This window comes from Phalacrocorax aristotelis, chromosome W (assembly GCF_949628215.1).
Source record: "Phalacrocorax aristotelis chromosome W, bGulAri2.1, whole genome shotgun sequence".
NCBI lineage: Eukaryota > Metazoa > Chordata > Aves > Suliformes > Phalacrocoracidae > Phalacrocorax > Phalacrocorax aristotelis.
Genome location: NC_134310.1, coordinates 23,223,598 through 23,295,686, shown reverse-complemented (window position 1 = coordinate 23,295,686; position 72,089 = coordinate 23,223,598). Strand labels below are relative to the sequence as shown.

At 46.4% G+C, this 72,089-nt stretch overlaps 3 long non-coding RNA genes across 3 annotated transcripts in view; 1 reads left to right on the top strand and 2 right to left on the bottom strand.

Annotated features, from left to right (window-relative positions):
• The window catches only part of LOC142049895 (uncharacterized), a 503,625-nt gene extending 487,495 nt beyond the window's left edge, over window positions 1–16,130 (bottom strand). The window contains exons 1-2 of the long non-coding RNA XR_012657853.1: window positions 15,195–16,130; window positions 14,517–14,593 (exon numbers count right to left, since the gene is read on the bottom strand). This is a non-coding gene — a long non-coding RNA (uncharacterized LOC142049895). The remainder of the gene's footprint in view (window positions 1–14,516; window positions 14,594–15,194) is intronic.
• A 12,877-nt stretch (window positions 16,131–29,007) lies between these two features.
• On the top strand, window positions 29,008–47,088 carry LOC142049593 (uncharacterized). Its single transcript, XR_012657769.1, has 3 exons — window positions 29,008–29,201; window positions 45,559–45,677; window positions 45,971–47,088. It is a non-coding gene; the product is annotated as an uncharacterized LOC142049593 (long non-coding RNA).
• Window positions 42,273–48,459, bottom strand: LOC142049592 (uncharacterized). Its single transcript, XR_012657768.1, has 4 exons — window positions 48,311–48,459; window positions 47,832–48,150; window positions 46,519–46,567; window positions 42,273–45,649 (listed from the first exon to the last, which is right to left on the bottom strand). It is a non-coding gene; the product is annotated as an uncharacterized LOC142049592 (long non-coding RNA).
• Between the last annotated feature and the right edge of the window lie 23,630 nt (window positions 48,460–72,089).

Genomic DNA, 72,089 nt, shown 5'->3' with positions numbered 1-72,089 from the left:
AACCAGCCCATCCTTGTTCGTTAGTATAAGGTCAAGAAGCACATCTCGCCTCGTTGGCTCCTCCACCACCTGCATCAAAAAGTTGTCCTTGATGCTCTGCAGGAACCTTCTGGATTGTGTGTGCCTTGCCATGTTGCTTTTCCAGCAAATATCAGGGTGGTTGAAGTCCCCCACGAGAACCAGGGCCTGTGATTGTGAGGCTACTTCCAGCTGTCTGTAGAAGGCTTCATCAACTACCTCTTCCTGATCAGGTGGCCTGTAGTGGCGCGTGGCACTCACTGTTTGGGCCCACAAAATATGCGGGGCTCCTGTTGATGCAAAGCCTTGACACCCTCGTACTGTGTTAGTGGTTTGTGGGGGGTGGGCATTAAAGTAGACTAACTGGGCTATTCGTGAGCCTTGCACAATAGTTCAAGGTGTGTAGGGGAATAGACAGGGATCGGCGACCGGAAGATCACGGGCTGTGACGGAAAGATAGACTCCTCCCCATAGGAGTGGCAGCAACAGGAAGCGCAAGAGCTATATAAGCGTGTGACGCAGCTAAATAAACGGACATTTTGTATCCATCATATTGATGTCTGTGCATCACTGTCCCCAGGGTGGGTAGAGCCCTGTGTCCCGGAGATATGCGGCCCAAGATAAGTTCTCCCATAGAAGCGTACAGCCACAAGTGGTGACCCCGACGTGATCGGCGGGGCGGCATGGCAAGTTCGCCGGGGGGAAAAGATAGCTTGGGGCACGCAGGGGCGGGACGGGGAGCCGCAGGTCGGCGGGCGCGCCATAGAATCAGTCGTAAAGGTACTGAAGGGATTGGGGAAGGAATAGGGAACTTCGATTTCGAAGGCGCCTACCTCAAAGGCCATCCAATGGATGATTACGCAGGGGCTCATACGGAGTCCCGCAGACATATTTAATAAGGATAATTGGGCGAGAATTAAAGAGGAGTTAGCCGAAAGGGCTATGATGGGAAAAACCCAGTACATACAGCTCTGGGGAAAAGATACACCGATTGCTATTGAAAGCTCGGGAGGATCAGGAGACGTGGCGGCAGGCGCGGCTGTGCCTGCACGGTGCTACAGGCGACAGTAGCCCGGAAATAGACCTAGGATCGGCAGTGGGGATGCAGACAGGGGCAAGCATCGCGGGGGATGGGGAAGAAGCGGGGAGTTCAGACGGAGTAGCCTGGCCAACTACTCAGTCTGAGGCTCCCAAAGAGTCGGATCGGGAAGCGGCGGTGTTCCCTGTTGAGCCAGCAGGACCTTTGGAACGCCCCCCCTGCATACCCCTGGGACGATTTGGCACAGGCGCGGGTACCTGCGCGCGGGGAGGGTGACGTGGCGGCGGACGCAGCGGGAGTGACGGAGCGGAAGGAGAAAGATGATCAGCGCCGGCAGCGGCGCCGCCCTCTGCCCGACCCTCGAGACTGGCTCCCGGGGCAACCCTTGAGATGGGAGTCGGACGAGGAGGGGGATTGAGGTGCCTGGAGGGGAGGACAGGATGGGTATAGATCAACCTCGAGTAGCAGCGAATCAGAAGTTGGGGGAGAAACCGATGCCCACATGTGGGAAGATGGGGCAGCTTGCCTGCAGCGTGCAAAAAAGAGGCATAAGGCAGCAGGGACTCGGAGGACCAATCAGAAGGAGGGAGGAGAGGGACCGCCAAAAGGGGAGGGCCGGAGCGCTGCAGCTCCGGAGGGGTCCGCGGAGGACGTGCTGCGGCAGCTGCAGCAGGTTATGCGCGCACTAGGGGAAGTAACTCGGCGGCAGACAGGACCCTTAACGAAGGGTGCGCCCCAGCGACAGTCAGTCGAGTTACCTAACTGGCGGCTGATAGCTAGAGATTGTAGCCTCGATGGAGTAAGGATAGAGATGCCCGGGATCTTCCCTGTCCGACTAGCTCCAGGAGGAGGGGTGGAGTGGACGCCGATAGATGCCAAGCTAGTGCAGAGTTTATGGCGAGAAATTAGGGAAAAGGGGCTAAAAGACGAAGGGGTAGGATTGCTACTAGATGCTGCGCATGCAGCGCCGTTGACCCCCTCTGATGCTAGGCAGTTGGCGAAAGCAATATTGGCTCCCACAATGTACATACTTTGGAAGGAGGCAATGCACAGTGCCTGCCATGCCCTCGTACAGCAAGCGGCGGCAGTTCCGGGCCACCCGCTGAGAGGGACCACCCTTGACCGGCTCACTGGCAGAAGTCAAGGACTGGAAACCCCGCAGTTACAAGCAGCAGAATTAAGGGGCAGGGAGCTGCAAGTGGTAACGGAGAGTTCCCGCAGAGCATATAGCGAAGTGGGCAGGTATGAAAAAAAAGCGGAACCTTGGCAAAAGATACAGCAAGGACTAGCAGAGCCATTTACAACGTTTTGTGACAGGTTGCAGAAGGCTATTATAGAATCAGAATTGCCACCAGCAGCCAAGGAGGCAGTCCTTATGGATTGCCTCCCAAGTCAAGCAAATCCACAAACACAAGATGTCCTCCGCACCCTGGCGGTGGGGGCATCATTGGGTCAAACCATCAGGCATGTCTTGTGCCAGGAGGCGTTGAATCAGCATAGCGGTGTGGGAGCGCACATCTGCCAGAACCCTGACTGTGGAAGCGAAGAAAGGGTGCTGGTGCAAGCGGCCGGGGTGGGGCCGAGATGTCACTTGTGTGGACGGCAAGGGCACTTTAAAGCTGGGTGCCCGCTAGCGGAAAGGGGAGGACGTAATGGAGGAGGAGCGCGCCCAGTAGGGAGGTGCTGGGTGTGTGGGAAGCCAGGACACCTGGCAAGAGATTGTCCAACCACAAAGCCGGGAAACGGCCAAAGGAGGGCGAAGCGAGGGGGATTCGCGCCTCCTGTGAGTCAAATGGCCCCCATCATGGTGCCAGTGCCAGGAGCTTGGCCCACCGTAGCAGGCCAAGGGGGAGTGAACCTTCAGGCAGGGGAGCAGAACCAGCAAGATTTGCAGGTTACAGCCCCCGCGTGGCCTTGGTCATAGGCTGTGACGAGAGACCCATGGCGGCGGTGATGATTACCCCGCAAGAGCCGAGTTGCCCGGCACGGATATGCCTGGGAATATTAGTGGATACCGGGGCAGATGTCACAGTGATGCCACTCGAACGGTGGCCACCAACTTGGCCCCTCGCCATGGGAAAACGTATCATAGGGGTGGGAGGAGAACAACAACCAAGGACTAGTACTTGCCCTGTGAAACTCGAAGTCCTGGACGAGGAGGCAGGGAAGCTCCTCACGGCCGTAGTGACCATACTAGTAGCAGATGGGGTAGCAAGCCCCTTGTTGGGGCGGGACGCCCTTGCCCAGATGGGGATCGGGTTGAAAAATTTAGCATAAGGGCCACTGCCTCAGAGGGGCTTCGTCAGCACAAGTTAGTGTGGAAAACCGAACAGCCCGTCTGGGTGGAGCAGTGGCCCCTGACAACGGAGAAAACAGAGGCTGTAAGAGCTATAGTAAAACGAGAGCATGAAGCAGGGCACCTAGAGCCCTCGATGAGCCCCTGGAACACCCCTATATTTGCTGTAAAAAAGAAAGATAAAAACCAGTGGAGGATGCTGCATGACCTTAGAGCAGTAAATCAGCAAATGGAGGACATGGGGCCTCTCCAACCCGGCCTACCAGATCTGAGTGCTGTCCCGAAAGGATGGCAAGTCATTGTTTTAGATATCAAAGACTGCTTCTTCAGCATTCTGCTACATCCAGATGATAGAAAGAGATTTGCCTTTACTCTGCCCGCGGTGAACCGTGCAGAACCAGGTAGTAGATGGCAGTGGGCAGTACTTCCGCAGGGGATGAAAAATTCTCCAGCGATCTGCCAGAGGTACGTGGCTTCTGCATTGCAGCAAGTAAGGCAGCAGTATCAGGAGAGACTCTACATGATCCACTACATGGATGACGTCCTCATAGCTGCGCCCACCGAGGTGTTATGTGAACAAGTCTTTTCAGACACCCAAAGGGGCCTTGCGGGACAGGGCCTCCAGGTAGCTGAGGCAAAGGTACAGCGAGGACCAGTGTGTGGATTTCTGGGTGCTAGAATAGAAGGGGATTGCATACAAGCTCAGCCTATTAAACTTACACCTAAGGTTAAAAATTTACACGATGTACAGTAGCTGGTAGGAGCACTGCAGTGGTTGCGGACGTTTGTGCGGCGTCACCGGTGAGGAGATGCAACCTTTCTATGCGTTGCTGAAAGGGACCGACCCATGGGAGCCCAGGAGTTTAGATGCCGGGGCAGTCCAGCAGTTGCAGATGATAGAACGTCGAATGCAAAAGGAAGGAGTATGGCGGTGGGACCCTCAGGAGGAATTAATTGCAGGTTGGATTCTGACCGCCGGTGGAGGATTAGGATTGCTATATCAAATACGGGCGGGGGAAGAAAAACCACTGCGATGGGTATATCAGAAGGTTCCCAAGGATGCATTCTCCACAAAAGTCAAGGTAGCCGGGGGAATGATTTGGCGTCTGCGACGGGAAAGCAAGGGAATCTTTGGGAAGGAGCCAGATAAGCTGACAGTGCCGTGGAATGGGGAGAAATGGCGGAAGGTGGTAGAGAGTGAAGAGGATATACAATTGGCGGTATACTCGTACCCAGGGAAAATCGTCACAGGCACGATACAGAGGTGGGCCGAGACAGCCAAAGTGGTGGATTTAAGTGTGGATAGTAGAGTTTTGGATACCCCTCACCCAGGACCAACATATTTCACAGACGCTTCCTCGAAGACGAACAGAGCGGCGGTAGTGTGGAAAGAAGAGAATAGTTGGATGCACCAGACGTATGAGGAGCAGGGTAAAAGTGTGCAGTGGCTAGAAGCGAAAGCGCTAGAGATGGCCCTGCGAAAGGATATAGATCAGCATATAAATGTGTGCACAGACTCCTTATACGTGTATAAATTAGTCACGTCCATGAAACGAGAGGGTGTACCACACACGGAAATTGCCTTGATGCTAGAGGTTGCTTTATCGCAGCGAGGAGCAACTGTGACAGTAATTCACATTCGCAGTCATCAGACGGGGCCTGGACCACTGATTGAGGGGAATCGCATGGCTGATGAGGCAGCCGCGGGAGTCTGGACATTGACAGAGGCGAAGAAACTGCATGACCAACTGCACCTGGGTGCTAAAGCCTTGGCAAAGGAGTGTGGCATCTCAATAAGAGCAGCAAGAGAAGTGGTAGCCACCTGTCCTTACTGTCAGCACTCGCCATTGTGGGAGGCAGGAGTCAACCCTCGAGGACTGGAAGCAAATGCTATCTGGCAGACTGACTTTACTGAATGTCCACAGTTGGCCCCCGGACGGCACCTGGCAATTACAATTGATACATATAGTGGAGTCATCATGGCTACTCAACATCGGAAGCGGACCGCAATGCACTTGACCGCGCATTGGACCACGGTAATGGCGTGGCTTGGAAAGCCCACCAAGATAAAAACAGACAATGGACTGTGCTTTCGGGCTCGAAGTACCGAAGAATGGTGTAAAGCTTGGAATATTGTATTAAAACATGGCATTGCTTACAATAGCACGGGGCAGGCAATACTTGAACGTGCTCATCGCACCTTGAAAGCAAAAATAATACAGCTTGGGGAGGGGGAGGGGTATAAGGGAGCTATACCCGTAGCAGCTCAGCAAACTATTTTAATGCGTGCACTATATTCGCTTAATCATGTTATACGCGGGCAGGAGCAAGTTACAGCAGTGGAGAAGCACTTTGGCAAAGCTCAAGCAGGCGAGCGCTATCCACAGGTGCAAGTAAGGTTCCCAGGCAGTGAGCAATGGGAGAGAGGATGGAAACTGAGATGCCTGGGGAGGGGCTACGCTGTGGTTGAGAATGAAGGGCGCATAGAGTGGGTGCCTGCAAAGTGTGTGAAAGCAGAACTGTGCAAGGATGTACAATGAATAATCCCTTTCTGAGTTGTCTCTTTGCAGGGTCTGCTGACATGGATCCTCATGCTAGCCGTGCCATTGGGAAAAGAAATGAGCTCCTTGACAAGATCGCAAGCAATATTGCAACGAGAGCGACACTGGGAAAGGGCGGCAAAAGAGAGATATGAATTGGGATTGGATAGTAATAATTGGGGGGATCTTGTTGTGTGTAGTAACCATGGTTACTTGTGGGCTGCCATTGTTATGCTGTGTTATAAGACAAATCAGAGAGCGCCTGCAAGAGTTACATGAACATAGACGTGACCGCAATATGTATCCGCTTACGCAAGTAGCTTTGTAGAACTTTTAGCAGCATGGGGAGGGGGAGATGTAGGGGAATAGACAGGGATCATCGACCAGAAGATCACGGGCTGTGACGGAAAGATAGACTCCTCCCCATAGGAGTGGCAGGAACAGGAAGCGCAAGAGCTATATAAGCGTGTGATGCAGTTAAATAAACGGACATTTTGTATCCATCATATTGATGTCTGTGCATCACTGTCCCCAGGGTGGGTAGAGCCCTGTGTCCCGGAGATATGCGGCCCAAGATAAGTTCTCCCATAGAAGCGTACAGCAACAAAGGTGGAGTGGGAGAGTCTAGGCCATAATTTTGATTTCACCAGAGTAATCTGAATCAATAACGCCGGGTAAAACAAATAGCCCTTGCAGGGTTGTAGACAATCATGGGACACCAGGGTAAAAGATTTCATGATTGACCCCAACGCGTTCCTTGAATATGGGGATCCCAGTCCATATTCTATCACTCCTTGTCGCATTTCCTTAATAATGGAAAAGTTAAGTCCTTCCCATCTCGGTTGTTGATTGGGAACATAGATGACAGGGGCTACGATCTTTGTGGCCAGCTCATGATTCCCAGCGGCTAATGCCTCTTTACGGATCGCTTGCCCTTGATCATGTGGGTCTTAGGGGTACAAATCAGGTTCTTTCTCTGGGTCAATGGGTCCAGGATCGAACGGGTAATCAGGGTCATCATCGCTGTTCGAGGACCCTAGGTAAACTTGAGTCTTACATCGGGTGCCTTTCGTTTTTCCTGGGACCTCGGATTTAGCTGGCATTGGGGGGACAGTGGATAGAGCGGCGGACTCACACTCTCCGGCATCTCGGTAACTAGCTTCCTGCTTGTGCATAAGCTCTAATATTTGTCTCCAGGGAGTTAAGAGCTCTGCCGCATTTTTATCCGACCTTGTTGCTCTATCCCACAATTTAACTCCTGCTTCGTCCCAAGTTTCAGAGTTAAAAATGTTAACGGCATTGACCCCCTCAGTTTATTGATACCCACTTCAAAATTCTCTTTAATGACTACGGGTCAATATCAACTTTGTGCTTTCATAGGAGTCCCTCCATTAGGCTCAGTACTGACTTCTCCTCAGACGATATATTATTACCCATAGTTCCCCACAGCTCACCTCACTCAATGAGGGATACCAGCTGGCTCCTGCTTCCTTTCAGCAGCACTTCAGTCCTGTGGGGATCGCCACCAGGTCACCTATTAGGTCAATTTGTCGCTCCTCACACAGGGCACCATTTGTGGCGATTCACGACACGGACTCCGTATCCATGCACAAGCAAAGCCGAAGCCGTTATTAACAAAAGAGAAGCCTTAATAGTCTGCCTCCTGAGCTAGTATTTTTCCCTTCTCTCCGCCTCTGAATGTGTTCTATCACACTAGTTCCACATATGGTATAAACATAGATAAGCGCGCTCTCCTGCTTCGCTGCTCCAGCTGTGCCCCTGACCTTCTGTCCAGCATATCAAGGCCTCAGTTCTGTGTTTTTCTGTGGGTTGTTTTTCTATCCCACGGCTTGCATCCAATAAGGGCGATGAGACCACGGGAGGCCACGTTCACTTACTCCACACCATGCCACATAGGCTTTACCCGCTTTGCTTACATGATTGCAGCGCATGTTTCACATTCATGGATAACCTGTGCAATAGCGTCCATGTTCAAGTCCACCCCTTGCTCACGAGCCCATCTGTATGTTGCATCTCTTCCTTGATGGCCTGCGGTGTCATGGGCCCACCGAGCTAGAAATAATTCACCCTTATGTTGCCAGTCCAGATCCACCTCAGCCACTTCAATCTTAGCAGCCTGATCCACTTGCTGGTTGTTTTCATGTTCTTTAGTGGCCTGTCTTTTGGGGGTGTGAGCATCAACTTGACGTACTTTCACAGCCAGGTTCTCTACCCAGGCAGCAATATCTTGCCACAATGTGGCAGCCCAGATGGGTTTACCTCTGCACTGCCAGTTGTTCTGCTTCCACTGCTGTAACCAGCCCCACAGGGCATTTGCCACCATCCAGGAGTCAGTATAAAGATAGAGCACTGGCCACTTTTCCTGTTCGGCAACGTCTAACGCCAGCTGGGTGGCCTTTACTTCTGCAAACTGGCTTGATTCAACTTCTCCTTCAGCGGTTTCTGTGACATGTCATACAGGACTCCATACAGCAGCCTTCCATCTGTGGTGCTTTCCCACAAGGCGACAAGACCCATCAGTGAACAGGGCATATTGCTTCTCATTTTCTGGCAGTTTGTTATACAGTGTGGCTTCTTCAGCACGTGTCAACTCCTCCTCTGGTGATAATCCAAAACCTTTGCCTTCTGGCCAGTCCATGATCACTTCCAAGATTCCTGGGCGACTGGGGTTTCCTACTCGAATCCGTTGTGTGATCAGTGCAACCCATTTACTCCACATAGCATCAGTTGCATGGTGTGTAGAGGGGACGTTTCCTTTGAACATCCAGCACTGGCAGCCGGGGTGCCAGGAGCAGCTGTGCCTCAGTACCAACCACTTCTGAAGCAGCTCGGACCCCTTTGTGTGCTGCCAATATCTCTTTTTCAGTTGGAGTATAGCGGGCTTCGGACCCTCTGTATCCCCGACTCCAAAACCCTAGGGGTGAACATCGAGTCTCCCCTGGTGCTTTCTGCCAGAGGCTCCAGGTAGGACCATTCTCCCCGGCTGCCGTGTAGAGCACATTCTTTACATCTTGTCCTGCCCAGACTGGCCCAAGGCCTACTGCGTGAACTATCTCCTGTTTAATTTTTTGAAAGGCCTGTTGTTGCTCAAGGCCCCATTTGAAATCATTCTTCTTCCGGGTCACTTGATAGAGAGGGCTTATGACCAGACTGTAATCTGGAATATGCATTCCCCAGAAACCCACAGTGCCCAAAAAAGCTTGTGTTTATTTTTTGCTAGTTGTTGGAGACATGGCTGTTATTTTGTTGATCACATCCATTGGGATCTCACGACGACCATCTTGCCATTTTATTCCTAAAAACCGGATCTCTTGTGTGGGTCCCTTCACCTTACTTTGTTTTATGGCAAAACCGGCCTTCAGAAGGATTTGGACTATTTTCTTCCCTTTCTCAAAAACTTCTTCTGCTGTGTAGCCCCACACGATGATGTCATCGATGTATTGTAGGCATTCTAGAGCTTCTCCCTCTTCCACTGCAGTCTGAATCAGTCGATGGCAAATGGTAGGACTGTGTTTCCACCCCTGGGGCAGTCGATTCCAGGTGTACCCTTCGCCCCTCCATGTGAAAGCAAACTGTGGCCTGCACTCTGCTGCCAAAGGGCTGGAGAAAAATGCATTAGCAATAACAATTCCCTTAGATTCTGGATACCTTTCTCCAAGGTTCTTCATTTTCCTAAACGATATGTAACATCTTCCTTGAAGGGCTACCTTTCCTTCGATCTGGACAGGAGTCGCCTCCAGAGGCTGAGGGCTTGTTTCCCTTTTCCAATTGCTTTGTCAATGCCCCCTTCCCTAGAAAGGGATCCCACTTGTTTGGCTTCCTTCCCCTCTAATTCCAGGCTCCTGGCCCCATTATCCGAGCATCGGAGCAGCCAGGTGGCAATTTGCTCACCTAGGCGACGACCATAATCTTTTCGCATATCTTGCAGCTCACTCAAGGACAGGGATTGGGTGGTCTCCTTTTCATTCATGACTTCTTCCTCCTCTCCCCCTCGTGATGGCACTGCTTTTTCATCATCTCTTTCTAAATGAGTTGATTTTCGCTTCAAGATTTCTTCTTCTGTATGGGGGCAACTGATACTGGCACAGGTTGATTGCTGGTTCAGCTGCAGTGCCTGACGCTGGGGTTTGAGTGGCCGTATGCAGGGATGAATGTCACAGACTCCTGAGAGATGTTTTGCACAAGACCCTTATTGTCAGCTTTTCATTGCTTATGTATCTTTTCGACACATTCCTCATGCGATCACACGCACAATTTCTCTTATTCGTCAGCTAGCTCTAAACACCCGCCTTATGCTACATTCTAATAGGCTGTTCTATTTGCGCTACTTCATTTGGTTTTGCTTACTTAAATACTTCTTCGCATTCCCACGTTCCTGTCTCTGTCTTTTACTGCCGCTTTGCTTCAGTTCAAGGACGTGTCAAACAGTGCTAAGTTACTTGCAAATTCATCCCCCACATCTCCCCCATTTTTATTGTGTATTAGCCACACATTTTTTACTGTTCTCTCTATTAATCACTGCAAGCACTGACAAAAGAATGGCAAAATTAAAAGCAAAACAAGGAATTCATTCACTACTTCCCATTGGCAGGCAGGTGTTCAGCCATCTCCAGGAAAGCAGGGCTCTATCACGCGTAACAGTTACTTGGGAAGACAAATGCCATCACTCCAAACATTCCCCCCTTCCTTCTTCTTCCCCCAGCTTTATATACTGAGCATGATGTCATATGGTATGGAATATCCTGTTGGTCAGATTAGGCCAGCTGTCCTGGCTGTGTCCCCTCCCAGCTTCTTGTGCACCTGGCAGAGCACAGGGAGCTGAAAAAGTCCTTGACCAGTGTAAGTGCTACTTAGCAACAACTAAAACATCTCTGCATTATCACCACTGTTTCCAGCAAAAATCCAAAATATAGTCTCATACTAGCTACTACGAAGAGGTTTCTCGCAGCGGTAAAAAGTCAGAGGCTTGGGGGTGGGGGTGGGGAAGGCAAAAGCATCCAGCCTTTCCCATTCAACTTTGTGGTTCTAGTTAAAAAACGCAACCTGATCCAGTTTTCTGAAGTGTTTTGAACAAAACCTATGTTGCTAACGTCCATACAGCCACACTACTTTCGATCTCTGTAAAGACTCTGTAAAATAAAGCGTGGTTCATGTTCTATCACAGCACTCCAAAACTTTGGGGGTTTGCACAAAGAGAACTCAGATACTCCAAAACACTTATGATTTCAGATCACCAAACCCTGAGAAAAACAAAACTTCATCAACCCGCCTCTTGTATTTTTTCCAATAAAAATAAAAGCGCATATCGGTGCTGAATGCCAGCAGACTGTGCAGGCTGAACATCTGAAAGGAAAGCCATTAGTGCAGACCTGGACTTCAGAGCTTTTTGGAAACAGTAACTCATCAGGGTAGTCAATAAGACTTGTAAATCCATTTACTGCATCTTTTAGATCAATTTCTTTCTGACTTCTCGTACAACATTTAAAACTTGCTGAAGCCCCAAGACATTCTTCTCCCATGATGCCTTTAGAGTAAACCACTCAATCATCAGAAAACGTTGCGTATTTTTCTTCACAACTACAAATTGTGACTGGTATTTTAAGCGCTATTAAAGCTAAGGAGCTGAATGTTGGAAATATAACAGTAATTGGATCTTTCACAAGTTCCTTCCTTTCTCTCCATACTGTTGTTCTTGGCTTACTTTCAAAAAAATGACTGATTCAATTTTTTGTTACTGTTCTTTCTCCCGCTGTCAGGTCTTAATTGCAAGCCAGCAACACATTGGCTGCGAGGACAAAATTTAAAATGCAGTAAAAATCAATAAAAGCATGTGCAACTTTTTACTACAATTTACTCACCTTTGTTTGACTTTATGACAAGTTATGGCTTGGCAAAATGTCTTACCATGATCTAGTTGTTTAAATATAAATCCACTGTTATTCCCCACTGCCCTTCAGTAATTTTCCTCAGGTTTTGCCTTGCATCAAGCAGGAACATTTCAAAAACAACAGGGAAATTTGCTACAACAGATACGCGCTTTAGCCCCTCTCCTCTAGATCATAACATGGGAAACAAAATTCCAAGAAGGTGTTGGTCATGAGCTATTTTTACCTCTGTGGTTTGGGGTTTTTTAACCCATATAATTACTTTCATGGGTACCTTAAGGGAGGGAAGAAAGAGTTATCATTCTGCTCTATTTGAATATGTGCTAGAGCTCAGAATAAAACAACTAAAAGCATGCAAAGCATGTAACAGTCCCAAGTTGATATAGATAAGTGCTTTTCTTCCCTGCAAGAATTGATTCAGATTGTAACCTCTGTGTTGCCATTAATTCAAGGCTAATCTACACACAAAGGTCTCAATGCATATGTAATGTGAAGTGGGGGATAGGCTAGAGTCTGAGTACCCACAGCTCATCAGCTATGGCTGGGATCACCATGTGCTACAAACCCCTGATTGGTGCCATGCGGGTGGTGCCCATCACCACAGCTGGTTCTCAGCTGACCACAGTCTGCTCCAGAGGAGTCAATGTGGAAAATGAAAATGACTCAGAAGGTGACTTTGCAGTGAAGGTGTAGCCTCTGGGTGAAGATAACATAGTCTGGCAACTGCTTTGTCACTTTGAATGACACCTACCAGCCACTACAGATTGCTGGACTTGGATTATTGTTGCTAGCACACAGTAAATTCATGTTAAATAGACCCACAGATTTTCTAAACTGCTGCTGCTGTTCTTCATTAGAGCTGGGTCAGCTTCTCCTATTGAACAATGCGTTTAATTTGGTCCCTCATATTACGTCTACACACAGATTTCAGTGTTTTAATTATTTAGAATTATTCACTGAATAATGCATAGGAACATCTTGCAGACTGTGTACTTACTTGTGAATGCTTGCCACAGTTATTGCTTGTTCACTAGCTGGACTGTGTGATTGGCCACCAAAGACAACCAGTATTTTTTCTGCTCTCCCTGTAGCCCTCCCCAGCCCAAGAAGCATCTTCAAGTTGCATATTTTAAAAATGAGACTAATCAGTCATATGTACTTTTTCACCAATACCTATAACATTTCCAATTCCTTTGCACATTCCTAAGAGAATAAATTTTGTGTGTTCACGTGTACAGCCAATAAAATGTGAAACAAAACTGTAAAAGTAAATGAATAAATAAATAAAGTCAGCTTTTAGCCTAGCGGGCAGAATACTTACCTAGGAAATGGGAAAGCTGTGTTCAGCTTCCTTCTCAGCCTGAAGGCATCCTTCCTCAGCTGAGTCTTCCAGGTATAGACACATCTCAACCTTCATTTTGAAATTTTCCCTTTCACCAGTCAAAATGATGAGTGTCCTGAAGCTGGGGGAGGGGGTGAAGAAATAATAATAATAATTAAAAAAAAAACTCAAGAAAACCTGATTTTGTAACCTTGTAGCCTGACAGCTGGTGGGAGAAGGTAGCCATGACCTGAAGCCCTTTTCTGGAGAAACCGCCTCAACTACAGAAAAGGCAATGGCAGAGCGTAGCACTAGCATGGTGAAAAACGTCTTCCAAGCAGCAAGGCCTGCTCACCCAGCACCATGGCAGTTGCTACAGTCTGGGTCCAGAAGGGATAGAGAGCACCCAGGATACAGCTCTGATTCATGCACCAGGGAGGAGCAGGAACAGAGGCGAACATCTGGTGCCATGTCTCCTGCTGACTGGCTCCAGGTTGCTGCCTACCCGGTATAGGGAATTTGGGGGTTAGCCTTTGGAGCTTCCCTTCCTATTGATTGCATAGGTCTTGTTTTGACCTCTGAACCACCCTGATGGTGTTGGACACCTGAGTTTTTAGACAGTGCAAGGTCTACATTGGAAGCCCCGAACAGATGCTCTGAATCTGGCCCCTTGTTCCTATTTTCAATTATTTCTCTCATTCTAACCCTGTAAATGATTCTGAAGCATCACTCCTCACTGTCAGAGGGGAGGTGCAGTACATTTCAGGGCATCCAGAAGAGCTGACAAAAACTTCACTTCCCTCCAGCTCTGTGTGTGCTATGGCCCTGAACATGCAGAAGGCACAGGGATGGGGCAGGGGACAATTTCCAAGGCCAGGTGCGATGAAAGGCATGGCCAAGCCAGCACCATGCTTCTGGGTATGACTGTCAAGGAAGAAGGACAAGCAGGTGGACTAAGCAAGAGGCACAGGCACTGCTGTAGGGCACTGCATACTGGGCTAAAAGGAGAGCCGCACAGAGCCATGATATTCACATGCAGGTGTCATGGTTTTAGCTGGGATAGAGTTAATTTTCGTCACTGTAGCTGGCATAGTGCTGTGCTTTGGACTTAGTTCGAAAACAATGTTGATAACACACATGTTTTGGTTGTTGCTGGGTAGTGCTTGTACTAGTCAAGGACTTTTCTAGCGTCCCATGCTCTGCCAGGTGCACAAGAAGCCGGGAGGGGAGGGGGCACAGCTATCTGCCCATATATTTATTTTTTTCCCTTTTGCCAGCTCCAGGGACCTCTTCAGGGCAATAATTTCAGCCTTTTGAGCTGATGTTCCAGTAGGTAGTGACTGAGATTTAATTATTTTGTTAGCTGTTGTCACTGCATAGCCAGCCTTTCGAGTACCTTGTCGGACGAAGCTGCTTCTGTCCGTGAACCAGGAATCTTGTGCATCTTCCAGAGGTTCTTCTTTCAAATCTGCTCTACTGGAGTACACAGTCTCTATAGCTTCAAGGCAATCATGTGTTAATGGTTCAGAAGTCACTCCACTGAGGAAAGAAGCTGGGTTCATAACATTGGTTACTTCAGCAGTAACATCATCTGGTTCAATTAAAATGGCCTGGTGCTGTAGATATCAGGATGGGGAAAGCCAGAGATCCCCTTTCTGTTCCAACACAGGTGATACTATATGTGAAACCAGTACTGTGATCTTTTGGCCCAAGGTAAATTTCCAGGCCTCCTGAGTATTCAAGACCACAGCCGCCACAGCTCACAGGCACCCTGGCCACCCCTTGCTTACGTCGTCAAGCTGCCTAGAAAAATATGCCACAGCTCTTCTGTAGGGTCCTAGCCGTTGAGCTAGGACTCCCAGATCTATACCCTGTTTTTCATGGGAAAACAGCCAGAAGGGTTTAGTAACATTGGGTAGGCCCAAGGCCGGGGCTTTCATTAGTTCCTTTTTAATTGTCTTGAATGCATTTTGAGCTTCTTTGGACCAGACCAATCAAGTGGGGTTGTTTTTCAAAAGTTCATACAAAGGTTTTACTATTATTCCATAATTATAAATACATAACTGGCACCAACCTGTCATTCCCAAAAAGGTCCTGAGTTCTTTTACCATCTGAGGGAGGGGGGTGCTGCAGATGGCTTCTTTTCGTTCTGTTCCTAATTCCCGTTGTCCTCCAGATATTTCATATCCAAGGTAGGTTACTTGTTGCTGCACCATCTGAGCTTTCTGTTGAGAGACTCAATACCCATTTAGTCCCAAAAAGTTCAACAAACTAATAGTCCATTGTATACAATCAGGTTTTGGTTTAGTTGCTATTAATAAGTCGTCCACATACTGTAAAAGGACTCCTTCCCTGGAGGGAGGATCCCATGTTTCAAGTTCTTGTGCTAATTGATTTCCAAAGATTGTTGGACTATTTTTTAAAACCTTGGGGTAACACTGTCCAGGTAAGCTGGGTTTTCCTACCCATGGTAGGGCTTTACTATTCAAATGCAAATAAATTTTTATTTTCTTTGGCTAAAAGCAAACAGAAGAATGCATCTTTTAAATGTAATACTGTAAACCATACTTGATTATCCCGTAATTTAGTAAGTAAGGTATAAGGATTAGCTACCACAGGGTATAGGTCCTTAATAATTTTGTTCACTTCTCTTAAAAAATCTTGTAGTACCCAATAAGTTCCATCCGGCTTTTTTACTGGTAATATGGGAGTACTATATTCTGATTCACATTCTATTAATAGCCCGTGCTGTAAAAAGTTATTAATTAGTCCTTCTATTCCCTTCCAGTCTTCTAACTTCTAACTTCATTTTTCCAATGTCCTTCCTCCCAACAATATGCACACTGATTCTTTCCCAGTTCCTCTCTATTTCCAAAGGACCTTTCCCTTCCTTGTCCTCTAAATCCTCCTCTGTTTACCATTCCTCTCTGTTCCAAGGCTGCCACTGTAGCTGTCACCATCACTTTCGTCAGTTTTCCTCTATCCACATTCTCCCGATCCCTCCAAACTTTCCATGCCTCCTCAAGCAATTTCTCTAAGTTTCTTATTTCCAGTTCCTTTAGTTTCTATAGCTTCTTTCTTATATCTGTAAGATGATTGCCCCAAAAACAGAGAAACAAGTTGTTTTCCCACATCCGAGGAGGGATCTAGGGTAGTGTATTTTCACATGGCATTTCTCAATTGATCCAAAAATTCAGTAGGGGTCTCTTTCTGCCCCTGTTTGATAGCATATAATGCTGACCAATTTACAGCTTTTGCATTCTCTAATCCCACTTTTATCCAGTCTTGGTATTTTTTAAATAATCTATCATCACGCCTGTCATTGGGGTCCCAATGGGGGTCAGTCAGGGGAATGTAATCGTCCACATTACCTTGTAAGGTTCCCCCAGTAATTTGGGCCTGCACATGAGTTCGTGCAGTTTTTAATACTGATTGTTTTTTCTGTTTCCATCATTTCCCCCAAAATAAAATCTACATCTGTCCAGTCAGGGTCCTGGTTTTTTTATTATTATTCAAATAATTTTGCCACTCAAGAGGAGTTGTCCCGGTATCCACTAGCTACCTCTTTCCAGGCATCTAAATCAGTAGTGGAGAAGGGTACTTTTACTCTAGCCAGTCCTTCTGCCCCCATTACCATTAGTAATGGAGTCAGGACAGGAGTTGTGGAGTTTTCTTTGTCCTACTCCTGGTCCATGCTGTAACAGGAGTAACAGCACTTATTGCTCCTTCCTCCTCGCTGTTATCCTTTTCAGATAACAATGATGGATGAGGGGGTGTCGTGGTTCAGCCCTAGTCAGCAACTAAACACTATGCAGCTTCTCACTCACTCCCCCCACCCCTGTGGGATGGGGGAGAGAATCCTTTTGGCCAGTTTGAATCCGCTCTCTTAGCTGTGCCCCCTCCCCTCCTGGCTTCTTGTGCACCTGGCAGAGCATGGATAGCTAGAAAAGTCCTTGACTAGTATAAGCACTACCTAGCAACAACTAGGTGTTATCAACATTGTTTTCAAACTAAGTCCAAAGCACAGCACTATGCCAGCTACAGTGAAGAAAATAATTAACTCTATCCCAGCTAAAACCATGACGGGGGAGACAGATTAAGGGGTGGAGGGGGCAATCCCAAATCCTTGGGTTGCTCCTCTATCTCCTCCCTTTTCTTTCTAGGGTTTGTTATTTTCAAACATCTCTGCCCAATACTACATGCTGAACAGCATCTTCTTATTTTCTCCTGCTCCTTCTTTTCACTTCTCTTTTTTGTTTTCTAAAGATAAAACCAGGGAATCTTCTGGTGGAATATAAATATTGCAATCTCTCTGCCACTCGGATGATTCCGCAAAGTGGAAAACATATCTGCATATATAAGCTCATCCCACTTTCCTTCTTTCCTTAAAAACAACATCAGCTGCAATACAGTGTTTTCTTAGTCACACTCCCACCTGGCAGTCCCCCTATATCTTTCCAGTGTACTAGGATACATCCTAGGGGGCTTTTCTTTGGAATCTCGCTGCTCTGATCCCTCCCCCATTCCATTTTCTTATTTATGAGGCACACAGGATGGCAATGTGTACATAGCACAATATTGGTCTGTAATAAATTTAACAATCGCTTCGTTTCGGTCGTACCCCTCGCAGGATAGCAGAACCAAGGGTCAGAACTCCACACTCGCTTTGCAGCTACGCTGCATCTCAGTCACTCATTCATTCACCAGTCACACCAGAGTTAACTCAGCTCATTCATACTTAGTTATCAGTTTTGCAAAGCCTGACGGGTATATCCAAATTCAGTGTCAGCAAGCCAGTATCCGAGTTCAGTATCAATAAATCGGTACCACCAGAAGTACAAAACTTATGTGGGTTACATAAGTGTACCAATACCAAAAGTATGTTACTGCAAAAGTATGAAGCCTAACCCGCGCCTGTACCCATGTACTAAACACCAGAGTACACCACTAGCATCGAGTGTGCACGAAACCAAAAGTACAAATGCTTATAAAAGTTTTGTACCTAATACAGAACAACCAAAGTACACTACCCATGATGAGCGTGCACCACCAAATGTATCCCTCAGGCACTAGTAGCCTGGATATGGCGCTCTGCGTAGGACATCTCCTACAGGTTACAATAAACCCAAATGACCAGTCCCAAATTCCAAAACAGAAAACCAAAAAAAAATTTAAAGAATTTCTTTATTCCTTTAGATGGTCCTTGTCTGCTCCCACAGTGATCTGACTGAGGCGAGGAGTCCCTCCAGGAAATCCTGGGGGTACCCTAGGGAGTCTTGTTCTCAGCGGGTCCTGCAGCCGAGCAGAGCGGGTCCCATCTGGGGTGCCAAACTGATGCCATGAAAAGCCGAAATCAGGACTCAATAGTCTGAGCAACTATTAAGCAAGTATTCTTTATTGCAGCGCTGGATGCACAGGGGATCATCCCTCCTAATGTGCATGCCCACACAGGGTTAGTTGTATAACTTACACAAGCTCTACGTACATATTCATTAGTTTCCCAAGAAGTCATTATCATATGCAAATGTCATTTGCGCATGCCTATTGGTGTCTCTGGGTGGTCGTCAGGAGTCTCTGGATGAAGGATATACTCTTCCTTACTGTCTCCACTAGTTAACTTTTGCTTTTACGCAAACTCAGTTCTGAGATCATGTATATACTGTCCTTGAGGGATAGTCTGTTCTGGTTTAGTGTTTACTCTGTAGTGCCTTATCTTTATGGTTCTGTACATCTGCTTTTCTAAGGTCAAATGTTGTTGTTGTAAATTTTTGTTTAGGTGCTTCTTGTCTTGAATCCTTTCTGACTCCCCCAAAGCAACAAGTTTTAGTCACAACAGCTCTAAATCTTTCATCTCAACCCATGAGTTTTCTTACTTTTGCTCTTCTGATTCTCTCCCCCATCCCACTGGGGTGGGGGGAGAGAGCAAGCGGCTGTGTGGTGCTTAGTTGATAACTGGGGCTAAACCACAACACCAAGGAAACCCAACTTATTTCCCTGGCCCTTGGGAGATAAGGGAGGATCCAGATTTGGAGGGCAGTATGGTCAAAGGATGATTCATCTCATTGCCTTTGAGGAGGAAATGAGAGAAATCGAGCCTTTCCCGATATGAAACTTCCCTTTCTTCTGAAGGACAGTAGGAGAAGAAACCTAAAGTGCAGAAGAAAGGATGTAAAACAAGAGGAAGCAGGAAAAAAGGATTTAGTAAGAAAGAGTGGCAGAAAAAAGGACTAACTGCCACAAAGCAAAGATGAGCCTGTGAAAACAAACCCACCAAATGAAAGAGGGAGATAAACAGAGACATCTCTTGGGAGACGGATTTGTGGTTTTTTTCTCTACTAAAGGACAACGGTCCTGAAAAAAGAGACAGATAACTCACACTTCTAATCTCTCTTGCAATAATCTCATGTGTAATCTGTAGCAACAGGAGTTTAAAAAGAGCCACATAGACTTTGAGGAGCCAACACCTCCATGAATTCTCTCTAGCAGCAGCTTTGGCTATTGTTGCTGCAAGGGAGGTGTTGTGGTTTTACCTGGCAGGCAGCTAAACACCACAGAGCCCTTCGCTCACTCCCCCACAGTGGGATGGGGGAGAAAATAGGAAAAAAAAAGTAAAACTCATGTGTTGAGATAAAGAGAATTCTATAGGACAGAAAAGAAAGGGAGATTCACAGAATCACAGAACGGTAGGGCTTGGAAGGGACCTCTGGAGATCATCTCGTCCAACCACCCTGCTTGAGCAAGTACACCTAGAGGAGGGTGAACAGGATTGCGCCCAGGTGGGTTTTGAATATTTCCAGAGAAGGACACTCCACAACCTCTCTGGGCAGACAGTTCCAGTGCTCTGTCACCCTCACAGTAAAGAAGTTTTTTCTCATGTTTAGGTGGAACTTCCTGTGTTCCAATTTGTGCCCGTTGCCCCTTGTCCTGTCATTGGGCACCACTGAAAAGAGTCTGGCCCCATCCTCTTGACACCCACCCTTTAGATATTTGTAAGCATTGATAAGATCCCCCCCTCAGTCTTCTCTTCTCTAGGCTAAACACACCCAGGTCTCTCAGCCTTTCCTATAAGGGAGATGCTCCAGTCCCCTGATCATCTTGGTAGCTCTCTGCTGGACTCTCTCCAGTAGGTCCCTCTCTTTCTTGAACTGGGAAGGCCAGAACTGGACACAGTACTCCAAATGTGGTCTCACTAGGGCAGAGTAGAGGGGGGGAATAACCTCCCTCGACCTGCTAGCCACATTCCTTTTAATGCAACCCAGGATACCCCTGGCCTTCCTGGACACAAGAGAATAATGCTGGCTCATTGTCAACTTGCTGTCCACCAGCACTCCCAGGTCCTTCGCAACAGAGCTGCTTTCCAGCAGCTCAAGCCCCAACCTGTACTGGTGCATGGGGTTGTTCCTCCCCAGGTGCAGGGCCCTACACTTGCTTTTGTTGACTTTCATTGTGTTCCCCTCGGCCCAGCTCTCCAGCCTGTCCAAGTCTCGCTGAATGGCAGCACAGGCTTCCGGCGTATCAGCCACTCCTTCCAGTTTGGTATCATCTGCAAACTTGCTGAGGTTACACTCTACCCTTTCGTCCTGTCCCTTTGTCCAGGTATTGATGAACATGTCTAACAGGACTGGACCCAGTACAGACCCCTGGGGAGCATCACTAGTTGCAGGCCTCCAGACAGATTCTGCCCCATTGATCACGACCCTCTGAGCTCTGTTGTTGAGCCAGTTCTCCATTCACCTCCCTGTCCACTCATCTAACCCACATCTCCTTAGCTTGTCTGTGAGGATGCTATGGGAGACAGTGTCAAATGCCTTGCTGAAGTCGAGGTAAACAACATCCACTGCTCTCCATCGACCCAGCCAGTCACACCATCATAGAAGGCTATCAGGTTGGTCAAGCATGATCTTCCCTTGGTGAATCCATGTTGACTACTTCTGATAGCCTTCTTTTCCTCTACATGCCTGGAGATGACCTCCAGGATGAACTGCTCCATCACCTTTTCAGGAATGGAGGTGAGGCTGACTGGCCTATAGTTCCCCAGATCCTCCTTCTTGCCCTTTTTGAAGATTGGGGTGACATTTGCTTTCCTCCAGTCCTCGGGCACCTCTCCTGTCTTCCATGAACTCTCAAAGATGATGGAGAGTGGCTCAGCAAGAACATCCGCTGGCTCCCTCAGCACTCACGGGTGCATCCCATCGGGGCCCATGGATTTGCAAGGATCCAGTTTGCCTAGGTGATCTTTGACCCAGTCTTCCTCAACCAAGGGGAAGCCCTCCTTTCTCCAGGTTTTCTCTCTCCTCTGGGGGCTGGGATGCCTGAGGGCCAGCCTTAGCAGTGAAGACCGAGGCAAAGAAAGCATTCAATAACTCTGCCTTTGATGCATCCTGCATCACCAGGGCCCCCACATCTTTTTAGCAGCAGGCCCAGTTTCCCCACTCTTTTTTTTATTACTGATATATTTGAAGAAGCCCTTCTTGTTATCCTTGCCAGATTTAGATCCAAGTGGGTCTTGGCCTTCCTCGTTGCATCTCTACACACCCTGGCAACGTTCCTATATTCCTCCCAAGTGGGCAGTCCCTCTTCCATTTGAGTTTTTCTAGAAGCTCTTTGGTCAGCCATGCAGGTCTCCTGGCTCCTTTGCTTGACTTCTTCCTCACAGGGATGCACCGATCCTGAGCTCAGAGGAAGTGCTCCTTGAATACTGACCAGCTCTCTTGGACCCCCCCCCCGCCGCCCTCTAGAGCCCTAGCCCATGCGATTCCTCCAAGCAGGTCTTTGAAGATGCCAAAGTTAGCTCTGCTGAAGTCCAGGGTTGTAATCCTACTTGTTGCCCTGCTTCTACCATGCAGGATCCTGAACTCCACCATCTCATGGTCGCTGCAGCCAAGGCTACCCCCAACTCTCACATCCTCAACCAGACCTTCTTCGTTTGTTTAGTATAAGGTCCAGCAGCACATCTTACCTCATTGGCTCCTCCACGACCTGCATCAAAAAGTTATCCTCAGTGCTCTGCAGGAACGCCTTGGATTGTGCGTACCTTGTCATGTTGCTTTTCCAGCAAATATCTCTCAGCTGTGCCCCCTCCCCTCCCGGCTTCTTGTGCACCTGGCAGAGCATGGGACGCTAGAAAAGTCCTTGACTAGTACAAGCACTACCCAGCAACAACCAAAACATGTGTGTTATCAACATTGTTTTCGAACTAAGTCCAAAGCACAGCACTATGCCAGCTACAGTGACGAAAATTAACTCTATCCCAGCTAAAACCATGACACCTGCATGTGAATATCATGGCTCTGTGCGGCTCTCCTTTTAGCCCAGTATGCAGTGCCCTACAGCAGTGCCTGTGCCTCTTGCTTAGTCCACCTGCTTGTCCTTCTTCCTTGACAGTCATACCCAGAAGCATGGTGCTGGCTTGGCCATGCCTTTCATCGCACCTGGCCTTGGAAATTGTCCCCTGCCCCATCCCTGTGCCTTCTGCATGTTCAGGGCCATAGCACACACAGAGCTGGAGGGAAGTGAAGTTTTTGTCAGCTCTTCTGGATGCCCTGAAATGTACTGCACCTCCCCTCTGACAGTGAGGAGTGATGCTTCAGAATCATTTACAGGGTTAGAATGAGAGAAATAATTGAAAATAGGAACAAGGGGCCAGATTCAGAGCATCTGTTCGGGGCTTCCAATGTAGACCTTGCACTGTCTAAAAACTCAGGTGTCCAACACCATCAGGGTGGTTCAGAGGTCAAAACAAGACCTATGCAATCAATAGGAAGGGAAGCTCCAAAGGCTAACCCCCAAATTCCCTATACCGGGTAGGCAGCAACCTGGAGCCAGTCAGCAGGAGACATGGCACCAGATGTTCGCCTCTGTTCCTGCTCCTCCCTGGTGCATGAATCAGAGCTGTATCCTGGGTGCTCTCTATCCCTTCTGGACCCAGACTGTAGCAACTGCCATGGTGCTGGGTGAGCAGGCCTTGCTGCTTGGAAGACGTTTTTCACCATGCTAGTGCTACGCTCTGCCATTGCCTTTTCTGTAGTTGAGGCGGTTTCTCCAGAAAAGGGCTTCAGGTCATGGCTACCTTCTCCCACCAGCTGTCAGGCTACAAGGTTACAAAATCAGGTTTTCTTGAGTTTTTTTTTTAATTATTATTATTATTTCTTCACCCCCTCCCCCAGCTTCAGGACACTCATCATTTTGACTGGTGAAAGGGAAAATTTCAAAATGAAGGTTGAGATGTGTCTATACCTGGAAGACTCAGCTGAGGAAGGATGCCTTCAGGCTGAGAAGGAAGCTGAACACAGCTTTCCCATTTCCTAGGTAAGTATTCTGCCCGCTAGGCTAAAAGCTGACTTTATTTATTTATTCATTTACTTTTACAGTTTTGTTTCACATTTTATTGGCTGTACACGTGAACACACAAAATTTATTCTCTTAGGAATGTGCAAAGGAATTGGAAATGTTATAGGTATTGGTGAAAAAGTACATATGACTGATTAGTCTCATTTTTAAAATATGCAACTTGAAGATGCTTCTTGGGCTGGGGAGGGCTACAGGGAGAGCAGAAAAAATACTGGTTGTCTTTGGTGGCCAATCACACAGTCCAGCTAGTGAACAAGCAATAACTGTGGCAAGCATTCACAAGTAAGTACACAGTCTGCAAGATGTTCCTATGCATTATTCAGTGAATAATTCTAAATAATTAAAACACTGAAATCTGTGTGTAGACGTAATATGAGGGACCAAATTAAACGCATTGTTCAATAGGAGAAGCTGACCCAGCTCTAATGAAGAACAGCAGCAGCAGTTTAGAAAATCTGTGGGTCTATTTAACATGAATTTACTGTGTGCTAGCAACAATAATCCAAGTCCAGCAATCTGTAGTGGCTGGTAGGTGTCATTCAAAGTGACAAAGCAGTTGCCAGACTATGTTATCTTCACCCAGAGGCTACACCTTCACTGCAAAGTCACCTTCTGAGTCATTTTCATTTTCCACATTGACTCCTCTGGAGCAGACTGTGGTCAGCTGAGAACCAGCTGTGGTGATGGGCACCACCCGCATGGCACCAATCAGGGGTTTGTAGCACATGGTGATCCCAGCCATAGCTGATGAGCTGTGGGTACTCAGACTCTAGCCTATCCCCCACTTCACATTACATATGCATTGAGACCTTTGTGTGTAGATTAGCCTTGAATTAATGGCAACACAGAGGTTACAATCTGAATCAATTCTTGCAGGGAAGAAAAGCACTTATCTATATCAACTTGGGACTGTTACATGCTTTGCATGCTTTTAGTTGTTTTATTCTGAGCTCTAGCACATATTCAAATAGAGCAGAATGATAACTCTTTCTTCCCTCCCTTAAGGTACCCATGAAAGTAATTATATGGGTTAAAAAACCCCAAACCACAGAGGTAAAAATAGCTCATGACCAACACCTTCTTGGAATTTTGTTTCCCATGTTATGATCTAGAGGAGAGGGGCTAAAGCGCGTATCTGTTGTAGCAAATTTCCCTGTTGTTTTTGAAATGTTCCTGCTTGATGCAAGGCAAAACCTGAGGAAAATTACTGAAGGGCAGTGGGGAATAACAGTGGATTTATATTTAAACAACTAGATCATGGTAAGACATTTTGCCAAGCCATAACTTGTCATAAAGTCAAACAAAGGTGAGTAAATTGTAGTAAAAAGTTGCACATGCTTTTATTGATTTTTACTGCATTTTAAATTTTGTCCTCGCAGCCAATGTGTTGCTGGCTTGCAATTAAGACCTGACAGCGGGAGAAAGAACAGTAACAAAAAATTGAATCAGTCATTTTTTTGAAAGTAAGCCAAGAACAACAGTATGGAGAGAAAGGAAGGAACTTGTGAAAGATCCAATTACTGTTATATTTCCAACATTCAGCTCCTTAGCTTTAATAGCGCTTAAAATACCAGTCACAATTTGTAGTTGTGAAGAAAAATACGCAACGTTTTCTGATGATTGAGTGGTTTACTCTAAAGGCATCATGGGAGAAGAATGTCTTGGGGCTTCAGCAAGTTTTAAATGTTGTACGAGAAGTCAGAAAGAAATTGATCTAAAAGATGCAGTAAATGGATTTACAAGTCTTATTGACTACCCTGATGAGTTACTGTTTCCAAAAAGCTCTGAAGTCCAGGTCTGCACTAATGGCTTTCCTTTCAGATGTTCAGCCTGCACAGTCTGCTGGCATTCAGCACCGATATGCGCTTTTATTTTTATTGGAAAAAATACAAGAGGCGGGTTGATGAAGTTTTGTTTTTCTCAGGGTTTGGTGATCTGAAATCATAAGTGTTTTGGAGTATCTGAGTTCTCTTTGTGCAAACCCCCAAAGTTTTGGAGTGCTGTGATAGAACATGAACCACGCTTTATTTTACAGAGTCTTTACAGAGATCGAAAGTAGTGTGGCTGTATGGACGTTAGCAACATAGGTTTTGTTCAAAACACTTCAGAAAACTGGATCAGGTTGCGTTTTTTAACTAGAACCACAAAGTTGAATGGGAAAGGCTGGATGCTTTTGCCTTCCCCACCCCCACCCCCAAGCCTCTGACTTTTTACCGCTGCGAGAAACCTCTTCGTAGTAGCTAGTATGAGACTATATTTTGGATTTTTGCTGGAAACAGTGGTGATAATGCAGAGATGTTTTAGTTGTTGCTAAGTAGCACTTACACTGGTCAAGGACTTTTTCAGCTCCCTGTGCTCTGCCAGGTGCACAAGAAGCTGGGAGGGGACACAGCCAGGACAGCTGGCCTAATCTGACCAACAGGATATTCCATACCATATGACATCATGCTCAGTATATAAAGCTGGGGGAAGAAGAAGGAAGGGGGGAATGTTTGGAGTGATGGCATTTGTCTTCCCAAGTAACTGTTACGCGTGATAGAGCCCTGCTTTCCTGGAGATGGCTGAACACCTGCCTGCCAATGGGAAGTAGTGAATGAATTCCTTGTTTTGCTTTTAATTTTGCCATTCTTTTGTCAGTGCTTGCAGTGATTAATAGAGAGAACAGTAAAAAATGTGTGGCTAATACACAATAAAAATGGGGGAGATGTGGGGGATGAATTTGCAAGTAACTTAGCACTGTTTGACACGTCCTTGAACTGAAGCAAAGCGGCAGTAAAAGACAGAGACAGGAACGTGGGAATGCGAAGAAGTATTTAAGTAAGCAAAACCAAATGAAGTAGCGCAAATAGAACAGCCTATTAGAATGTAGCATAAGGCGGGTGTTTAGAGCTAGCTGACGAATAAGAGAAATTGTGCGTGTGATCGCATGAGGAATGTGTCGAAAAGATACATAAGCAATGAAAAGCTGACAATAAGGGTCTTGTGCAAAACATCTCTCAGGAGTCTGTGACATTCATCCCTGCATACGGCCACTCAAACCCCAGCGTCAGGCACTGCAGCTGAACCAGCAATCAACCTGTGCCAGTATCAGTTGCCCCCATACAGAAGAAGAAATCTTGAAGCGAAAATCAACTCATTTAGAAAGAGATGATGAAAAAGCAGTGCCATCACGAGGGGGAGAGGAGGAAGAAGTCATGAATGAAAAGGAGACCACCCAATCCCTGTCCTTGAGTGAGCTGCAAGATATGCGAAAAGATTATGGTCGTCGCCTAGGTGAGCAAATTGCCACCTGGCTGCTCCGATGCTCGGATAATGGGGCCAGGAGCCTGGAATTAGAGGGGAAGGAAGCCAAACAAGTGGGATCCCTTTCTAGGGAAGGGGGCATTGACAAAGCAATTGGAAAAGGGAAACAAGCCCTCAGCCTCTGGAGGCGACTCCTGTCCAGATCGAAGGAAAGGTAGCCCTTCAAGGAAGATGTTACATATCGTTTAGGAAAATGAAGAACCTTGGAGAAAGGTATCCAGAATCTAAGGGAATTGTTATTGCTAATGCATTTTTCTCCAGCCCTTTGGCAGCAGAGTGCAGGCCACAGTTTGCTTTCACATGGAGGGGCGAAGGGTACACCTGGAATCGACTGCCCCAGGGGTGGAAACACAGTCCTACCATTTGCCATCGACTGATTCAGACTGCAGTGGAAGAGGGAGAAGCTCTAGAATGCCTACAATACATCGATGACATCATCGTGTGGGGCTACACAGCAGAAGAAGTTTTTGAGAAAGGGAAGAAAATAGTCCAAATCCTTCTGAAGGCCGGTTTTGCCATAAAACAAAGTAAGGTGAAGGGACCCACACAAGAGATCCGGTTTTTAGGAATAAAATGGCAAGATGGTCGTCGTGAGATCCCAATGGATGTGATCAACAAAATAACAGCCATGTCTCCAACAACTAGCAAAAAATAAACACAAGCTTTTTTGGGCACTGTGGGTTTCTGGGGAATGCATATTCCAGATTACAGTCTGGTCATAAGCCCTCTCTATCAAGTGACCCGGAAGAAGAATGATTTCAAATGGGGCCTTGAGCAACAACAGGCCTTTCAAAAAATTAAACAGGAGATAGTTCACGCAGTAGGCCTTGGGCCAGTCTGGGCAGGACAAGATGTAAAGAATGTGCTCTACACGGCAGCCGGGGAGAATGGTCCTACCTGGAGCCTCTGGCAGAAAGCACCAGGGGAGACTCGATGTTCACCCCTAGGGTTTTGGAGTCGGGGATACAGAGGGTCCGAAGCCCGCTATACTCCAACTGAAAAAGAGATATTGGCAGCACACAAAGGGGTCCGAGCTGCTTCAGAAGTGGTTGGTACTGAGGCACAGCTGCTCCTGGCACCCCGGCTGCCAGTGCTGGATGTTCAAAGGAAACGTCCCCTCTACACACCATGCAACTGATGCTATGTGGAGTAAATGGGTTGCACTGATCACACAACGGATTCGAGTAGGAAACCCCAGTCGCCCAGGAATCTTGGAAGTGATCATGGACTGGCCAGAAGGCAAAGGTTTTGGATTATCACCAGAGGAGGAGTTGACACGTGCTGAAGAAGCCACACTGTATAACAAACTGCCAGAAAATGAGAAGCAATATGCCCTGTTCACTGATGGGTCTTGTCGCCTTGTGGGAAAGCACCACAGATGGAAGGCTGCTGTATGGAGTCCTGTATGACATGTCACAGAAACCGCTGAAGGAGAAGTTGAATCAAGCCAGTTTGCAGAAGTAAAGGCCACCCAGCTGGCGTTAGACGTTGCCGAACAGGAAAAGTGGCCAGTGCTCTATCTTTATACTGACTCCTGGATGGTGGCAAATGCCCTGTGGGGCTGGTTACAGCAGTGGAAGCAGAACAACTGGCAGTGCAGAGGTAAACCCATCTGGGCTGCCACATTGTGGCAAGATATTGCTGCCTGGGTAGAGAACCTGGCTGTGAAAGTACGTCAAGTTGATGCTCACACCCCCAAAAGACAGGCCACTAAAGAACATGAAAACAACCAGCAAGTGGATCAGGCTGCTAAGATTGAAGTGGCTGAGGTGGATCTGGACTGGCAACATAAGGGTGAATTATTTCTAGCTCGGTGGGCCCATGACACCGCAGGCCATCAAGGAAGAGATGCAACATACAGATGGGCTCGTGAGCAAGGGGTGGACTTGAACATGGACGCTATTGCACAGGTTATCCATGAATGTGAAACATGCGCTGCAATCATGTAAGCAAAGCGGGTAAAGCCTATGTGGCATGGTGTGGAGTAAGTGAACGTGGCCTCCCGTGGTCTCATCGCCCTTATTGGATGCAAGCCGTGGGATAGAAAAACAACCCACAGAAAAACACAGAACTGAGGCCTTGATATGCTGGACAGAAGGTCAGGGGCACAGCTGGAGCAGCGAAGCAGGAGAGCGCGCTTATCTATGTTTATACCATATGTGGAACTAGTGTGATAGAACACATTCAGAGGCGGAGAGAAGGGAAAAATACTAGCTCAGGAGGCAGACTATTAAGGCTTCTCTTTTGTTAATAACGGCTTCGGCTTTGCTTGTGCATGGATACGGAGTCCGTGTCGTGAATCGCCACAAATGGTGCCCTGTGTGAGGAGCGACAAATTGACCTAATAGGTGACCTGGTGGCGATCCCCACAGGACTGAAGTGCTGCTGAAAGGAAGCAGGAGCCAGCTGGTATCCCTCATTGAGTGAGGTGAGCTGTGGGGAACTATGGGTAATAATATATCGTCTGAGGAGAAGTCAGTACTGAGCCTAATGGAGGGACTCCTATGAAAGCACAAAGTTGATATTGACCCGTAGTCATTAAAGAGAATTTTGAAGTGGGTATCAATAAACTGAGGGGGTCAATGCCGTTAACATTTTTAACTCTGAAACTTGGGACGAAGCAGGAGTTAAATTGTGGGATAGAGCAACAAGGTCGGATAAAAATGCGGCAGAGCTCTTAACTCCCTGGAGACAAATATTAGAGCTTATGCACAAGCAGGAAGCTAGTTACCGAGATGCCGGAGAGTGTGAGTCCGCCGCTCTATCCACTGTCCCCCCAATGCCAGCTAAATCCGAGGTCCCAGGAAAAACGAAAGGCACCCGATGTAAGACTCAAGTTTACCTAGGGTCCTCGAACAGCGATGATGACCCTGATTACCCGTTCGATCCTGGACCCATTGACCCAGAGAAAGAACCTGATTTGTACCCCTAAGACCCACATGATCAAGGGCAAGCGATCCGTAAAGAGGCATTAGCCGCTGGGAATCATGAGCTGGCCACAAAGATCGTAGCCCCTGTCATCTATGTTCCCAATCAACAACCGAGATGGGAAGGACTTAACTTTTCCATTATTAAGGAAATGCGACAAGGAGTGATAGAATATGGACTGGGATCCCCATATTCAAGGAACGCGTTGGGGTCAATCATGAAATCTTTTACCCTGGTGTCTCATGATTGTCTACAACCCTGCAAGGGCTATTTGTTTTACCCGGCGTTATTGATTCAGATTACTCTGGTGAAATCAAAATTATGGCCTAGACTCTCCCACTCCACCTTTGTTGCTGTACGCTTCTATGGGAGAACTTATCTTGGGCCGCATATCTCCGGGACACAGGGCTCTACCCACCCTGGGGACAGTGATGCACAGACATCAATATGATGGATACAAAATGTCCGTTTATTTAACTGCATCACACGCTTATATAGCTCTTGCGCTTCCTGTTCCTGCCACTCCTATGGGGAGGAGTCTATCTTTCCGTCACAGCCCGTGATCTTCTGGTCGATGATCCCTGTCTATTCCCCTACATCTCCCCCTCCCCATGCTGCTAAAAGTTCTACAAAGCTACTTGCGTAAGCGGATACATATTGCGGTCACGTCTATGTTCATGTAACTCTTGCAGGCGCTCTCTGATTTGTCTTATAACACAGCATAACAATGGCAGCCCACAAGTAACCATGGTTACTACACACAACAAGATCCCCCCAATTATTACTATCCAATCCCAATTCATATCTCTCTTTTGCCGCCCTTTCCCAGTGTCGCTCTCGTTGCAATATTGCTTGCGATCTTGTCAAGGAGCTCATTTCTTTTCCCAATGGCACGGCTAGCATGAGGATCCATGTCAGCAGACCCTGCAAAGAGACAACTCAGAAAGGGATTATTCATTGTACATCCTTGCACAGTTCTGCTTTCACACACTTTGCAGGCACCCATTCTCTGCGCCCTTCATTCTCAACCACAGCGTAGCCCCTCCCCAGGCATCTCAGTTTCCATCCTCTCTCCCATTGCTCACTGCCTGGGAACCTTACTTGCACCTGTGGATAGCGCTCGCCTGCTTGAGCTTTGCCAAAGTGCTTCTCCACTGCTGTAACTTGCTCCTGCCCGCGTATAACATGATTAAGCGAATATAGTGCACGCATTAAAATAGTTTGCTGAGCTGCTACGGGTATAGCTCCCTTATACCCCTCCCCCTCCCCAAGCTGTATTATTTTTGCTTTCAAGGTGCGATGAGCACGTTCAAGTATTGCCTGCCCCATGCTATTGTAAGCAATGCCATGTTTTAATACAATATTCCAAGCTTTACACCATTCTTCGGTACTTCGAGCCCGAAAGCACAGTCCATTGTCTGTTTTTATCTCGGTGGGCTTTCCAAGCCACGCCATTACCATGGTCCAATGCGCGGTCAAGTGCATTGCGGTCCGCTTCCGATGTTGAGTAGCCATGATGACTCCACTATATGTATCAATTGTAATTGCCAGGTGCCGTCCGGGGGCCAACTGTGGACATTCAGTAAAGTCAGTCTGCCAGATAGCATTTGCTTCCAGTCCTCGAGGGTTGACTCCTGCCTCCCACAATGGCGAGTGCTGACAGTAAGGACAGGTGGCTACCACTTCTCTTGCTGCTCTTATTGAGATGCCACACTCCTTTGCCAAGGCTTTAGCACCCAGGTGCAGTTGGTCATGCAGTTTCTTCGCCTCTGTCAATGTCCAGACTCCCGCGGCTGCCTCATCAGCCATGCGATTCCCCTCAATCAGTGGTCCAGACCTTGTCTGATGACTGCGAATGTGAATTACTGTCACAGTTGCTCCTCGCTGCGATAAAGCAACCTCTAGCATCAAGGCAATTTCCGTGTGTGGTACACCCTCTCGTTTCATGGACGTGACTAATTTATACACGTATAAGGAGTCTGTGCACACATTTATATGCTGATCTATATCCTTTCGCAGGGCCATCTCTAGCGCTTTCGCTTCTAGCCACTGCACACTTTTACCCTGCTCCTCATACGTCTGGTGCATCCAACTATTCTCTTCTTTCCACACTACCGCCGCTCTGTTCGTCTTCGAGGAAGCGTCTGTGAAATATGTTGGTCCTGGGTGAGGGGTATCCAAAACTCTACTATCCACACTTAAATCCACCACTTTGGCTGTCTCGGCCCACCTCTGTATCGTGCCTGTGACGATTTTCCCTGGGTATGAGTATACCGCCAATTGTATATCCTCTTCACTCTCTACCACCTTCCGCCATTTCTCCCCATTCCACGGCACTGTCAGCTTATCTGGCTCCTTCTCAAAGATTCCCTTGCTTTCCCGTCGCAGACGCCAAATCATTCCCCCGGCTACCTTGACTTTTGTGGAGAATGCATCCTTGGGAACCTTCTGATATACCCATCGCAGTGGTTTTTCTTCCCCCGCCCGTATTTGATATAGCAATCCTAATCCTCCACCGGCGGTCAGAATCCAACCTGCAATTAATTCCTCCTGAGGGTCCCACCGCCATACTCCTTCCTTTTGCATTCGACGTTCTATCATCTGCAACTGCTGGACTGCCCCGGCATCTAAACTCCTGGGCTCCCATGGGTCGGTCCCTTTCAGCAACGCATAGAAAGGTTGCATCTCCTCACCGGTGACGCCGCACGAACGTCCGCAACCACTGCAGTGCTCCTACCAGCTACTGTACATGGTGTAAATTTTTAACCTTAGGTGTAAGTTTAATAGGCTGAGCTTGTATGCAATCCCCTTCTATTCTAGCACCCAGAAATCCACACACTGGTCCTCGCTGTACCTTTGCCTCAGCTACCTGGAGGCCCTGTCCCGCAAGGCCCCTTTGGGTGTCTGAAAAGACTTGTTCACATAACACCTCGGTGGGCGCAGCTATGAGGACGTCATCCATGTAGTGGATCATGTAGAGTCTCTCCTGATACTGCTGCCTTACTTGCTGCAATGCAGAAGCCACGTACCTCTGGCAGATCGCTGGAGAATTTTTCATCCCCTGCGGAAGTACTGCCCACTGCCATCTACTACCTGGTTCTGCACGGTTCACCGCGGGCAGAGTAAAGGCAAATCTCTTTCTATCATCTGGATGTAGCAGAATGCTGAAGAAGCAGTCTTTGATATCTAAAACAATGACTTGCCATCCTTTCGGGACAGCACTCAGATCTGGTAGGCCGGGTTGGAGAGGCCCCATGTCCTCCATTTGCTGATTTACTGCTCTAAGGTCATGCAGCATCCTCCACTGGTTTTTATCTTTCTTTTTTACAGCAAATATAGGGGTGTTCCAGGGGCTCATCGAGGGCTCTAGGTGCCCTGCTTCATGCTCTCGTTTTACTATAGCTCTTACAGCCTCTGTTTTCTCCGTTGTCAGGGGCCACTGCTCCACCCAGACGGGCTGTTCGGTTTTCCACACTAACTTGTGCTGACGAAGCCCCTCTGAGGCAGTGGCCCTTATGCTAAATTTTTCAACCCGATCCCCATCTGGGCAAGGGCATCCCGCCCCAACAAGGGGCTTGCTACCCCATCTGCTACTAGTATGGTCACTACGGCCGTGAGGAGCTTCCCTGCCTCCTCGTCCAGGACTTCGAGTTTCACAGGGCAAGTACTAGTCCTTGGTTGTTGTTCTCCTCCCACCCCTATGATACGTTTTCCCATGGCGAGGGGCCAAGTTGGTGGCCACCGTTCGAGTGGCATCACTGTGACATCTGCCCCGGTATCCACTAATATTCCCAGGCATATCCGTGCCGGGCAACTCGGCTCTTGCGGGGTAATCATCACCGCCGCCATGGGTCTCTCGTCACAGCCTATGACCAAGGCCACGCGGGGGCTGTAACCTGCAAATCTTGCTGGTTCTGCTCCCCTGCCTGAAGGTTCACTCCCCCTTGGCCTGCTACGGTGGGCCAAGCTCCTGGCACTGGCACCATGATGGGGGCCATTTGACTCACAGGAGGCGCGAATCCCCCTCGCTTCGCCCTCCTTTGGCCGTTTCCCGGCTTTGTGGTTGGACAATCTCTTGCCAGGTGTCCTGGCTTCCCACACACCCAGCACCTCCCTACTGGGCGCGCTCCTCCTCCATTACGTCCTCCCCTTTCCGCTAGCGGGCACCCAGCTTTAAAGTGCCCTTGCCGTCCACACAAGTGACATCTCGGCCCCACCCCGGCCGCTTGCACCAGCACCCTTTCTTCGCTTCCACAGTCAGGGTTCTGGCAGATGTGCGCTCCCACACCGCCATGCTGATTCAACGCCTCCTGGCACAAGACATGCCTGATGGTTTGACCCAATGATGCCCCCACGGCCAGGGTGCGGAGGACATCTTGTGTTTGTGGATTTGCTTGACTTGGGAGGCAATCCATAAGGACTGCCTCCTTGGCTGCTGGTGGCAATTCTGATTCTATAATAGCCTTCTGCAACCTGTCACAAAACGTTGTAAATGGCTCTGCTAGTCCTTGCTGTATCTTTTGCCAAGGTTCCGCTTTTTTTTCATACCTGCCCACTTCGCTATATGCTCTGCGGGAACTCTCCGTTACCGCTTGCAGCTCCCTGCCCCTTAATTCTGCTGCTTGTAACTGCGGGGTTTCCAGTCCTTGACTTCTGCCAGTGAGCCGGTCAAGGGTGGTCCCTCTCAGCGGGTGGCCCGGAACCGCCGCCACTTGCTGTACGAGGGCATGGCAGGCACTGTGCATTGCCTCCTTCCAAAGTATGTACATTGTGGGAGCCAATATTGCTTTCGCCAACTGCCTAGCATCAGAGGGGGTCAACGGCGCTGCATGCGCAGCATCTAGTAGCAATCCTACCCCTTCGTCTTTTAGCCCCTTTTCCCTAATTTCTCGCCATAAACTCTGCACTAGCTTGGCATCTATCGGCGTCCACTCCACCCCTCCTCCTGGAGCTAGTCGGACAGGGAAGATCCCGGGCATCTCTATCCTTACTCCATCGAGGCTACAATCTCTAGCTATCAGCCGCCAGTTAGGTAACTCGACTGACTGTCGCTGGGGCGCACCCTTCGTTAAGGGTCCTGTCTGCCGCCGAGTTACTTCCCCTAGTGCGCGCATAGCCTGCTGCAGCTGCCGCAGCACGTCCTCCGCGGACCCCTCCGGAGCTGCAGCGCTCCGGCCCTCCCCTTTTGGCGGTCCCTCTCCTCCCTCCTTCTGATTGGTCCTCCGAGTCCCTGCTGCCTTATGCCTCTTTTTTGCGCGCTGCAGGCAATCTGCCCCGTCTTCCCACATGTGGGCATCGGTTTCTCCCCCAACTTCTGATTCGCTGCTACTCGAGCTTGATCTATACCCATCCTGTCCTCCCCTCCAGGCACCCCAATCCTCCTCGTCGTCCGACTCCCATCTCAAGGGTTGCCCCGGGAGCCAGTCTCGAGGGTCGGGCAGAGGGCGGCGCCGCTGCCGACGCTGATCATCTTTCTCCTTCCGCTCCGTCACTCCCGCTGCGTCCGCCGCCACGTCACCCTCCCCGCGCGCAGGTACCCGCGCCTGTGCCAAATCGTCCCAGGGGTATGCAGGGGGGGCATTCCAAAGGTCCTGCTGGCTCAACAGGGAACACAGCCGCTTCCCGATCCGACTCTTTGGGAGCCTCAGACTGAGAAGTTGGCCAGGCTACTCCGTCTGAACTCCCCGCTTCTTCCCCATCCCCCGCGATGCTTGCCCCTGTCTGCGTCCCCACTGCCGATCCTGGGTCTATTTCCGGGCTACTGTCGCCTGTAGCACCGTGCAGGCACAGCCGCGCCTGCCGCCACGTCTCCTGATCCTCCCGAGCTTTCAATAGCAATCGGTGTATCTTTTCCCCAGAGCTGTATGTACTGGGTTTTTCCCATCATAGCCCTTTCGGCTAACTCCTCTTTAATTCTCGCCCAATTATCCTTATTAAATATGTCTGCGGGACTCCGTATGAGCCCCTGCGTAATCATCCATTGGATGGCCTTTGAGGTAGGCGCCTTCGAAATCGAAGTTCCCTATTCCTTCCCCAATCCCTTCAGTACCTTTACGACTGATTCTATGGCGCGCCCGCCGACCTGCGGCTCCCCGTCCCGCCCCTGCGTGCCTCAAGCTATCTTTTCCCCCCGGCGAACTTGCCATGCCGCCCCGCCGATCACGTCGGGGTCACCACTTGTGGCTGTACGCTTCTATGGGAGAACTTATCTTGGGCCGCATATCTCCGGGACACAGGGCTCTACCCACCCTGGGGACAGTGATGCACAGACATCAATATGATGGATACAAAATGTCCGTTTATTTAGCTGCGTCACACGCTTATATAGCTCTTGCGCTTCCTGTTGCTGCCACTCCTATGGGGAGGAGTCTATCTTTCCGTCACAGCCCGTGATCTTCCGGTCGCCGATCCCTGTCTATTCCCCTACACACCTTGAACTATTGTGCAAGGCTCACGAATAGCCCAGTTAGTCTACTTTAATGCCCACCCCCCACAAACCACTAACACAGTACGAGGGTGTCAAGGCTTTGCATCAACAGGAGCCCCGCATATTTTGTGGGCCCAAACAGTGAGTGCCACGCGCCCCATGCTGCACTGTACCCTGACGACGAAAGACAAGAAATCTATCCGATTAGCCGGTGTTCTTGACACTGGTGCTGATGTCACCGTCATCTCTAAAGAACTGTGGCCCAAAGACTGGCCTCTGGTGCAACTTGGGGAAGCTTTAACTGGAATTGGCGGGAATGCTTTACCTTTGCAGAGTGAAAACATGATATTAATCGAAGGGCCCGACAAACATGTAGCGTCGGTGCGCCCGTTTGTATTAGCAACACCAATTACATTATGGGGACGGGACTGTATGAGTCAGTGGGGAGTGCAAATTGGGTCAAATTTATCCTGAGGGCCACTGCGGCGCAAGCCACCTTAGAATTGACATGGGCAACACAAACTCCGGTATGGGTGGAACAGTGGCCCCTGCCTGTTGTCAAATTGCGCCATTTACACAAATTAGTTGACGAACAATTACATGCAGGACACACAGTACCTACCACTAGTCCATGGAATTCACCTGTGTTTGTCATTCAGAAGAAAAGTGGTAAATGGCGTCTCTTACATGACCTAAGGAAAATTAATGCTGTAATGGAGGATATGGGTGCACTACAACCAGGCATGCCGTCACCTGCCATGATCCCCCGCAATTGGCATCTTACTATTATTGATTTAAAAGATTGTTTCTTTACAACTCCTTTGCATCCTAACGATGCCCCTAAATTTGCGTTTTCAGTCCCTTCCATTAATATTAGTGAGCCCCACAAACGCTATCATTGGGTAGTGTTGCCACAAGGCATGAAAAAATAGCCCTATGATATGTCAATGGTTTGTAGCGAAAGCCCTATTCCCAGTATGTGAACAATTTGCTGAAGCACTTATCTATCACTATATGGATGATAGCCTTATAGCCGCAGAATCTGATGAATATATGTAAATGACCTTAGCGTTTGCATCCCACCAAATAAAGCAGGCCAGTCTGCAAATAGCACCAGAGAAGATTCAACAGGTGAGCCCATGGCTTGTCTATGTTTATACCATATACGGAGCTAATGTGATACAACATATTCAGAGGCGGAGACAATGGAAAAATACTAGGTCTTGAAGCAGACTATATTAAGGCTGATCTTTTGTAAATAAACGGCTTCACTTGTGCATGAATACGGAGTCCATGTCGTGAATCGCCAGTCATCCATTTTCCTAGGCGAAATACAATATCTTCTTTGAAGGGGTACCTTTCTCTCACACCTGACAGGACTCGCCTCCAGAGGCTGAGTGCTTGTGTTCCTTTTCCAATTCCTTTGTCAATGCCTCCTTCCCTAGAGAGGGATCCCAGCTGTTTGGCTTCTTTTCCCTCTAATTCCAGACTACTGGCCCCGTTATCCCAGCATCGGAGCAGCCAGGTGATAATGTGCTCACCTGAACGATGGCCGAAATCTTTCCGCATATCCCGCAACTCACTCAAGGATAGGGATCGGGTAGTTTCAGTTTCTTGTATGAGTTCCTCCTCTTCCTCCTCCTCTTCTTGTGATGGCCCTGCTTCTTCATCATCTCTTTCTAAACGAGTTGACTTTCTCTTCCAAGATTTATTCTTGTGCATAGGGGCGACTGATACTGGCACGGGTTGGTCCTCTGATTCAGCTGCAATGCTTGTCACTGGGGTTAGAGTAGCTGCAGTGCCTGTCGTGGGGGTTTGAGTGGCTGCAGTGCTTGTCGCTTTCCTTGTCTTTGTCTTTTTAGATCCAGAGGCCTTCTCTTCCCCTTGGTGTTACTGAAGAGTGTTAAACAGGGCTCGATAGGCATGGGCCAGGCCCCAGCACATTGCAGTGATTTGTATTTCTCTGGGATTGCCAGGGTGACAACATACTTCCTCCAAATATTCTACTAATTTTTCAGGATTCTGCACTTGTTCAGGGGTGAAGTTCCACAACACTGGAGGTGCCCACCATCCTAGGCATTTGCCCATACTATCCCACATACCCTGCCACGCATAGCTATCGATCCTTGGGGCAGATCTCTGGATGATATTCTTTAATTACTTATTAACCATGACAGGGAGCAACTGGAATGCGTCGAGCTCTGCCTTGGAGTGGAAGGAGAACAAGTTGAGAGCTTGTGCATAAAAATTAAGGGGCAGGCAAATATGGGCAACACTGTTATGGGCATTTCCTACAGGCCACCTGATCAGGAAGAGGTAGTTGATGAAGCCTTCTACAGACAGCTGGAAGTAGCCTCACAATCACAGGCCCTGGTTCTCGTGGGGGACTTCAACCACCCTGATATTTGCTGGAAAAGCAACACAGCGAGCCATGCATGATCCAGAAGGTTCCTGCAGAGCATCAAGGACAACTTTTTGATGCAGGTGGTGGAGGAGATAGAAGGATGCTGTATGGAGTCCTATACAGTAAGTCACACAAACTGCTGAAGCAGAAGGTGTATCGAGCAAGTTTGCAGAGGTAAAGGCCATCCAGCTGGCCTTAGACATTGCTGAATGGGAAAAGTAGCCAGCGCTCTATCTCTATACTGACTCCTGGATGGTGGCAAATGCCTTGTGGGGCTGGTTACAGCAATGGAAGCAGAGCAACTGGCAGTGCAGAGGCAAATCCATCTGGGCTGCCACATTGTGGCAAGATATTGCTGCCCGGGTAGAGAACCTGGTTGTAAAGGTACGTCATGTGGATGCTCATGTCCCCAAGAGTCGGGCCACTGAAGAACATCGAAACAACCAGCAGGTGGATCAGGCTGCTAAGATTGAAGTGGCTGAGGTGGATCTGGACTGGCAACATAAGGGTGAACTATTTCTAGCTTGGTGGGCCCTTGACACCTCAGGCCATCAAGGGAGAGATGCAACATACAGGTGGGCTCGTGATCGAGGGGTGGACTTGACCATGGATGCTATTGCACAGATTATCCATGAATGTGAAACATGCGCTGCAATCAAGCAAGTGGAGCGGGTAAAGCCTCTGTGGTATGGGGGTCGATGGCTGAAATACAAATATGGGGAGGCCTGGCAAATTGACTATATTACACTGCCACAAACTCACCAAGGCAAGCACCATGTGCTTACAGTGGTGGAAGCCATCACTGGCTGGCTGGAAACATATCCCGTGCCCCATGCCACCCCCTGGAACACTATCCTGGGTCTCAGAAAACAAGTCCTGTGGCGACATGGCACCCCAGAGAGAATTGAGTCAGACAACGGGACTCATTTCCGAAATATCCTCATAGACACCTGGGTCAAAGAGAACAGCACTGATTGGGTGTATCACATCCCTTATTATGCACCAGCCTCTGGGAAAATCGAATGATATAATGGACTATTAAAGACTACACTGAGAGCAATGGGGGTTGGAACATATGAACACTGGGATACGCATTTAGCAAAAGCCATCTGATTAGTCAACACAAGGGGATCTGTCAATCAAGATGGCCCTGCCCAATCAGAACCTTCTACATACTGTGGAAGGGGATAGAGTCCCTGTAGTGCACGTGAAAAATATGCTGTGGAAAACAGTCTGGGTTATTCCTGCCTCAGGCAAAGGCAAACCCATTCGTGGGATTGCTTTTGCTCGAGGACCTGGTTGCACTTGGTGGGTGATGCGGGAGGATGGAGGATTCCAGTGTGTACCTCAAGGGGATTTGATTTTGGGTGAAATCAGCCAATGAACTGAATGGTACATTGTTAATTGCTATATAATGTTTTTTGTCATCACTACTATGATTGCTATATGCCATATCAATGGTATCATGGTGGGAACCTCAAAATAATGAAAAAAAACTTTCATTGAACCAAGCAAAGTGCAGCGGTGATAAAACAAGGATTAACAGTGCAGTGGTGATGGAATGAGGACTGACTTCAGCATGCAACAATCCAACACCACACACCCCACCTCTCTGAAAGAATCATACAGTAGATGGAACCCAAAGTCATGGACTAAATGAACTCAATGGACATTTCACAGACATTTTACAGGGGTGGTCCATAGACTAGGGGAATGATAAATGAAGTCTGTATACTCTGTTAAAGGATGAGAAGGCGGGTATGGGTTACTGAAATTTTATTGGATAGTATGGGACCTGAGCATGATGTAAATGATATGGAATAAGGGGTGGATACTGTCATGGTTTTATCTGGGATAGAGTTAATATTCTTCACTCTAGCTGGCATAGTGCTGTGCTTTGGACTTAGTATGACAACAATGTTGATAACACACAGATGTTTTGGCTGTTGCTGGGTAGTGCTTGTACTAGTCAAGGACTTTTCCACCTTCCTATGCTCTACCGGGTGCACAAGAAGCCAGGAGGAGAGGGGGCACAGCTAAGAGAGCGGATTCAAGCTGGCCAAAGGGATATTCCCTATCATGTAACGTTATGCCCAGTATGTTACCTGGGAGGAGCTGGCCGGGGGAGGGAAGCAGCAGCCGTGGCTCGGGGACCGGCACTGTCGGTCGGTGGGTGGTGAGCAGTTGTAGCATTTGTTTTTCTGTTTTTTTCCCTTTTTCCCTTTTCCTTTTTATTATATTATCATTCTTGTTAATATAATAATCATTATTATAATTATTATTTCATTTTAGTTGTTAGACTGTTCTTATCTCAACTCACAAGTTTTTTTGTGCTTTTGCTCTTCTGAATCTCTCCCCCCCTTCCTACGGGGTTTGGGGGCGTGAGCGAGTGGCTGCGTGGTGTTTAGTTGCCAACTGAGGCTGAACCATGACACTCCCTCACATCAAGAGCAACTCTCCCACCTCGCCTTGCTGGCATGACTTTCCTGGAAAGCCTGTAGCCAGCCATGACCACATTCCAGTCATGTGAGCGATCCCACCATGTCTTTGTGACCGCAATCAGATCATGGCCCTGCGACTGCACACAGACCTCTGGTTCCTCCTGTTTATTCCCCATGCTGCATGCGTTGGTGTACAGGCATTTCAGAAAGGTGCTTGAGCATACAGGTTTCCCTGGAGGGGTGCATGAGGACACACTATAGCCATGTAAACCCTTGCAGTGGTTGGTCTCCTGGTTATCATCTCATGAGGCAGCAAAGGCACCTTTGCCACTGCTCTGGTTGGCCTGTCTTGTTCCCCTGTTGGATGTGATGGCATTAGCATTGCCACTTTGGTCCCCACCCCCCAAGACCCTCAGTTTAAAGCCCTCCTCAACCTAGTTGGCCAGCCTGCTGCCAAAGATTCCCTTGCCCCTTCCAGACAGGTGGAGTCCGTCCCTCCCTAGCAGGCTGTGGTTGCTGAAGAATGTCACATTGTCATAAAAGCCAAAACCCTCATGTCGGCACCAGCCATGTATCCAGGAGTTGATTTGTATTATTCGCCTATTTCTAGTGGCTCATTTTTCTCCAGTGCATAAGATGGAGGAGAAGATAACTTGGGCACCAATATTTTTCACTCCCTCCCCCAGGGCTTTAAAGTCTTCCTTAGTTCTGCCCAGGCTCTGGCTTGCAGACAATAAATAAATCAAATTTATTTGATCATTGTTGCTTCCTTCCCTCCCCTCTCTTTTAGAAACTCAAAGTGGTTCCTGTCATTGCTAGCAATGTACCCCAGACAAACTCAGTGTCATGTGGTGGGAGGCACAAAGATAAGTTGTTAAGTTTTAGAGGCAGATCACACATCCCCTTCCAGAGGTGAGTCACACCATATTTATTTGCAAAGTAAGCTGGTTCATGTGACTGAATCTGGGTCCTCTTGGCAGAAAGAGGAAGTCTTCTCCACATCTACCTTCCCCGTCTCCTGCCCCCCAGCTGCTTCTGACTGAACTAGACAGGCTGTGTTTTCTGTCCTAGAGGGCTGAGTTGTAGTACTTTGCACCACTGCTGCGTTCATTGCAAAGATGACCGTGCTTTAATAGGAGAGGAAGTGATCCCTGTGTAGAGTTGCTGTGTCGGTGTGGGTTTATAAAGCAAGCTGAGGTCTCTTGGGAGGAGAGGCACAACAGAAATGTAAGATCACAATAATTATCACCATTAAACACACACAGCAAGAAAATTAATATTTTCTACCATATAATAAAATCAGTCTTTTGTGGTGGAGTGTTGCAGCACATCTTTACAAAGAACATTGCAATAATCAGTTTATTAGACATTCACAGGAGCAAATGGATAATGAAGGGACAGAGGGGGAGACTTTCTTTTGTCTCTTGCTTTGTTGGGAGGAGGGAAAGGCGGGGGAGGGGGGAAGGGAGATAAGAAAGAGCTGTCCTCTTACTGCAGTAGTTCTCCATTTATTAAAAAGGAAAATGTCTGGAATTTGTGGTGAAAAGATGCCTGTTTCCATATTCATCCTGAAGTACAGAGGGGCTGACTGTAGCTGTCTTCTGTGTTTCCCCAGGACAATAAAAGAGAGCAAGTTTCCTCCCCCCACCTGCATTGATTGGCAAAGCACAGGAAAGGTGGGAGCACAGAGGGGAGATGCAATGGCTTCCCTGGCTGGTACCTCCTGAGCCCTGCACGCAGCTACATGGAAGCTGAGGGAATTAGACTCTTTCTGCCAGCTTCAGCAGGCTTTGTGGTGGGCCCTACAAAAACACCTCAGAGCAGTCTTGGGGCTTATTAGGCAAATGCATAGCTGAAAGTAAAAAAAAAAAGAAAAAATGTTTCTCTCTTCCTACGCTCAAATTTCCAAACTTGAGATATTATTCCTTTACCTTATATTGTAAATTATGACTGACAACACATGTAAGAATATGAGAAATAATAAATTAAAAATAAAAGATCACCCTAACATCAAAACTTGCTGATAAAATAGCATTTTAAAAATAATTTTTTTCATGTATATGGATTAGCACACCAAGGAAATGGCAGATATTAGCTGATGATAAATGTGTATGAACATATAAATCTATGTGAGTAGCTGCTGAGTCACATCTGAAGGGCTTGCTCAGACTGGAAATTGTTCTGGTGATCTCTCACATAAATAAAACTATATAACTGAAAGCTGTCCAGGGTTGATTTAAATGTGCATTCATTATTTTTTTCCATTTTATGTTTTCTCTAACAGTAATCAGCACACAGAATGGTTTTAAATTGGGCAAGTTATTCTCTAGATAAAGAGTGTTTCAGTAATTCTTGTTACACTGAAGTAAAGCCTAAACATTCCCTGTGAAGAGAAGAGAAATAGGCTTGATGCACTGAATTAGTGTTTTGAAAAATAGAGAACTGGCTTTTAATGTCTTTATTTTTCTCCCAGTTTCTTTCTTGTGGTATGCTGAGCGCAAGGGGCTTGGTCTGGTCAAACACCTTGTCATGTGCTCAGACACCTCATCATGTGCATGTCAAATGCCTTATCAAGGCCAGTGATGATCCTGTTGAAAAGGAATGGTTTCACCAGTGGCTGCATAAAAGACAGAGGATTTGGTTTGCACAATGGGCAGGTATAACTTCAGATATATGCAATTTGTATCCATTCCTTTAATATTGTGAATTGTTCCTGCTAAGCTTGTTTTAGATTGTTTATTTATGAAGTGATTGTCACGATACTAGGGATGCAATTCTGCCGTCACTCTTCTCCTCTCAGGGTCGTCTCAGTCTGTGGATTGGGTGGGTGGGAAGAAACAAACCCTGAAGGCAAGAGTGTGCAGACCACAAACTCTGCCAGCTTCCTCGATATTGGCCCTGATGTGGCCAGTGCCCAGAAAAACCTCCTTGCCAGAAATACTGAAAGACCTATGACAAAAATGAATGAGACCCAGGTATGTCTTTCCTTTAATTCAATATTTTCAGTATTTGTGACCCTCAACAGAGCAGCATAGATGGAGCACAGCAGAAGGGCAAAAAGACTTTTTTGAAGAAGGCAAAGGAGCAATAAGTCAGAGTGACAGTGGATGCCATTTCTCTGCTCCTGTGGAGGACAGGACTGCTCTCCAATCTCTGCTCCTCATCAGCCAATGGCAGACTTCATTGGTAGGAAATTGCCAAAACAATTCCAGTGCTTCTCATATGCACCTGGATGGGGTGGCAATTAACACAGGTCTGTTCCTGCCCCTGTTGTGTACTGTCTTATTTACTGTAAAAGCTGTGTAATTGGTTTCCACCTAACATTGAGATCTTAACTGGTGGTTCATCTTATCTCTGAAGCACTTGTGAGGGTTGCAGCAATATGGATATTAGACATTTCAAAGCAGTGCTTTTTTCTGCTTACCTACATACTCTGAGATATCTGCTTTCAGATTTAAAGTCTCATTGGAACACAGCTTTATCTGACATGTTTTGCTGCAAATCATAGAATCACAGAATTGTTAAGGTTGGAAAAGACCCTTAAGATCATCGAGTCCAACCACCAACCTATCACTGCCAAGGTCACCAATAAACCATATCCTCAAGCACCACGTCTACCCTTCTTTTAAATACCTCCAGGGATGGAGACTCCACCACCTCCCTGGGCGGCCTGTTCCAATGCCTGACAACCCTTTCGGTGAAGAAGTTTTCCCTAATATCCAACCTAAACTTCCCCTGGCGCAGCTTGAGGCCATTTCCTCTCGTCCTATTGCTTGTTACTAGGGAGAAGAGACCGACCCCCGCCTCACTACCACCTCCTTTCAGGTAGTTGTAGAGAGCGAGAAGGTCTCCCCTCAGCCTGCTCTTCTCCAGACTAAACAACCCCAGCTCCCTCAGCCGCTCCTCATAAGACTTGTTCTCTAGACCCTTCACCAACTTCACCAACTTCGTTGCCCTTCTTTGGACATGCTCCAGCACCTTGATGTCCTTCTTGTAGTGAGGGGCCCAAAACTGAACACAGTACTGCAAATTCTTTTTAACTCAGTTGCTTCTGAAGAGAGAGATGGTTGTCTCATGCAGCCCTGCAAAACCTGGGACTTGAGGCCATGCCGCTTATTTATTTTGAACACTTGGTTATTCAGAAGTGAAGGAGGCTGGGTGCATAGGGAGTCCTGAATTTTATGTGAGGCTTCCTTGTTTTCTAGGCTATAGGCGCTGTGGGATTACAAACCTGGATCAGTCCTTGAGATAAGGTTGATTCAAGCCACTTTTTTTTCCTTTCTACATAACAAGAAGTCAAGAAAATCAATAGATCAAAGCAGTTGGTGCCCCAAAACTGCAGGATAGGCATTTCAGATGTTTTACTTTGAACTGGGGACAGCTTGGGTGGGACTCATCTCTCAAGCACACTGCTGCTCCAAACCAGCCATGGTTGATGGATCCCCTCTGACTCCATGTCATATCAGCACAGATACAAGTGGTCCGTAGTATCTTTACACCCGGTGCCCACTGCTGAATTTGTTCCTGGGTTATAGTGGGGAGAGAGGTGATGCCACCTTTTAATCCAGGTGTTGCCTTCATCCAGGTGTTCCTATCTGCTGGCAGCTCCCTCCCTGAACCAACCTGATGGGCCTCTGCTTCTCATCAAAGGACACTTCTTCCCATAAAGCTCAGTTCTGCTCTCAAAGAAATGTTAACAAATAGGTAAGAGCGTACATATTTTTAAAGTTGTAAAATCATGAAAGTAGTAAAAAATATGACATCTGAAGTGTACATGCAACTGCTTCTGTCACCTCCCCGTGTGATCCCTGTCCGATTGCCTGGACACTTACAAAGGTGCAAAGTAAGATGTACTGTCAGGTTACTACACTAGTTTTGGAAGTGACTGGATGTGATGGAAGCGATTGGAAGTTACTAGATGACTTCCCATCTTAACTTATAGGAATTCTGTGCTATTCATCCTATTTGCTGGTTAATATATTTTTTTTTACTCCCAGGTTTCCCATGACACTTTGAGGAAGGTCCCTGTAAACTTCTGCAAGGCACTCTCATTATTATCCTCATATCTTATTTACCTCCCCTTTTCCATAGTATCTATAAAAGCCCAGCAATGCTCAGGCTACTTATTCGCTACGAGTGTTCCTACCCTGTTGAAAAACAGTATTGGACAAGGTGACAGCAGAGCTCAATCTTCATATGTATGAAAGCTGGTGGTATCTGAAGTCTGGATAGGCAAAATTAATCTACCAAATTTTTCTTATTCCAGCTTCCACGAAAATAATATTTTTTTAAAAATCATGGTTCTCTTGCTCAGAAAATGTATTTGATTTTAAGAATGAGGTGCTGTCAGAGGTAGAGGTGTCCCAGAAAACTTGATGCTGAAGCAAAGTGATAAATTGGAAAGGAGTAAGTCACCTGGTTCAATGGAAGGCACCCAGCAGCGCCAGAAGGCTTAAACATGAAATGGCTGAGCTGAAGCAAACAAAACCACACTGAAACTGGAAAATTTATCTGAAAATTTATGCATGGAAAATGCTGTATTTACCTTCAAAAGTGAATAACCTGGAAAATCTGGCATGCCAGTTTTTGGACTGCTGGAATTATAATTAAAACAATAGAAAAGCATTAAAGATCACAATGTAGTCTAATTAGCACAGTTTCTTCAAACAAAAATGGTGCCTCCTTAATCTCCTAGAATGTACTAATAAATGAATAGGGGATAAAATTTATTTGGACTTCTGATAGCTTTTAGTATAGTCCACCAAGTAAAGCTACAAAAGAAACACAGTGGCCAAGTACACAGAGGAAAAACTCTCCTGCTTTGGAAACTCACTAAGGGACATAAAAGGAGAAGAAGCTGTAAATTACTGAAATGGCAAAGTTTAACAGTGGGAACTTTTGATTGTGTTTTTAATAGAACAGGTTTCTGCTTTAAAAAAAAAGGCAAATTTATTTTAAACGCATTGTCTCACAGGAAGGTGTTGATTTAAATGAAATTTGCTATGGAAAAGGTCAAAATGAATCATATGAACTTTACAGATTTAATTATGTTGCAGTGTTTCATTATAACTAGAATTTCCTTTCGTGACATGAACATTTAATGTTACTATTTTACTTCTATTTACAATTTACTACAAAAGTCAAACTGCTGAAATTAAACATATCAAAACTTCTGTTCTGCATGAAATTGAATTTTTTTTTCTAGACAAAAGCTTTCAAACTACTGACATTTTCTTTAGGATGGTGCTTTATTTCATTGCATAATAAAAAAGATTGACCAAGTCCCACTCTAGAATTAGCATTCCCTAAGCTATTTGTTAAAATCAAAAAAGAAGTTGGGAAGTTGAGTTAGAGCTCTTGCAACAACCCTCATGTCAATGTTAATCAAGCACTGAAAAGATTTAGAGGAAATTTCCATGCTGAGACAAGAAAGATGAACACGGGGCATCAGTGTAGCAGGTGAAGCTCAGTGGTGCTATCTGAAACGTAAGGGGAGCAATGGTCTGTCCTATGCATACATTATTTTTCAGATGCTAAGGCCATGTCTACAGGGCACATCTGCAATGAGTATACTTATTTCAGTACCCAACAGAGCTCATTCATTGTGCTCGCAAATAGTGCTGTGTGGAGATATCAGTAATTAAGTGCAGATATTCAGAAAATAGACCCAGAGTATAATTTTCCAAAGCATATAAGTCACCTGGGAGTCATCGCTATGGACAAACAAATGAAGACCTTATCTCAGCAACAGCAACAGTCAGCAATGCTACCAGGGTGCAAAGGTCCATCATGTACAGACTGAAGAATAACATACAAGAGGCCACAGTGCAATTATATAAATCAAGCACATGCTCTCACCTGGAAGGCTGCGTTCAGTTCTCATCACTCCATCCCACAGATGTGACAGAAATGGTAAAAACTCAGGGACAACTTCAGAGACAAGGAAAGTCTAGAGGACTGGAAAAGCTTTCATAACATGAGCTGTGGAAAAGACCAGGAGCACTTATATATGTGTTTTGCCCTGCAACGAACATCCCAAGGTCAAAAGGATGCTGAGCTCTATCCCCTGAGTGAGCAGTGGCATTGAGATGCATGTGAACATGAGCCCATGTGAAGAATGTGTGTGACTCCAGCCTCAGGAAATGGCTTCAATTGAGCTTCTCAGTGCAGGCTGATCCTGCATGCAGAGCACAAAAGAGAAAGGGATACAGTGTAAGTATGTCAAATAATGAAAAGGAAAAGGTACATTAATAAAGCCATATTTAATTAAGCTAAAGATGTTGCATTAAAAATTAAATAATTGCTTTTCCACACATCACATAAACCAGATTACAGACTTTGCCACCATGCAGATCCGAGCCAGATTTAGCAGAGTTCAAAACAGAACTAGGAGCAGAGGTAGACTGCAGGAACATACAGTGGTAAAGTGATAAACAGTTTTCAGCAGAGCTCTGTAATTGTAAACAGTCTTGCATTAGGGTATATAGTCTTTCTGTAATGGGAGTTGGACAGAAAAATTAATTCAATTATCTTTAAGATTGAGTTTTGATTTTTTTTTAATGTAGTACTGAAAGTCTTTAGACTTTGTGGAATTCTGGAAATTGTGGAAATCACCTAGTTCATAGAGAATATTATACCTAATGTATAACTGCTAAATCAATTTAGAGAATGCCCTTGAGAGAATGATACCATCCAAAGAATTCTTCAAACATAGTTCTAAATTATATAAAAAAATATACTTTCTGATTTGAGCCCTGTAAGTGTTTTCTGTACAGGTAAGAATAAAGGTCGATAGTTTCTCTCTGAAACCAGTTTGATTGATACAAGTACTCTATAGAGAGGGCTTTAGCACATTCACATGTTCTGCGGGCAAGATCTCTCACATTACAACAGGAAAGGCTCCTAAAGCATTGGGGTTTTACCAAGGGGTTTTTCCCCACAGAAGTGTGAGGCAAATGTGTTGGAGCATGGCTGCAGAGGTCAGGAGTGGGCAAAGGACCTCAGAGGTGTGGGCCTCTGAGTGACTCTGGGGTGGGAGATGTGATGCCCCAGCCCCAGCCCAGGCCTAGCAGGGTGCGAGGCTGCCCCCCTCCTGTTGGCTCAGATATGTGCCATGAAACCTCGTCCTTTAGCTTTTTGAAGTGATTTCTAGACAACCTTTGTGGTCCCACCCCTGTAAAGAACATCATATTGCTTTTTTCTTGAGTTGAAACAACCACCAAAACCACAGTGGTTCTGTGTAGCTAAGCCAACCAACTTAACGCCAAGTTGAAAGGAGCTGTGGCAAAATAATACCCATGGGCCACTGGGAGGCTCCTTGCCCAGTTTGGTGACATTGCTTTTAGATTCACCTTTGATCTAACACCTGGGCAGCCCTACCTGTTTCTGAAAAAAGCACCTCTGATTCATTAATATCTTTTTAGCTAGTTGAAAGTCTTCCTGCATTTGTTTAAGTGAAATGAATTGGTCTGCAAATGACCAAATGTGTATGCCTTGTGCAAATTTAAAATCTGTAGACTGGCCTACAGCTGTCCCAAACCACTGCTTACCCATTTAATTTTCTCCTTATGGATTAGAAAAACTCCACAAACACTTGCTATGAAAAAGAAAATTGCATAATTTCTTCTACACTGTTGTATGCAATGGGCTTGCATGGCAAGGTTTTGGTAGTGGGGGGGCTGCAGGGGTGGCTTCTGTGAGAAGATGCCAGAAGCTTCCCCTGTGTCCGATAAAGCCAGTGCCAGCTGGCTACAAGAAGGACCCTCCACTGGACAAAGCTGAGCCCATAAGCGATGGCGGTAGCGCCTCTGGGATAACATATTTAAGTAGAGGAAAAAAACTGCTGTGCAAAAGCAGCCAGTGAGAGGAGTGAGAATATGTGAGAGAAACAACTCTGCAGACACCAAGGTCAGTGAAGGAAGAGGAGGAGGAGGTGCTCCAGGCACTGGAGCAGAGATTCCTCTGCAGCCTGTGGTGAAGACCATGGTGAGACAGGCTGTCATGAAGCCCATGGAGGTTAACAGTAGAACAGATATCCACCTGCAGCCCATGGAGGACCCCATGCCAGATCAGGTGAATGTGCCTGAAGGAGGCTGCATCCCCATGGAGAGCCCACACTAGAGCAGGCTCCTGGCAGGACCTGTGACCCAATGGAGAGAGGAGCCCATGCTGGAACAGGTTTGCTGGCAGGACCTGTGACCCCATGAAGGACCCATGCTGGAGCAGTCTGTTCCTGAAGGACTGCACCCGGTGGAAGGGACCCACACTGGAGCAGTTCAGGAAGAACTGCAGCCTGTGGGAAGAGCCCATGCTGGAGAAGTTCATGGAGGACTGTCTCCTGTGGGTAGGACCCCGCCCTGGAGCAGGGGAAGAGTGGGAGGAGTAAGGAGCAGCAGAGGCAACATGTGATGAACTGAACGTAATCCCCATTACCCACCCCCCTGTGCTGCTCAGGGTGGGGAGGAGGTACGGAATTTGGGTGTGAAGTTGAGCCCACGAAGAAGGGAGGGGTAGGAAAAAGGTGTTTTAAGATTTGGTTTTATTTCTCATTGCCCTACTCTGACTTTTGGTTGGCAAGAAATTAATTTTCCTGAGTTGAGTCTGTTTTGCCTATGACAGTAACTGCTGAGTGATCTCTCCCTGTCTTTATCTTGAGCGGCTTGGTGGGCACCAGGCATCCAGCCAAGATCAACCCACCAGTCTTTTTTGAGCATATAGTAGATATTTATGTGATTTAAGTGAAGCTGCCTATTTTTATCACAATATGAAATCTATCTGAATATAAATGCATTCCATGTGGCACTTTGTGGTAGTGTCTTGAAAATATTGTAATAATTAATGGAGAACCACAATAGAAAAGCTTGTAATTCTGCACTGTTATCCTCCCTTTCCTTGGTACCACAGATGAAACAGAACAAGTCACATCTGCAGTAGTAGGGTTTAGTTTGATATACATTACTGCATTATACACCTATTCAAAACTGTAGTAACATGAAATAGCTTACTCCTGAAAGCATTCATGGCAGGATACAGATGCAGGCTCTTGCTCCTGAGCCAGCATATATATCTGGATCAATGACCATGTCGTGGTTTAACCCCAGTAGGAAGCTAAGCACCACCCAGCTGCTTGCTCACTCCCCCCGCAACGGGATGGGGGAGAAAATTGGAAGGGTAGATGTAAGAAAAATAGTGGGTTGAGATAAAGACAGTTACCTATTAAGGTAAAGCAAAAGCCATGCACACAAACAAAGCAAAACAAGGCATTCATTCACTACTTCCCAGCGGCAGGCAGGTGTTCAGCCATCTCACAGAAAGCAGGGCTCCATCCCGCGTAATGGTTACTTGGGAAGACAAGCTCCAGCACTCTGAACGTTCCCCCCTTCCTTCTTCCCCCAGCTTTTATTACTGAGCATGATGTCATATGGTATGGAATATCCCTTTGGCCAGTTGGGGTCAGCTGTCCTGGCTGTGTCCCTTCACAATTTCTTGTCCACCACTAGCCTGCTCGCTAGTGGGGTGGTGTGCGAAACAGAAAAGGCCTTGATGCTGTGTAAGCACTGCTTGACGGTAACTAAAACATCTCTGTATTATCAACACTGTTTTCAGCGCAAATCCAAAATATAGCCCCATACTAACTACTATGAAAAATTAAATCTATCCCATCCAAAACCAATACAGACCAGAACTGGCAGGGGTCTGTTGGAAGGAATCCATTACCAGGGTCTGCCATGCTGCAGTTTTGTGCAGAGAAGCTGCACAAAATAGATAGAACAATCAAAATACATATATGATAAACCACTGGCAAAATTTTGCTATGTTCAGTTTCCATAACATTTCCCCTCTGTTGTCACCTTCTATTACAACCGACTGTTTTTTTATATAGCAGAACAATGATAAAGAAAATGTTTTGCTGGAGGCTTGGCCTTTTCCACTTTATTCTTAATTTGACCTTGGTATCCATTTTCCTCAGTATTCAACTGAGCTGTAAAATCTTGAACTTCTTTAGACCTTCCTCCATCTCCCAGATACCTCATGCAAGGGACAGTTGTACAAGGAAACTGGATTTTTTTTTGCTCTTTCTTTGCTCTTGCAAAGAAAAATCATAACTAGATAAACAGACCTGAATGCACTCAATCTAATATGTGCCTCATTTACACAAAACACCATTAACTCAAGCTTGTTTACTCAGAGTATGGCAGAGGCAACTTAGATTGCATGTCTGAATAGGGTGCTTTAGATAACACCGTGTGTCTTCAGACATGCAAGAGCTATTGCCATAATATATAAGGAAAAAATATGTTATATTTAATCCATCACCAGTGGGTTCATAGAGTGTAAGGATTGAATTTCTCTTTTTTTCCACATTCTTACATCACTACCTGCATTAATATTAGGCTGGGATTGAAGTGAAAATGAAGTGCCAGTTTCAGCATACAAGCTAGGGAAGGCAAGCAACCAATAAAAGAGAAAAGAAACCATCTTACCAGCCAAAGAAATAAAACCATATTTAAATTGAATAATCTGCATTGCAGAATCTCTCGCTGCCTCTCTCCACATCCCATGAGCCCTGTTGGGAAGCCATTGGTGAGGAGCAGCCTACTGCAGTGGTCCTTGGCAAAGGGGAGTGAGGAGGGCTGGGGTGAGGGCTGGGGTGGCCAGTGCACCCCAGAAGAGGGGTGCACAACAAACACATGGCCGCCAGCAGAGCAGCCTCAGCCCATGACCTGGACACCACAAGGCCTTTGCCAGAGGGTCTTCATCCTGCAAATGGCACAGCTTCCAAAACAGCCATGCATGCTGGGAGCTGAGAAAAATGAGGAAAAAAAAATCAGTCATGGAAAACATCCAAAAAAGGTGCTGGTTGTCCTTTGCCAGCTCTTCTGTGTTGTTGCAGAGATCCTGGCTGTCCAGTGTACCAGCAAATGCCTCAAGCAGTCCAGTCCCAACAGAAACCATCCAAGGAGGGCTGAGAGACCATGTTTAGGGCATTTGTTGGTTTACAGAGGACACAGCATGACGTACCAGTATGGGATGCTCTGCCACCATGCTAACCTTCAGCCTTCCTCCAGAGCAGGTTTCTGTTGGGGTGCATCCCATGAGTGAGGGGCAGGTGCAGGTGCAGAAGATGCTGAAGATCAGTAAGTGAGGTCTAGCTGTAGGACTGGAAAGTTTCTTATGCATGTGTTTGGGTCTCAGTGGTAACAGCACCTGCTCTTGTCCAGGGATGCCTCCTTGTCTCCACAGCTCCAAGTCAGGTCTGGCTGGCCTCCACCAACATGGAGATGGCTTCCCTGACTGGAGCAATTGCAGGGGGAAAAAATCAGGAGCGAGCCTGTGGCAGTGTTACCTACTGTATTAGCATGAGATTTTGAAATAAAAGCGATATTCTTGGTGTGACAGGGACACCAGCTGTACTGGTGGTGTAGAGAAGCCCCATGCCTGGCTGGGTCTCAGACCTCAGGACGCAGGATGTTTCATTCTCATTACTACAGCCAAGCAAATAGTTAAACTCATTACGCTTTAGCTAATCACAGAATCACAGGTTGGAAGGGACCTCAGGGATCATCTAGTCCAACCTTTCTGGGAAGAGCACAGTCTAGACAAGATGGCCCAGCACCCTGTCCAGACGACTCTTGGAGGTGTCCAACGTGGCCAAGTCAACCACTTCCCTGGGGAGATTATTCCAATGGTTGACTGGCCTCACTGTGAAAAGTTTTCCTCTGGTGTCCAATCGGAATCTCCCCAAGAGCAACTTGCGTCCATTCCTCCTTGTCCTCTCCATGTGACTCCTTGTAAAAAGGGAGTCTCCATCTTCTTTGTAGCTACCCCTTAAGTACTGGTACATGGTGATGAGATCCCCTCTGAGCCTCCTTTTCTCAAGGCTGAACAAACACCCAGTTCTCCCAGCCTATCCTCGTATGGCAGGCTTCCCAATCCTTTGATCATCTTGGTGGCCCTTCTCTGGACCCCTTCCAGCCTGTCTACATCTTTTTTGTAACTTTCCCAGGGATTGAAGTAAGGCTGATGGGCCTATAGTTACCTGGATCCTCCCTTGAGCCTTTCTTGTAGATAGAGGTAACATTTGCCTTCCTCCAGTCCTCTGGGACATCCCCCGTCCTCCATGACTTCTCGAAGATTATGGAGAGTGGCCTTGCAATGATGTCAGCCAGCTCTCTCAACACCCTCGGGTGAATGTTGTCAGGTCCCATTGATTTGTGGGGGTCAAGCTCCTGTAGTAATTCATATACTAACTCTTCCTTCACTGATGGTGCGATGATGGTGATGACCAAGATAAACTTTGCAGAGGGGATGGTTTCATTTCCAAGCTGTGCTTGCCTATGCTTCGCAGCACCAAAGGTGATGCCAGGGTGACCCTGGTTCTGCAGGGGATGCTCCATGCCCTGGGGATGGGGCTCGCTTTCCTCTGGGGGACAGTGGTTTTTGGTGGCTGGGGTCCACCCACTCAGAGTGCAATCACCTTGGGGCTGTCACAGCTGCCCGCATCCCATTGCCACCCCTGCCCCCATCTGAAGAGTGAATTAATAACCGGGAAACAAGATAGAAATGGGGTCTGGAGGGGTCTCAGCTTTTAAATGCCACCACAAGCATGCAGGGTGGGAAAGTAAAGGTTTCTTTCTGTCCCTGTGTTTACTGCTGTCTGCCCATTGACTTGTTTCCTGACACATGAGCCATGACTTGAAAGGAATTCAGGCTCTAGCAAATTTGCATCATGCTTCAATATGGCCTCTAGGATTGAATAAGGGCAAATCTATCATACTATTTCCATGGCGACCCTGGCACAGCCCTGATGAGGAGCGTTTATTCTGGCGGCCCGCACTCGCCTGTAGCATGCGGGCAATTCGGCCGGACGCAGGGCTGCCCCAAGGGGTGCAGCGCCCCCTCGCACCTTGCTTCGCCCGTGCTGGGCGAGGCCGCCCGTCGGATCTGTCTGCACCAGACAGACGGGGGCAGCAGAAGACACTGAGTGCTCTCCCGAGTTCTGGCAAAATTAGTCCTTAATTTATTTGGGAGGGAATCAGGATCCTGCAGTAAAAGCGAGAAGGGAGTCCTTTGCCTCAGTTAGTCCCGATGTCTAGCTATTTAGGGATCAATGGGGAGCCTGTAAGGACAGCCTGCGCTTACTAAGGAGGGCGATCACAGTGATGGATTTTAAACATTAAAATGATTCTATAACAAACAAACAAAGGAAGCTGATCTTTCTTTTCTTCTCCTCTTGTGAGCAATACCAGCTTTGCAGCTATTGATACTTCTTGCTTGGATGGACTTTATTTTGTATCACGGACATGAATGTTTAATTTTGGTAAATTCTATTTTAGCCTTTTTGCCTTCATCTTTTTCCCATTTAAATGGTCAGTGATGGAAGTTCATATTTCCCCTTCTTGCTCAAGCAATGATGGCAGTTTGTCATGAGCTGCAATCATGACAATAGTTTGATTCAAAGCATCTCAGCTTCAGCATACAGTAACTAAGTCCAGGAGTGAAAGCACTAACAACAGGAGACTAAAACCTGCCTCTGACACTTGATAAGATTATAATTACAGACTGCAAAAAGCTTTTGCTTTCTTTTCTGCTGCTTTGCAGACCTCATAAGGCCCTGCTCAGGTTTCTGCATAGTTAATTTGTCGGTTTATAAATTACCACATTACGTTAATGCTGAATGTTTCAAAACACAAATATATGCACAGAGGTCTTAAATATTTGAAGTGTTTCAGTACTATAGGGCAATAATTTTGTTGTCAAGCTGTGGCAGATATAGAAGTGCTAGGGGATACATGGCCATTTCATCAGGATGGTGTCAATTATGGTCTATGAACATCCAAGGGGGGAAATAATCTTTTATAGCTATTGTGTAGCATGCAGGTCCAGATGGAGGATAAAACATGTATGAGTTGCCCGCAGCTCTGAAAATAATTATACTAATTTGCTAGACATCTAGAAAGTGCATCCAACCAAGTTACCACCCATCGTAGTGACACTCTGTTTGCATACTGATGAAGTTTAAAACCAGAGACAATGGTGTTGGTATCAGTAGCGGAGGGACTGGGAATCACTAGTGCTATAGGATTAATAGCACCATAATTTTATATTATGCAGCATTTCACTTACACTGCATGTCAAAAAAATCCTGGCACTGATGGTCACCTAGCTGTTTACAAGACTGATTTGGTTTAAGACTCCAAACGTTACAAGAGATTCTGGGGAGAGAAGACTATTATATCCCACTATTATATCCCTGTGAAGGGTTTCTCGGCAATTACATGTGATGTGCTATGAATGTATACACAGATCTATGTGTGCATGTGTGTATGGCAGGGGAGTCACACACTTGCAGTCTCTCTCTTCCTCTCCAGAAGACTGCACTGGAGTATGAGCAGAGTAATTGATGAATGGGTTTTTAAAGTGTAGAATGAGAATGAATACAAGTAGGACCCAGAAGAATAATTCTTTATACTGCAATCAGCACTGCTTAGATGTAGTTGGCTTAATAGTAGGAATCAGCAATAAAGAATACAGACTTTGTTATTTAATCCTTACCAAGTGAAAAATAAAATTATTTTGGAATACTTCTTCCATGATTAGATATATTATTTTAAAATGCAATTATTTTGGGGCATTATTAAGTTTTAAATAACCATCAAGTAAAATAACCAATTAATGCTATCATAAAATGAGGTGATTTTTGCAATTTCTTTAAATATTTAATTCAAGTTATATATACATATATAGACACTATGATGTATGCCTAATATGCATATATGCCATTTTGGCTATTCCAGTACTCCTTGCTTTCCTTAAAATATTCATGGTAAAGTACTGTGTCAATGTGTTCTTGCATATGTGCTTGATATCACATTTCTATTTAAAGTATGTCTCAAAAAATAAAAGAAAATAAATCCTGAAGTATTTATTTTATTCATTGATTTATATAGGACCTTTTTCTATTCTAATGAAGAACCTTAGGTACAGCTGCAAATATGTTAGCAAACATTAAGAAAAGAATGATAACATAGCACGTACCCAAGTGTAGGCAGAAGAACATCTTGCTTATGTATAAAATGCATTTTTTATATTTTTTCCTGGATACTCTATAGTATACTAGAGGACACAATAAAAATAGGTAAAGCAGTTATGTTTTATAAAAATGTAGCTTAGACTTCCAATTTTATTTTAGTTTTGGCAAAACTATTATGTAATCATCATAATGACACAAGGACCCAAGATAATCTCTGATGTAATTCCATAGTTCGTTTATGTGATGCCAGCAATGAGTCAGGACCATGTGTTTTATCATTTGATAGAATTTAAACAGTTTGCTACTTTATGCTTTCAAGGCTTTAAAAAATATCTTTGGAAGAAAAATGGATGATAGAGTAATGAAAGTGTGCTTGCTCAACACTAGCAGATTGATCTGGATCTTAGTATACCACTATGCAAAATTAATTCCTGTCTTGTATAAACAAAAAAGAGCGGAGGAACTATGGACTTTGTGGTCTCACTGCTTGTGGGCCCATTTCCATCTCTTGGTGACACATTTCACTAAGTGATAATGCAGCTTTTATAAATTCTGGATGTGCTGGTTTTGGCTGGGATTCTGTGAATTCTCTTCATAGAAGCTAGTATGAGGCTATGTTTTGGATTTGTGCTGAAATTATTTTCAGAGCTAATTTGACAACATAACAACATCTAAATGGAAAAAAACACACAAACCCTGGAACAAAAAAAAAGATAAATTTAAATCACACTAAACATAAAACATGTCTTCACACAGTATTTCTGCAGCCATAATAATAGAGGTACCCAGATGAGTAACTAAGCATAAGGCAGACATAGTTGAAGCCAGGTTTCATAAGGGGACCTTCTGAAGCATAGAGGATACACAAGTCTCATCCCTGGAGGTTTCCTTCTTGCCTCAGGAGCCTGGCTGTCAGGGGACCTTGCCAGTCATCGGCTTGTCCCTAACCTCCTTTTCTTGGGAAAAGTTATTGTGGAGCTGGCAAAAGGGCAAGCTCAGCTACTGTCTGACTTGTTGGAGTATTTCCTTGTGGGAAGCAGTACCTCCATGGGGCTCTGAAATGCACCAGTGGTGATATCCCAAAGAAAATACAATTTTTCACTAAGCAATAACAGTGAACCATGTGAGCCTGGCAAAACAGAATTTGGCAGTCAGAGAAGGGAACTGAGAGACAGGGGAGCATTTGTTTTATGACTATATCCTTGAAGAAGAACTGAGAGACTGATAAAAGGAAACATCCTGCCTCAGAAGGCACCAAAAGCTGGGTGATAAAGTATATAGTCAAGGAGGAGAACTAATTGGGATGCTGATAAGAACTAAAACTAAGCTGAGGGAAGGCAGAGTGCTGTGCATTGTGAGCACCAGGAGATCCAAACAACATAAAAATAAACAAGTGGCAGAGTCACCAGGATCAAAGCTGGAATCAATAAAAACTAGCATTGATCTGAATACACAAGTCAAGTCAGTGTCCAGCATTTAAAAATGGAAGCATTAAAGTAGGTTATACAGCTTCAAAAAATTTCCAAGGATTTGCATAGTGCTCTGCTTAGAGAGGATGACAACAGCACCATTAGCTCACAGAAAATCCTCTGCAAAACATCCACCAGTATCAGGCTCAGGGTCAATGGACCATTAACTTACGCTGGACATACAGAAATGCTGGCTGGGAGAAGACATCTATAATCCGGCCTTCTGTTCAAAGCAGGACTTTCACCAGCACCAGGTCAGGTCAGCCATGGCTTTATCTATTCTGGTCTTGAAAACCTGCAAGGATGGAGATTCACCATTATCTCTCAGTAACCTGTCCCAGGGCTGTGCCGTCCTTGTCAAACTGATCTCAGATGGATCATTCAGTAATAACAGGATGGGAACATGTGCCCATAGTGCTAGACATTGTGATGTGAGCATGGCAAGGAAAGCAGAGGCAGCAAAGGTGACTAATACAATTGAAGACTTATAGGGCAGTCTGGTTTGTTTTTTTTTTTTTGAACAAGGATTTTGTGATCAAGAGAGGCATGAAGGAAAATCTTAACAAGTGTTTGCAACACTGAGGTCCCACTCTGAGCTAAAGTCTGTCTTATTCACAGATGCTTCCAAAGAGCATGCTGGTGCTGTGCTCATACATCTGTAAGGTCATATCTGGATAGTTTTAACATATATGCCATAGATACCAATAAAAAATGGAAGTCAGTAAACTTACATAGACATGGATGCTTAGTCCTCACATGTAAAAGGTTTCAGAACTTTATTTCTGAGAGGCCAATGTCAGTGGAGAGTGATCATATAACATTCATCATGACAAACAAAATGAACTTCACAAATGTTATCCAAGACTAAAGGGATTTCATTTTCTCTGCAGATTTATGATTTCCTGTTTGAATGCAATCCTGGGAGAGATCTGGCTATCGTAAAAGCACTTGGTAGAACATTTGACAATAGCAGTAGAACAAAATCCAGAGAAAGTTTTCATATATGTATCAATCGGCTTAAAAAAATATCTCCAATGAAATATGGATTCTGAATTCCAGAGATACAGGTGGAAATGAGACCAGACTGGTGGTGGTACATGAAAAGTGGAGTCACTGTAGATTTGTTTATGTCTCTTGGAAAAAGCTAAATAACATAGACATGTCACAGATTATTGTTTCCACCATAAAAGGCAATATAACTAAAGATGTGATCATGCATATCACAGCTATTATTACTAGACATAGAAACCTTGCCATTATAGTGTCTGAAAAAGGTTGCTTATGTTTGTAGAGCAGGACTTTCAAGCAAGGAAGCCCTTGTTTAGACAAGATAATCACTATTCCCTGTTATCTTTAATTTGGTTTGGTGGAAAATGGTACCAAAATATTCAATTTATATTTGTTTGTTATGATTATTTACTGCTTCTATTATAGAACATTATCAAGGAAGTAGAAGTAGTCCCATACCACCATTCTAGTCAACAAAACCCTGAAAAAACAGAATGCTTGTGTTTCTAGAAGGTAATCTTAGCTTCACTGGAGAATTGCAGATATACAAAAAGACAGAAAAGATAAAACAAAACAAAATGAAATTATGATGATTTGGGATCCAGGAAACAATGCTATTTGAAACCCTGGCTGCAAACAGTAGGAAAAGCTGCTGTTGTATGAGGGTGTCTCCTAAAATGAACACAAACTACTGAGTGATGAGCAACGGGTAGACTCACCAAAGTTGGAGGAGCTGCGAGCTAGTGAGACTCCTCAGCTTGCTACATGTGACGATGGGCACAAGGAGCCACACTTGAAGTGTTTCTACACAAATGCACGCAGCATGAGGAACAAGCAAGAAGAGCTGGAAGCCTTGGCCCAGTCCATCATTGGCATAAGTGAAACCAGGTGGGACAAGTCCTGTGACTGGTGTGCCATGATGGATGGTTACAAGCTCCTTAGGAGGGATAGGCAGGGCAGGCGAGGCAGGGAGGTGGCATTGTATGTAGCGGAGGAGCTGGAATGCACAGAGCTTGCAGTTGGCAATGGCATAGTTGACAGCCTCTGGATAAGGATTAAGGGACAGAAAAACAAAGATGTTGCGGTGGGCATCTACTATAGGCCACCCAGCCAGGAGGATGACATCGATGAGTTATTCTTTAAGGAACTAAGGGATGCCTCTAAGTCATCCACCCTTCTCCTTATGGGGGACTTCAACTTGCCAGATGTCAACTGGGAATACCACATGGATGGGACAAACAGGTCCAGAAGGTTCTTAAACCATCTGGATGACAACTTTTTGGTACAGGTACTAAGGGAAGTGATCAGGAAGGGTGCCTTCCTTGAATTGATGCTTATTAACAGAGAGGGCCTCATGGGTGAAGTGGAGATTGGGGGCCTCCTTGGCCACAGTGACCATGAAACAGTCAAGTTTAAAATCTATGGTAACAGGAGGAAAACTGCCGGCAAGACCTCAACTCTGGACATGAGGAGAGCAGACTTCAGGTTGCTCAGGGAACTACATAGTAAGGTCCCCTGGGAAAAAGCTTTTGAAAGTACTGGGGTCCATCAGTGCTGGTCGCTTTTTAAGTACCACCTCCTAAGAGCACAGGAGCAGGCAATCCCAAAGTGCAGGAAGACAAGCAGGCAAGGCAAAATGCTGGCTTGGCTGACCAGGGGTATTCTTCTAGAAATATGGAGAAAAAAGAAAGTATATGGCCAGTGGAAGCAAGGTCAATTGACATGGGAGGATTATAGGGATGCTGTTTGCCACTGCAGGGAGGAAATACGTGCGGCCAAAGCTCACTTAGAGTCTTACAGTTGAAGCTGGCTGGTATTGTGAGGGACAATAGAAAGGGCTTTTTTAAATACATTAACGGTAAAAGGCAGGCTAGAAATAACATTGGCCCGTTGCTTGATGAGAATGGTCACCTCACAAGCACAGACATTGTTGTGGTTTAGCCAGCAGCTCAGCCCCACACAGTCGATCACTCACTCCCCCACCAGTAGATGGGGGAGAGAATCAGAAGGGTAACGCTCGTGGGTTGAGATAAGAACAGTTTAATAATTTAAATCAAAAGAAACAACAACAAAAATGCAACTTAAAGGAGAACAACGAGAGGCGCAAAACCCAGGGGGGCAGGGGAAGGGAGGGGTGAAGGGAGGGGTGAAGGGAATGAACCGCCAAAACAAACCACACACGACAGCCCCTCACCACCCACCAAACCTCCTCCAAGCCACAAACTGCCCCCCTTAATATACTAGTCATGGTGTCACATGGTATGGAATGAACATGCCATTGGCCAGTCAGGGTCAGCCGCCCCCACTGTGGCCCTGCCCCTCCCAGCCCCCCCGCCACGCGGCAGAGCACAGGAAGCTGGAAAGGTAGCCGACCCCCCACGGTGAGGAGAATTAACCCCTTCTCAGCCAAAACCAGCACAGGCATAGATAAGGGAGAGACATTTAATGCTTTTTTCACCTTGGTCTTCAATACCGATGGTGGGCTCAGAGACCCCCAGGGCCCTGGGCTAGAGAACCATGACTCCTAATAAACCCTGAATTTGTGCAGGACTTGCTGATCCAGCTAGATCCCTATAAGTTGATGGGGCTTGATGGGATTCATCTGAGGGTACTTAAAGAGCTGGATGATGTCATAGCAAGACCTCTCTCAATGATTTTTCAATGCTCTTGGGAATCTGGAGAGGTCCCAGTTGACTGGAAGCTGGCAAATGTTGTCCCAATCTTCAAGAAGGGCAACAGGGATGACCCCAGTAACTGTAGGCCTGTCAGTCTCACTTCTGTGCCTGGTAAAATTATGGAGAAGATTATTCTGGGAGTTACTGAAAAACACCTGAAAGAAAATGCAGTCATTGGTCCTAGCAAGCATGGGTTCATGAGGGGAAAGTCCTGCTTAACAAATTTGATTTCCTTCTATGACAAGGTCACCCACCTAGTTGATCAAGGAAAACCAGTTGATGTGATCTTCTTGGATTTCAGTAAAGCTTTGGATACTGTCTCTCACAGTATCCTCCTGGATACTGTCCAGTCCAGCATACAGCTGGTTAAACACATAATGCAGTGGGTGAGCAATTGGCTGATGGGTTGGGCTCAAAGAGTCATAGTAAATGGGGTTACATCAGGCTGGTGGCCAGTCACCAGTGGGGTTCTGCAGGGATCCCTCTTAGGGCTGGTACTCTTTAATCTCTTTGTTTATGACTTGGATGCAGAACTTGAAAGAATACTAATTAAGACTGCTGATGACACAAAACTGGGAGGAGCTGTTGACACTCTCAAGGGCAGAGAGGCCCTGCAGAGGGATCTAGACAAATTAGAGCAGTGGGTAATCACCAATCCTATGAAGTTTAACAGGGGCAATTGCTGGATCTTACACCTGGATGTTCATACAGACTGGGGAACGAGAGGCTGGAGAGCAGCTCTGCAGAGAGGGATCTGGGGGTTCTGGTCGATGGCAAGTTGAACGTGAGCCAACAGTGTGCCCTGGCAGCCAAGAGGGCCAACCGAGTCCTGGGGTGCATCAAGCACTGTATTGCTAGCCAGTCGAGGGAGGTCACTGTCCTGCTCTACTCTGCACTGGTGTGGCCTCACCTTGAGTACTGTGTGCAGTTTTGGGTGCCACAGTATATTAAGGATATAAAGCTACTAGAGAGTGTCCAGAGGAGGGCCACAAAGTTGGTGAATGGTTTAGAGGAGAAACCATATGAGGAACGGCTGAAGTCACTTGATTTGTTCAGCCTGGAGGAGACTGAGGGCAGAACTCATTGCAGTCTACAGCTTCCTCACAAGGGGAAGAGGAGGGGCATGCGATGATCTCTTCTCTCTGCTGACCAATGATAGGACCTAAGCGAATGGCAGGAAGATGTGCCAGGGGAGGTTTAGGTTGGATATTAGGAAAAGGTTCTTCACCCAGAGGGTGGTGGAGCACTGGAACAGGCTCCCCAGGGGGTAGTCACAGCACCAAGCCTGACGATATTCAGGAAGCACTTGGAGAACACCCTCAGAGATATGGTGTAAATTTGGGGTTGTCCTGTGCAGGGACAGGAGTTGGACTTGATGATCCTTGTGGGTCCCTTCCAACTCAGGACATTCAATGATTCTATGAGTGTAGCTGAGCCATTCTCTCCATCCCAGAAGCCACATAGAGAAAGGACACTGAATTAAGTGTTTTGTCAAGGAAAGGTGTCACACAAACTTCAATCATTCTTGCTTGAGATGCACTGATGGATTTACCGCTATGCAGGGGCTAGCATCTATAGTTAGTTTGGTTAATACATAATACAGGTTATAAAATTTTAAATGTTGTATCAGAATGATTGTTAACTATTATTGATTATGTGTTTAACTGGAAGAGGTAAGTGTGGGGACTTGAGTTTTGAAAGGCTCCAATAGCACCTGGTTGAGACAGGGGACAGAGATATTTGTGTTACACCGTTTTTATGAGCTCGGGATGAGACAGTGAGCAGGCAAGCTTAGTCAGGCTCTTGATCCTGAGCAATTAATGCAGCCATCTAAATACAGCATACATAAATGCTGAGTTTCCTGGTGGATCTGGCACTTCTGACTAAGGCATAATATGGCTAATATTTCCCCAGAGGTTAAAAGCATCAACAAGGATTGGTGTCAGTCAGTGTGTCTAAAGGTTCCTCTTCTTGAATGGGTAATACCAAGTCCCACATCTCTAGCCAAAAACATACTCTAGCTCTGGTTCTCAAAACTAATCAAAGAAATAATGTTTTTGTAATGTCCCGTTTCTTTCCACTCAGAAATAGGAGAGAAAACCCTGGGAATGTGAACCTAAATATAATTTGTTTGGAGAAACAAACAAACAGAAAAGACATAACTAAATATATGTCTGATATAATAAAATGATAAAAGAAAGCATAAGTCAGGAAAGAGCAGAGTGTTGGCTTTCTTTTGGAGGGGTAAGATATTATAATCTCCCAGTCTAAAGAAAACATACACGCACGAGTTATAATATAATTTACAATTATTAGTAAAGGTGATAAAATACTGTCATGGTTTAGCCCCAGTCAGCAATTAAACACCACACAGCCGCTCGCTCACTCCCCCCACCCCTGTGGAATGGGGGAGAGCATCAGAAGAGCAAAAGCAAGAAAACTTGTGGCTTGAGATAAGAACAGTTTAATAATTAAAATAAAATAATAGCGACAACAACAATAATGTAATTAAAAGGAAAATAAGGAGGCGAAACCCAGGGTGGGGGGAAGGGGGAATGAACAACCAAAACAAACAACACGTGATGCAGCCACTCACCACCCACTGACCTGACGCCACCAATCCCCAAGCTGAAACTGCCTCCCCCGCGTGCCAACTCCCCTGGTTAATATACAGGTCATGGCGTCACATGGTATGGAATATCCCATTGGCCAGTTGGGGTCAGCTGTCTTGGCTGTGGCCTCTCCCCTCCCGGCTTCTTGCCCACATGGCAGAGCTCTAGCATGGGCTCCTCTCTCCATGGGTCCACAGGTCCTGCCAGGAGCCTGCTTCAGCATGGACTTCCCATGGGGTCACAGTTTCCTTCAGGCGTCTGCTCTGGCATGGGGTGGATATCTGTTCCACTGTTAACCTTCATGGTCTGCAGGAGGACAGCCTGCCTCACCATGGTCTTCACCATAGGCTGCAGGGGAATTTCTGCTCTGGTGCTTGGAGCATCTCCTCCTCCTCCTTCTTCACTGACCTTGGTGTCTGCAGAGTTGTTTCTTACTCTCTTACTCCTCTCTCCGGCTGCAACTGCACAGGCTTTTTTTTTCTTTTGTTCTTAAATATCTTATCCCAGAGGTGCTACCACCATAGCTGATGGGCTCAGACTTGGCTGAGCTGGTGCTGGCTCTATTGGACATAGGGGAAGCTTCTGGCATCTTCTCACAGATGCCACCCCTGTGGCCCCCCACTACCAAAACCTTGCCACGGAAACCCAATACAGAATGCAATGAATAATAAACCAAAGAAATCAGAAGCCATTGGAGAGAAAATCTTCAAGAGAGACTATGAAGCATAGCATCTTATTCCAGATTTTGCACACACTTCTGTGCATGCAGATGAACTGCTCACTTGAAAAATGTTGACCAAAGTAGGGCACATATAGTGAGAAAATGAGACCCAAATTTTAAAGCAATGCATCCAAGCCTGTGTCAGCCTAATTTACTTCAAGGTGCCTCCAAGGAAGCCCCCCCCCAAAAAACCAGTCCACCTGTGCAAACCTCATACATCTCAACAACTTGATCATTCATTGCAAGCATTTACAAACATTTTTCAAACATCATTCAACTGTCCAAAGCTCCCAGACGCTGAAAGGTGGAAGAGCATGAGGAGAAGGCATATGCCACTCCCACCACTGGTTCCATCAGTGACCACAGATGCATGTCTGGGGACCCATGTCTTCCAGTGATCCTGGTGTGGCCAAATGACCAGGGAGTAATTTCAACAGATGCAAATCAATATCACTGCCCAGGCATCAATATATCTTGCAGCAATCCTTTCCCTGGATGAGATGTAAATAATTCTGGCTAGTTCTACACTGACAGATCAGCCCACACTCAGATGCTGGAAAGTATCTTACAAAACCTTTTGTCCACACCTTCAAACTCCTGGTTTAATTTCACAGCTTGAGCTTTGGCTTTCTGGGTGCAAGGAACAAGAGGTCAAGAGTAGACACTCTGGCAGTCCACACTGTGTCAGAAGGGCACAAAAACTAGCCAGGACACAAGTTTTGTGCAGGAGCATCTCCTAAACATGCAAAACTCATGTGAACACCTACTCCAGAAGCCAGATTCATTCACTCACTCCACCAGGCTCCCTTTGTGTTGCTACCTTGCCCAGCTTTAGAGATGAACCAGACTTGCAGACCAAAACAAAGCCCTCTTTGTTCTGCCTACCCCTAGCTTCATCTCTACTGAGAAGCAGAAGCTATCTATTTAATGCAGGATCTAAAAATGCAAAGGGATGGAGACAGCAGCTCCTCACGCAGTCTCACTGCACTGGCATGTGAAGAGAAGCAAGGAAACTTTCCTTCCTGGAGGACCTGCCAAGGTATAGTATGCCTTCTAATATTTCTGAGCTGTAATATAAGAAACATATAATAAGAACTCAGGTGGAAGGATTCCTTCATGTTGATTTAGCCCAAAAGTGATCTGAATGAATTGCTTGAAGCAGTTAGGAAAGTTGATTAAATATAACAGTTGGAGAGTCACTTTCCTTTGTCTTGGTTGAGACTGTTTATTAGATTGTAGTATAGCACTGCACATGTCAAGAACCTACATTTGCTGTTAGCACTAGAGAAGTCTCTTGCCATGTGGTTTGTAGTGAGGTGGGTGTTGGTCTCTTCTCCCAAGTTACTAGCGATAGGACGAGAGGAAACAGCCTCAAGCTGCATCAGGGAGGTTTAGACTGGATATTAGGAAAATTTTCTTCACTGAAAGAGTGGTCAGGCATTGGAACAAGCTGCCCAGAGAGATGGTGGAGTCTCCATCCCTGGAGGTGTTCAAAAGAGGTGTAGATGTGGCACTTCAGGGCGTGGTTTAGGACACATGGTAGCATTGGGTTGATAGTTGGACTTGATGATCCTAGAGGTCTTTTCCAACCTTAATGATTCTATGATTCCATGATTTTTTCCTTTTTTTATTTTCCATATACTTCTGGTGTATAGACTGTAGAAAAATGCTGTAATGTCACACATTCAGAGTCCTGTACTATTTGATTTTCATATTGTGGCTGGTGGACCAGTATGCATTTGCCCCTGCTCCAACTTGGACTTATCCACAGACTGCAGTCCTTTAGGGTTGTACCTGCTCCAAGTGGAGCCTTATCTAGGAGCCACAGTCTCTCCAGGGGTATACCTGCTGTGGCATAGACTTATCCACAGCCACAGTCACTTTGAGGTGCGCCTGTTCCAGTGTGGCCTTCTCCATGGACCACAATTCCTCCAGCGTGGCCTTACCCACAGCCCTAGTCCCTTCAGAAGTAAATATGTTCCAACATGGCCTTACCCATGGCTAAAATCCCTCCAGGTGTGTACCTGCTCTGTCGAGGGCTTATCCATGAACACATGCTTTGAGGTGCTCCGGCATGAACTCATGCACAGCCACTGATGCTTCAAGGTGTACCTGCTGCAGCATGGACTTATCTACAGCCACAGATGCTTCGAGGGGTACCTTCTCCAACATGGACTTATCCTTGGGCCAAAATTGCCTCAGAGCTATACCTGCTGTGGCACAGACATAACCAAGGCCACAAATGCTTCAAGATATCCCTGCTCTGGCAAGGGCTTAGACACGGCCACAGACGCTTTGGGGTGTCCTGCCCCTATGCGGACTCATCCACAAGTCACAGTCCCTTTGACTCGAGTTCACGCTGGAGTTTCAGCCTGTCTGGTACAGCAGCACAGAAACAGCAGCGGGGACCTGGCCATCTGCCGGCCCAGGCACCTGGCCATTGCTGTGAGCCCCACGTTGGGCGTCAAAAAGGACTGTAGTGGTTTACTCCAGTCAGCAATCAAGCACCATGCAGCTGCTCAATCACTCCCCCTACGCCTGTGGGATGGGGGAGAGAATCAGAAGAGTAAATGTGAGGCAACTCGAGGGTTGAGATAAAGACAGTTTAATAGGTAAAGCAAAAGCCACATGCACAAGCAAAGCAAAACAAGGAATTTATTCACTACTTCCCATTGGCAGGCAGGTGTTCAGCCATCTCCAGGAAAGCAGGGTTCCATTGAGCATAACGGTTACTTGGGGAGACAAATGCCATCGCTCCAAACATCCCCCCGCTTCCTTCTTCTTCCCCAGCTTTATATACTGAGTATGACATCATATGGTATGGAATGTCCCTTTGGTCAGTTGGGGTCAGCTGTCTTCGCTGTGTCCCCTCCCAGCATCTTGTGCACCCAGCAGAGCATGGGAAGCTGTGTAACAGGTTCGCAGGATTCCTATGCACAAAATTCACCCAACACATGATATTTAAAAAGCACAACAGTATTGCTCTATTATAGCAATACCTGGCATAAGCAGTTACTAGCATATTGCTTTCCCTTTATGAGAGTCTTACCAACCCAACTATGCCCGAGACACCGCTGAGCAGGAGGGTGACCATTAGCCAGGTCATCACAGAGAAGGTAGGTAGGCGTGGCACCTTCAGGGCATCCTCTGTGTCTTCTCTCTCCACTTTGAGCCGTTCTTTTTTTTTATACCATCAGCAGATTCAGTGGGAAAGTACTGACTAGACATTGCCGCACACATGGCCAGCGCATGCAACAAGGCCTGCCAGGTGTGTACTCTGCTGGCTAACAGCGGCTCCCGGATTGCAACAACATATTGTTCAATAACAATCCTCCCAGCTCCCTTCTTCATGGTCGCGTTCTCACAGCTGTGTTCAGCTTGTAATTTTTCTGTTGTGGCCCTACACAGACCATCATCTAAAACCCCTCACACAAGCTGAAAAAGTCCTTGACTAGGGTAAGCACTGCTTAGCAGAAACAACTAAAACATCTCCACATTATCAACACCGGTTTCAGTGCAAATCCAAAATACAGCACTATATCAGCTACTGTGAAGAAAATTAACTCTATCCCAGCGAAAACCAGGACACCCCACTGAAATTAACTTCTAAATCATATTGACTTTGGTGGGAGTCAAGAGGCAGAAAAGCACACAGTGGTGATTTCTCATGTTTCTATAAAGTGTTGGACCCAAAGCTTGGGAAACTCAGTACTTTGGGCTAAGCTGAGCATTCCCAGTTCCCACTCCCAATTTGGGGCTGGGAGGGGATCTCTCCAGAGCAGGTCCTCTCTTGCTGGGCAATTACAGCCCAATTGAAACTTCAACATGGGGCCTGAAAAATTATGTACGATGTCCATTATAACAATTGACATCTATAGAAATGTGAAAAGGAAATGTAATTACTTTAGGTAGAAGCAGCTACTGATGGACTGTACTGAAAATGCATTGCTGGTTCCTGTGAATGGGACCAAAGCTAATAGAGATGGCCCTTTCCACATGGACCTTGTACACCTGTTATGGGAACGGTACTGGTTCGTTTCCAGGACTTTCTTTTTCATTGAGGAGAGCTCAATGATTGATGTTGTAGCTTGGTGGTCTAAGCAAACTTCTGGGAGGTGGGCAGCTCTGAAGCTTCTGCTTTTGGGATCTTCTTTTTTTGGCCAGGGTGATTTTGTGGTCCTTGGTTTTAGCTACCACAAAAATCCTCCGCTGGTTTCAGTACACTGCCATTAGGCCCCTAATGCAACTGTGCTGTACCTGTGTAAGACTGACCACTTTTTACACGAGATAGCACATTTGGAGGAAGACTCATGCTTTTTTATTTTGGTAACTGCCTTTCCACTCAGTCAGCAGGCTGGTCTGACACACTTATCAACAATTTGATTGTGAAATCTGATGAAAGAGAGGCAGTGGGGACATGTGTCAGAGGCAGGGAAGGCAAGAGGGACTACCTCCTTCACTTACTACATGCATTTAGATCATCATGATGTCAAAAGTTAAGGTGACCATGATGCTCTGTCCTGAAACCATGACAACGAGAATAGAAAGTCCCTAAAACAAAGGCCTGTAAATACTTGCCTTGGGGCTAGCCATTGTTCAAGCAGGAACCACAGTAGGATGCAAAGTTAAACAGTAACTTAGTGGTAGCAAATAGGAAGAAGGTGTGACCTCTAGTTACCTTAGGTAATTATAATACCAAAAAGCACACCCCTGGGAAGATAATTCAATTGTAAATATAAGACCAACAAAATATAATGAGCTAAACTAAAAATAGGACATGCGCGGATAAACTTTTATGCCAATAACCAATCAGATATTTCTTCTTTGTCATCATTTTGTATAAAAGACCCTGTGTATTTCTAAAAGGTGTGCTGGCTGATGTTAAATGCCCAGCACTCCACTCCACAGACTGGCAATGAAGACAAATATCTTGACTCAGTGTGTTGATTGTGCACACTGATTTAGGGACAACACTGTTATCCCGAAAAGTGGGTTCATTCACCCAGTGTGCAAAATGCCAAACAACACACAGAGTGGAGGTATTTTATTCAAGTCATTTTTATGCAAAGATTGGTGCTAGGTGGTAACCCACAAAGCTGGCACACTTCACCAAGAAACTACAAGGCATTTATACAGTTAAATGTGTCAATCACAGCTAATATTCACATGCCTCAGCTAATCGTTGGTTAATTTCTTTCTCACTTGGATTTAACAGTACAGCTCACTTTTAATTTACCATGCATGCTCATAGGTTAAGGGACTTACTAGAGGGGGCGGCAGTTCCCGGCCTATGGGCCTGATTTTTAGTATTATAACAAGGATAGTTCCCATACTGGGCACTTTGGTTTAGTTCTTATCTACATCCCAATTAGTTTGTCTCCTTGACTACACACTTTATCACCCTGTTCTCATCGTATTCTGAGGCAGGATGTTTGCTTTGATCAGTATCTCAGCTCTCCTCAAGGATATAGTTGTAAAACAAGTGCTTCCCTATCTCTCAGTTTCTACCTCTGGCTGTCAAATTCTGTTTTGCCAAGCTCACATAGTGCATTGTTATGGTTTAGTGGAAAATTCCAAAAATTCCATTTTCTTCAGGATATCACCAAGAGGTCCAGCAACTCAAAGAAGATATGTCCTGCTCCCCACCTCGACAGAGTAGTGCCTCAGCTATTAGGAATAAGTGTCCTTTTGCTCAAAGGAGAAGATATACACCACGGGGCACCCTGTGGTTCTACTTGCGTGACCACGGAGAGGACATGATGAGGTGGGATGGAAGACCTACCTTGACCCTAGAGGCACGGGTACATGAGCTGCAAGGAAAAACAGTCACTCGGGGGGGTTCTTCCAGGAAAGCTGCTGCTCCAGTTTCCAGTAAGCAATCCCCCAGACAGAGGAGTAGAAGTGCTGATTTTATTTCTAAGGTTAATAGAGAGACTCTTGATTCACGTTCAGAAGAAGTAAGTTGCAAATGCTATGACTGGGACTAGAAGGGCCCTGCCTCCAGCCAGGGGGAGGAAAGGGACAACAGGTTTCACTGGACTGTGTGGATCCGATGGCCTGGCACATCTGACCCACAGGAGTATAAAGCTTTAGTGGACACTGGTGCACAGTGCATCCTAATGCCATCAAACTATATAGGGGCAGAACCCATCAGCATTGCTGGAGTGACGGGGGATCCCAAGAGCTAACTGTATTGGAGGTCGAAGTGAGCTTAACAGGCAATGAGTGGCAAAAGCACCCCATTGTGACTGGCCCAGAGGCTCCGTGCATCCTTGGCATAGACTACCTCAGGAGAGGGTATTTCAAGGACCCAAAAGGGTACAAGTGGGCTTTTGGTGTAGCTGCCTTGGAGGTGGAGGAAATTAAACAGCTGTCTACCTTGCCTGGCCTCTCGAAGGACCCTTCTGTTGTGGGGTTGCTGAAGGTCAAAGAACAACAGGTGCCAATTGCCACGGCAACAGTGCATCAGGTGAGGGATAAGATATATAATCCTTAAGATGCACTGAATCTCAAGGTTGAAAAACTGCATTAAGAAGTAGCAACTCTGTTCTGAGTTTCCTCCCCACAGGCTGGAGCTGTGGCCCCACAGAGGAGCTGT